The following is a 62,462-nucleotide window of genomic DNA, read 5'->3' as shown; positions in this document are numbered from 1 at the left end:
GCTTGAATAAATGTAGTAATTTCGCCTTATGCGACTTGTTCTTATTCAAGTTCTATTTTCGCCGCTTTCCTGAAAACAGCTTCTGTCCTTTGAAAATCAGTGATAAGCCTAGCTGTTTTGCACGAGCCGTTGAGAGAATGTTAGATTAGTGGGTTATGAGGTTGAGTAGAGGCCCACTCCTTTCCGTCAAAACTGACAATTTGACTCAGTGACGGCCGTATTATAACACTCTGACCGGGCCGCTTTCACATTCATCCACTTGGTCACATACCAACAATACACAGCCTGATGGGTACTCTCTGTGCACACTGGCAACTTTTTTCTCAGAATTAATTTAAAGCCCCGGGTCGTTTTGCAAGAAATTGGTAATTGATCAAGCAATTCCAACTTAACGCAGCAAGCAGTCAGGGCGTGTTGATTCTGGTGTGTGACCACCGTGAAGTGAGTGGAGGGCCGTGTTGATTCTGGTGTGTGACCAGTGAGTGGAGGGCCGTGTTGATTCTGGTGTGTGACCACCGTGAAGTGAGTGGAGGGCCGTGTTGATTCTGGTGTGTGACCACCGTGAAGTGAGTGGAGGGCCGTGTTGATTCTGGTGTGTGACCACCGTGAAGTGAGTGGAGGGCCGTGTTGATTCTGGTGTGTGACCACCGTGAAGTCAGTGGAGGGCCGTGTTGATTCTGGTGTGTGACCACCGTGAAGTGAGTGGAGGGCCGTGTTGATTCTGGTGTGTGACCACCGTGAAGTGAGTGGAGGGCCGTGTTGATTCTGGTGTGTGACCACCGTGAAGTGAGTGGAGGGCCGTGTTGATTCTGGCGGTGTGTGACCACCGTGAAGTCAGTGGAGGGGACGGTCCTGTACCGTGTTAAAGTCTGGCTAGATCTGAGATGACGATCCGAACTGTTTCAACGAGGAGAGTGGGGATTAAAGGGAGGTGGGAGGGGTCGGGGGACCGGAGTTGCTCAGCCTGGTATAAATACCTAAAGGGAGAGTGACGAACCTAATTGGAGGACTTTCTTCAGTTTCTCTTCGAAAAGGCTGAAACATAACATACATAATAAATAAAATCAATTAGTTAGTACATAGGTGAAACTACGAAACGCTGAACACTGACCATCCAAAACTGAAATTCCTTTGTCATTGTAAGTTAGTCCGAAAACTTAAACAAATCTAATAGACACTGACCCGTTTTTAACACTTACAAATGAACAACAAGACAAACAAACATTATCTGCCATCAAGGTACGGAAAAAACACAAAATCCCCTTGTCCTTGTTATGTTTTCTCACTTGTACAGTGTGTGTGGAGGGTGTGATTGATCAGAGCTGGGTCAATGCAATCTGTGTCCGGGACTCCCCAACACCTGCCTCGTTCCCTGCCACGGGCAGCCACTCCGCGCATGCGCACATCACGGCTCCCATACATTCACAGCCACTCCTCCCCCTCCTCCCCTCCGCTTCACCATCCCCCAACCCCGTCTTCTTATCCTGCTCAAGACACCGCGCGCGCTGAGACTGACTAGCGGAACATTAACTTTAACTTGAAGCCGGCCGAGCATCTGAAGCTATGGACAGTTCGGTTTGGTCTATTGCACAGGTGTGTGTGTTTTACTTGAAGGAATATGATACAACAGTGTCCGTTTAAGTATAAAAAAATGATGACTTTGACTTGGTGTGTACACTTATTGGTAACAAGTCCCTAAGTTCTTTTGTATACCAAGGAAAGAAAGATAAAAAGAAATGATAATAAAATTAAAAAATAAAAGTTGTGCTTCGTCTGTTTGCGCACTGGGCATTTGTGATTTACTTATTGTCGAGGAGCATTACTGTAAGTTAACAGTTTACTTCGAACACGGTCACGATAAAAATATATTTTTTTTAGTAAATTGTGATTGAGTTTGGTTTCAACTAAAGCCAGTTTGATATAATTTCAGTGTGTTCGGCTGTGCGATTTAAGCTCAAGTTTTTGTGAGCTTCTGTTACGCTTTACATCTTCTTCAAGGGATGTTGTTTCACGGAAATTTCTCTCCTTTACAGTGCGTGTAATTGTGACTAAGTTTGTGGTTTATGGGCAGTGAAAATTCATTTTTGGGAAGACGTCCTTTTTGCGAAATGTATTGCTATCTGCACATTTATTCCATCGCTGTCGGCCGCCGAGTATAGAAAAATCAGCTTTTTTAAAATGTGATTGTTTTTATCGTTATTTGCGCTGTATTTGACTATTCTGTGTGATCGCCCAGAAAAGAGTGAAAAGTGCTTCAGGTTTACATCGTGTGAGCTATCTTCGCTGTGAAAATAGAGTATTAGATCAGAAAGAAGCTGAAAGGGGTTTTCAATGTCTAGTTTGATCAAAACATCGTCAATTCTTCCATGACGTGAGTGACAAAGAATAGAGTTCTCATTTGCACAGAACTCCTAAACGAGGATTCGTCGGTGAAATTGTGCCATCATTACTGATAAGGAATTCAGTGAGGTGTCCTTGCTCCTATCAATAATGCAATGACCAATCAGCCCACGACTGATTTGTGAAAACAAAACACGGAGATGGCGCATTGCTCGGTAACCTGATACTTTTGTCTCCACCGACTGTCTTCTGCATCTTTTCAAGGTGTGAAAAGACATGATAGGAAGTCCAATGATGTTGCCTTTGGCGAATTATTTGACCAATCTGCACAAAATAAGCATTATTTCTTGAATTGGAGACAAGCCTAATCATTTGGCTGTTCGTGATATTCAAAAGTATCTGAAAATAGGAAGAAAATAGCACCAGCTATCGATTACATTGCTTTCACCAGCAAGACAAAGTGTCTTGCCAGGCATGACTCCCTACTCGCCAAACTCTTTTTTTTACTCGTCAAAGTCACCATCGCTGCGCTGTATGTTCGCCCTAGAGCAATATCCTCCTCGAGATCAGCGGGATTTGTTTAGAAAATACAAACACCAGTCCTAGGTCGCCACTACCTCTTAACCTCGAGAACTTGAACGCCGTAGATGGCGGCTTGTCTTTGAAGACGAATCATTAGACTGACCTGTTGTCTAAGAACCATTCAATGCTTAGACGGCCAACGAGAGCCTGGGTGCAACCAGTCTAGTTCACTGCATGCACTGTTCAAATACCCACACTCGTTTCATCATTGGGAGCCTGATGTAATGTTGTCTAGCTCAGATCATCACATAGAAGTACCTCAGTGCTGGCAGTGGACCACCAGAACATTCGTGCAATCATTCTGGTTTGTAAGACCCAACACTGGGACTTAGCAGCTGACGGGCGGTCCACAAGAACCAGTCGTGCTATCAGTCTAGGCCATCGGACTCCATCCACGGTTCATCATTGAAAAAAGGTCCGCCGCTTACAGGCGGTCCACGCGGACCACACGGACCAGGACGAGCCGGTCCATTCCCTCGCTGAAGCATGGAGAACGGCAGCATCCCTCGCAGCCACTCCATCGCTCACGGCAAGTTCTCACTAGCCCCGGGCCGCTCCACCACCAACCGCATCATCGTCAACGTGGGCGGCGTCAAGTACGAGACGTTCAAGTCCACGCTGCGCTCCATCCCGGACACACGGCTGTCCTGGCTGACCGAGGCCCAAGGTCACAACCCCGACTATGACCCCGCCACGGGGGAGTACTTCTTTGACCGACATCCGGGCGTCTTCAACATGATCCTCAACTACTATCGCACGGGTGAGACTGACCGTAGGATCATTGTGAGGTGAAAACGAATGAAGCAAACTAGGTTTGGCGCAGGAGCAAAATTTATAAGAGGGGTAATTTTAGACATTTGTGAAAAGAACATCTTCGGTAACAAGGTATTTAAACGGACGGGGTCTTAATATGGAGGGTATATCGTGTACTACACGATATTTTGTTTTACTCGATATTTTTTCTCTCAATTTTTTTCAAGAACAACCACAATTCTCGAAACTGAACTGTTGTGATGCTGAAATTGTACAAATTAAACTCCCTTATTACTAAATGAGTATGTTGAATGCTAACGATACAGAATGAATTATTGATAAAGGTAATCTCCTCTCTTCTTCCTACATTTGACCCACCTCATCATCTTTTAATGACCCCATAACAAATTTTCAAAGTGACATTGGAAACAAATATCACAACAAGAAAGGTTTGTTTACGGAACGTTAAATTATACAAAGAACGAAACATTGTAAAGTACGTCGACGTCTTTGTAGTGGACGGAAATGTAAACGAAAAAAATCTAACTGAGAATGCGATGGCAAAAAAAATAACAACACCCACACTTACACACAAAGAAAAAAACAATAAAAAAAATGAACACCAAACAAACAAATCTGTTTTAAAAAGAATACTCACACACTTTCCCGTTTGGCTGTGTGCTACCCCAGGCAAGCTGCACGCCCCGACAGACGTGTGCGGCCCTCTGTTCGAGGAGGAGCTGGCCTTCTGGGGAATCGACGAGAAGCAGATCGAGCCGTGCTGCTGGCCCACCTACAGGGCGCACCGAGACGCTCAGGAGACGCTAGCCGAGTTCGACAGCGACCACAGCGACGACAGCGGCGATGACGAGGAAGAGGAGGAGGAGATTGCCAGGAGGTTCGGCATCGTGGAGGAGGCGAGGGAGGAAAAGCAGGGGTTTGCCAGGTGGCAGCCACGACTCTGGCACCTGCTGGAGGACCCCAACTCGTCGCAGGCGGCTAAGGTGGGTGGCGTGCTGGAGTAGGTGATGGTTGGGTGAAGTCTCGCTGTTGGTGCTGTTGTTGTTATTGCTGTTGCTGTTGTTGTTGTGGTGGTGGTGGTGGTGGTGATGCTGCTGTTGCTGCTCCTGATGATGATGATAACGATGATGATGACGACGACGACAAGACGAAGCAGACGATCATATGCGCGCGCGCGCGAGTGTGTGTGTGTGTGTGTGTGTGTGTGTGTGTGTGTGTGTGTGTGTGTGTGTGTGTGTGTGTGTGTGTGTGTGTACCTGTCTGTCTCTCTGTTTTTGTTTGTTTGATTAGTCTTGGTTCTGTATCGGTCTGTCTGTCCGACTATACGTGCCGTGTTCTCTTTTGTTATGCTAAGCCCAGTTACCGCAATGCTTCAATTCACGATCGCTTCAAGATAAGCGTTTAGATGCACCATACTTTTCAACATCAACTATGCGCATAAAGAAAGACGAGAAAAATAGAAGCATTTATTCTATCAAAAAATTGCCATTAGTTTCTGATGTCTTTGTCAGTCTTCTCTTGCTATTGAAATGTGACACTTAACTGCAATATTCGTGATCGTTGACAAATGTATGGTAGTTAATGAATATATCTTCTTCAGGGTGTAATTTGGCTGGATGTATTCCGCAACCGTTCCTTTGCGTAGCTGATGCTCTTGAGCATAAAAACATATCATACGAACTATAATATATATAGTTTCAAATATATTAAGCTATATATATATGTCTGTCTGTCTGTTTTGTCTGTTATTCTTTTCTCATTTTCTCTCGGTACTGGTTTTCTTTTGGTGTTGATTATTGCGTCTTTTTACCGGAAGGCGTGCGAAATTTAAAGAATATACCGGAAGACTCATTGCAGTAAAAGGTTTTTTTCCCTTAAGTTCAACAGTTGTAAACGTTCATTAATCTACATTTGAGGTTTGGATGACTGGCTCATTCCGTCAAACTTGCTGGCTTCCTCCTCACGTTGAGGTTTGGATGACTGGCTCATTCCGTCAAACTGGCTGGCTTCCTCCTCACGTTGAGGTTTGGATGACTGGCTGATTCCGTTAAATTTGCTGGCTTCCTCCTCACGTTGAGGTTTGGATGACTTGCTCATTCCGTCAAACTTGCTGGCTTCCTCCTCACGTTGAGGTATGGATGACTGGCTCATTCCGTCAAACTTGCTGGCTTCCTCCTCACGTTGAGGTTTGGATGACTGGCTCATTCCGTTAAACTTGCTGGCTTCCTCCTCACGTTGAGGTTTGGATGACTTGCTCATTCCGTCAAACTTGCTGGCTTCCTCCTCACGTTGAGGTATGGATGACTGGCTCATTCCGTCAAACTTGCTGGCTTCCTCCTCACGTTGAGGTTTGGATGACTGGCTCATTCCGTTAAACTTGCTGGCTTCCTCCTCACGTTGAGGTTTGGATGACTTGCTCATTCCGTCAAACTTGCTGGCTTCCTCCTCACGTTGAGGTTTGGATGACTGGCTGATTCCGTTAACCTTGCTGGCTTCCTCCTCACGTTGAGGTTTGGATGACTGGCTCATTCCGTCAAACTTGCTGGCTTCCTCCACACGTTAAGGTTTGGATGACTTGCTCATTCCGTTAAACTTGCTGGCTTCCTCCTCACTTTGAGGGTTGGATGACTTGCTCATTCCGTCAAACTTGCTGGCTTCCTCCTCACGTTGAGGTTTTGATGACTGGCTGATTCCGTTAACCTTGCTGGCTTCCTCCTCACGTTGAGGTTTGGATGACTGGCTCATTCCTTTAAACTTGCTGGCTTCCTCCTCACTTTGAGGTTTGGATGACTGGCTCATTCCGTCAAACTTGCTGGCTTCCTCCTCACGTTGAGGTTCGGAGGTGAACCCAAAAAAAGACGCTTTTCTTGCAATACTTGATGCTTTTCCCCCTCTAGGGCAATAGTCGAGTATTTGACTGATTTGTCTGACGTGATAGCGGAAATTGCTTGCTGATCAATTAGCCTCGCTCATCCATAACTAGCGGAGCTGCCGTGGTTTTGTTTGAACAAGATCAGGTGAACCGGGACGGACTTGCACACTGATAAATCCAATTTCAACCTCTCTGTGGGAGTAGAATGTAAAACGTAGGGGAGGGGTGGAGAGTTGGTGTTTGGAGGTTAAACACATTATAGGCCAAGTGCTGCGCACGAGCAAGAAGAGGTGGGAGCGGGGAGGCGGAGCGATAGGAGCATAAGTAATTAAATTTGTCAGTATTGACTGAATTAGGAAAAGGGAGCCATTCTTTAGAAGTTCGTTTGCAAAACAAAAGGCGGAGAGGCGGTTAAGGACTGATTTAACAGTAATCGAATTTGATTGGACGCCTAGCCTGTAAATGGGGCCATGAGCTCGGGCAGCAGCAGAGGCTGTGACGTTGATCAGTGCCAACTGTTCACCGATGTGTGAAGAGTGAAATGCAGGAATGCACAAAACTGACATATAGTCGCCTGTCCGACACATTTGTGACGTATTTGTAAACGTTTTAAAGGGGTAAAGGAGATACAAAGTTACGTTATACTGTCAGGAAGCCACAAAATATCATCTTCTGGGTGTAAATTTAAAGATGCAGAACGCCTTAAAGTACCATTGAAGCGACTAATTTAAAACAAATCGCAGATAAGGATATACCCAGTCAAAACATATTACACAACCATCCCACAGACGACTGCACATTCCTTTAATGGTGCCAGCCAAGGAAACTGCGGTTAGCAAGTTCGCATCTCCCGCCAAAATGGAACCATATACCATGTTTTACCATGTTTTTACACATTTCTTCCGTTATTAAACACAAGCTTCCAAGCTGAAATCCAGTCCCATAGTCGGGGCTTCGTCGAAGATTGCTTGACCAAAATTTCAAGCGATTTGATCGAAAATGAGGGTGTGACAGTGCCGCCTCAACTTTCACAAAAGCCGGATATGACGTCATCAAAGATATTTAGGGGGGGGGTTTCATGAAGATCGGCCCAATACTTTTCTCTTTATCGCTCTACACATACATATTTTGTAGTCTCGGCTGGCCGCCTAAATATGGAGTTTTGTCGGCCTCTGACGTCACATGGCTCAAAGAAGGGAAATCCAGTGTTCAATCGATACATTATACGTTATTTGCGTTTTTGACCAAAATATGACATTTTACACAAATCGAGAGAGTCATTGTTCTCCGAGGCCGCGATATATACTGTTCAAAAAAAGAAACGCATAGCTTGTAATATTTGGTTAATTTAGTTATATGGCTACAAGGATATCCACCAAACTGCAGAAAATGTTTATCTGGTCGTCGACCTTTCGTCCATTGCCACAAGTGAGCTCTGCACGTGACGCATGCGTTATCAGTGGCTACAATGTCAAAATTGCTCATTTGGCATGACCACTCGTCATGCTTCAGTGTAATCTCGTGAAACTCGGGGAATATTGAGCTCTCACCATGTCTTCCAAAACCCATAAAAGCGGATTGTTCGCCACAAAGAAATCAGACGACAATTCAGCGACGAAAGATGGCCCGATTGAGCAGAGAAGACCGCCAAATTGCATTGGGTCGTTTACAAGCAGGCCAAAGTCAAAGTGCAATCGCCAGGCACTTCCACGTGTCCCAGAGCACCATCAGTAGACTGTGGGTCAGGTTTCAAGCCACTGGCTCCGTTGCTGACTTGCCACGAGCGGGAAGACCAAGGGCGACAACTGCTGCTCACGACCGCTTCATACGGCTCCGCCACCTCCGGAATCGTTTCCTGTCGGCCTCATCTTCTGTCCAGGCTCTCCCCGGGCCACACCGATTATCGGACCAGACCGTGCGGAACCGCCTGCATGAAGCTGGTTTGAGAGCTCGCAGACCTCACAGAGGAGCTGTCCTCACCCGCCGCCATCGCCAGAACCGAGTGCAGTGGGGCAACCAGCACCTTCGCTGGACCGTCCGGAATCACTGGAGACACGTGTGGTTCAGCGACGAGTCCTACTTCCTGCTCCAGCGACATGATGGTCGGAGGAGGGTCTACCGGAGAGTAAACGAACGTTACGCGCCCAACTGTGTGGATGAGGCACCCGTTCATGGTGGTGGAGGCGTCATGGTGTGGGGGGCGATCAATACCGCTGGAAGGAGCACCCTGGTGCACGTCCAAGGGCGCATAACTGCCCAGCGATACGTGGAGGAAATTCTGCGCCCACACGCCCTTCCTCTTCTGGCTGACCAGGATGCCATATTCCAGCAGGACAACGCTCGCCCGCACACAGCACGACTCACCACCCAGTTCCTCACCGACCACCATGTCCAGGTGCTTCCCTGGCCATCCATGTCGCCAGACATGAACCCGATAGAACACCTCTGGGATGAATTGGACAGACGTGTGCGCAGGCGAGAAGAAGCGCCGGCAAATCACCGCGATCTATTGCAGGCACTTCAGGAGGAGTGGGACACCATCCCACAGCAAGATATCCGGCATCTGATCCAGTCCATGCCCAGAAGGTGCCGGGCAGTTGTTGCTGCTCAAGGCAGTCACACCCCCTACTGACTTGACAGCCTCGGCACCCAATCGTATTGATTGACTGATTGATTTGAAGATGCAAATGAACTGTGTGTGCATTCAACTGTGTCCATACCAAATTTCAAACAAATAATCTAAATATTGGATTTTCTGTTAATTTTTTCGAAAAATAAAACAAATTTGGCAAGTAGCAACTATGCGTTTCTTTTTTTGAACAGTATATCTTACTATGATAGTGGTGGTCCAGTGAACGATACCTTCCGCCTGTGGTCGGACATAGGAGGGTGGTTGATGGCAGCTTTTCCCTGTGCTTTGATCTCCCTCACGGCGACTTTGAACATCTCATTAGAAGAGGCAAAGCAAGGGTCTGTGAGGATGTCGAAGTCCTTGTTCTGTGGGGAACTTTTCAGGTGACGGTTGATGCCGTACCGAACTGCGTCCAGACTTGTTTTTTGTATATCTCGCCTGTTTTTGTTCTCGCTTCAATGTACAACGACGACAGAGCGGCATCCAATTTCTTTTTTTCATACTGTTCAAAACTGACCGGTGTAACACGAAATTTTTACTCCACGAAAAATTTACTCCGGAGTAAATATTTCGTACGAAATTCTTACTCCGAGTACACTTTTTGTACGAGAAAAGAACTCCCCAAGGCACGAAAAAATTACTCCCTCGACGAAATTTTTACTCCCCATTTTTTTTTACTTCCAGTAAAAATCTCGTTTGCAAAAATGGGATGCGGGCGAAGGGATAATGCCAATAAGTGATCTCGCGCACACGAATGTCGCGCTACCCTCCTTCCACCCCTTCCACCACCAAGACTAACAGGGGACAAGGGAGTAAAAATGTCGTACACCTGGCATGGGAAGTTAAATTGCTTGTGTTTGGGTGAAGTAATTTATTCGTTATTTATTCGTCAGGGGAGTAACATTTGTGTACGAAATGTTTACTCGGAACTCACCTGTCTTGGGGAGTAATTTTCTCGTGAAATAGGGGAGTGCTTTTTTCGTAAAGGGAGTAACTTTTTCGTACGAAATTTTTACTCCGGAGTAAAAATCTCGTGGGAGTAATTTTCTCGTGTTACACCGGCTTCCTTTTTCAGCAAGATAATCCCGAAAAACTTTGGCAGCTGATGCTGTTGCTTTTTGCGTTTTGGTCGGAGTTAAAAGTCGTCTTTGGTTTTCAATTTTTTCCCGAGATAGATCTGCAAATCGCTTCATTTTTACAGTTTGGCTGACGTGTGTTTTGATCTGTGGGTTAATCTGCGTGTCCCAAACATGAAGTAAGTAGTTCCTTTGAAGTTTCGGTCAACATGAAACGCCTAAATATGCAGTTTTGGAGGCCTCTGACGTCCCATGACCGTCAAAGAAGGGAAATCCAATGTCCAATCGATACATAATAGCTTACCCGCGGCCGGCTCGCTGATCCCTTGAAGTGACAGACCAGTATAGCGCAGTAGCGTAGGTAGCGCTTCACCGGAAAGCGCGCCCATGACCAAAAGTGCAATCAATTTGATCGAAAAATCAGGGTGTGACAGTGCAGCCTGAACGTTCACAAAAAGCCGGATATGACGTCATCAAAGACATTTATAAAAAAAAAAACACGTCTTGGGATATCATTTCTAAGATATTAAAAACAAACTTTAAAAGAAAATGGCGGAAGTTTTCGTTTATTTATGCAGTTATTTATTTAGTCATAAATCAGTGCTGCAGAGTATGTGGGTACAAAACCGAAGATGAAAAGAGCTGTGAGTCATAGATAATGCTGCGATACAAGACTGCACATGTAATAGGTTTCACAAGATGTAAGTCATAAATTGAGAAGAAAGGGGAACGGTGGCTTATAACGTGAGGGGAAAGTTATTGGGGGAATATATCACAGAGAAAGACTGAAAGAAACGAACGTCACTGGCGGAGACGACGCGTCGCATGTAAAAATCAGGCACTTCCGGTGCCACGGTAGTTACTTTCAATGAAAAAACAAGACCCCAAAGTTTTGGTGAATGTTTTGTTTTGTCAATGATTAAATGTTTCATAGGCTTACATTACCTATTCTTGATTTTGTTGTTGTTTATTCCTATTTTTGGATGCTTTGCTTTGATTTGTTTTCTGTTTGCCTCCCTGTCTCTGTGCTACTTCCTGTATGTCTATTTGTAGAACTTTCTTCTTCTTCTTCTTCTTCGTTCATGGGCTTAGACTCCCACGTTCACTCATGATTTTAGCACGAGTGGAATTTTACCCCGCCATTCAGGCAGCATACGCCGATTTCGGGGGAGGCATGCTGGGTATTTTCGTGTTTCTATAACCCACCGAACTCTGACATGGATTACAGGATCTTTTCCGTGCGCACTGACTTGGTCTTGTGCTTGTGTGTACACACGAAGGGGGTTAAGTCACTTAGCAGGTCTGCACATAAGTTGACCTGGGAGATCGGAAAAATCTCCACTGTAGAACTTTGTTTCTTTCTCCTTGTTTGCAAATAGCTCAGTCGGTAGCGGCGCTGACTTCAAAACCACTGAGTTGTCGCTGTCGGCGTGAGTTCGATCCACTCGTTTGGCGAGGGATTTATTTCCCAGAGTCAATTATTTTCTCTCTTCAGTGTCCGAACACCCCCGTGTGCACGCATGCGCACGATAAAGAACCCAAGTTCACAGCAACAGTCTCAGGGCTTAAAAACACACAAAAACGCATGCAGGAAAAAGATAACACAATTTGGGTAGCGCCGTATTCCCCATTGAGAAAGCAGCCCGAATGTCCATGAGGGTAACCTCTCAGGACTATATTCTTATCTTTATGTTTATTTGTAGGCTGGCTTTCCATACTGTCGGCCTGCAAAGGCATAAAACTCAAGAAACAGTCATGATTGTTTACCTCTGTCTTGTCTGCCTGTCTGTCCGTCTGTCTGTCTTTGTTCTTTCTTTCTTTCTTTCTTTCTTTTAAAGCAAATCTCTTTGTGTGAATTATCATGGCAAATATCCAATATTGAAACAATCGCCCTCATTCGTCAGCGAAGTCTGCAAGACGTTAAGCCTGTTTTTCTTCAAATATTTCGAACAATGGAAGCATTGATGATTGTACCTGGCATTATAATAGATCACACGTAGGCACATCGAACATTCGCATTATTCTGGTTTTAAGACGTCACGAAGGGGTTTACAACTTGGTCTGTGTGCGTAGATACCTGGACAACAGGAACCCCGTCTTCTCACCTCGGTAATGGCTTCCAGCAACTTGAGGATGGGCTCAAATCACACCCGCTTCTGCTTTATCGGCTTGAGCTGTGGAGTCCAAAAGACCAAAAGGAAATTGGATTTGTTTTGGCACGTTTACCCCGCTTTTGCCAATGTCTGAAACAAGCTGCGGGCAAACAGAATGAGCTTAAGCCGGACGCTACATGTTTTTGTTCTCAATGTTCGTGAATTAATTGACTTCTGTGGTCCAACTTTGTCAAAATGAAAAATGTAAGATAAAATAATGCACAGAAAGCATAGACCGCCAAAGCTGTGCTGACATTAGTGTTTAGTAGCGTGATTTTGTGTTTGTTGTCGTTGGTGCCAGTGTATACGCCGCGTGATGCGTGCATATAAATATAGCCTATATGAGCAAATTTTACATGTGAGCGTGTGCTGGCCTGATTGTGAACACGTCACTTGCATGCTTGCACGCTTGTTCAATACTAAATTTGTTACAAGCAGTCAGTGGTTTCTTCACCCCTACACTTCAAATGTTAGTCTCCTCAATGGATTGAAAACATAACTATGAGTATGAATTTTGTGGTTCTCACGGCTGCCACTTGTAGTGAAACTGCATAACTTCAACATCATAGTCACAAACTAACACACGCAAAAAGCAACACAACACAACCAAACGCAAAAAAACCACAAAAAAAAACCCACCCAGTTCTTTCTTCTCTCCTGCTCTTTTCTTCTTTTCTTTAGTTTCGTTCGTCTCCTCAAGTTAGTGCCCACAAAACACAACAAGTCGCGTAAGGCGAAAATACAATATTTAGTCAAGTAGCTGCCATTTTTCAGCAAGACCGTATACTCGTAGCATCGTCAGTCCACCGCTCATGGCAAAGGCAGTGAAATTGACAAGAAGAGCGGGGTAGTAGTTGCGCTAAGAAGGATAGCACGCTTTTCTGTACCTCTCTTTGTTTTAACTTTCTGAGCGTGTTTTTAATCCAAACATATCATATCTATATGTTTTTGGAATCAGGAACCGACAAGGAATAAGATGAAAGTGTTTTTAAATTGATTTCGACAATTTAATTTTGATAATAATTGTTATATATTTAATTTTCAGAGATTGTTTTTAATCCGAATATAACATATTTATATGTTTTTGGAATCAGCAAATGATGGAGAATAAGATAAACGTAAATTTGGATCGTTTTATAAATTTTTATTTTTTTTTACAATTTTCAGATTTTTAATGACCAAAGTCATTAATTAATTTTTAAGCCACCAAGCTGAAATGCAATACCGAAGTCCGGACTTCGTCGAAGATTACTTGACCAAAATTTCAACCAATTTGGTTGAAAAATGAGGGCGTGACAGTGCCGCCTCAACTTTCACGAAAAGCCGGATATGACGTCATCAAAGACATTTATCAAAAAAATTAAAAAAACGTTCGGGGATTTCATACCCAGGAACTCTCATGTCAAATTTCATAAAGATCGGTCCAGTAGTTTAGTCTGAATCGCTCTACACACACACACACACAGGCACACAGGCACACAGGCACACACGCACATACACCACGACCCTCGTTTCGATTCCCCCTCGATGTTAAAATATTTAGTCAAGACTTGACTAAATATAAAAACACAACATTCTCTAATGGCTTCCAGCGCCAGTGGTAGTGATACTGCACGACTAGAACGAAAGCAAGTTTTCTGTAAGCTTCCTGCGCGATAGGTTAGCGCCTCCAGAGAGGGTTTAATCAGAGAAAGGTAAACAGGTACCTGCCCTCTCTGACCAATTTATTTTTGCAGGCGAGAGTTTAGACACGTTGCAAACGGGGTCGGAGCAATTGCTTCTGATTTTGCGGGATCTGTGTTGGATGGCAGCTTCGATAAACACTTCATTTTAAGAGCCATCTTGTTGCATCCGGGCACTATGTATTTGTCGTCATTCATTTCCGGTTAGTTTATGTCGGCTGCTGTCTGTGTGTATTAATGGTCAACGCGTGACCGTCTCTGTCTCATATCCTTTTTTCTTCCTCTCACTTTGACCGTCTTTTTTTTTTTTTTTTTTTTTAATAATACCAACTTTATTTGATCACAAACAAATCAAAGGTAAAGATACAGACATCTGATATAACATGTCAACAGTTTGGGTCATTCTCTTTTTTTTTTTTTTTTTTTTTTTTTTTCTCTTTTCCTTTTTCCTTCTTTCTTTCTTTCTCTCTACAGCTGAGCGTCCTTCTTCATTGGCGTTTTATAAATTTATCAATTGTGTGTGGTTTTCTACAATGGACAAAATCTTGCATCTTTAATGTTGGTTATTGTCTTACATATGTCTGTGTTTGGGTTGACTTAAAGGCTTACTAACTCGCTCCCGTGTTTACGATGTGTAGTTTGCCCACAATCGATGTCAAATGCATCATAAGGCCATATAATGACGATATGTCGCAATGCGCGGACCATATACATGCATTACAGCTTGTTCTAGCCTCTGAAAAAGTGAGGATGTCAACAAAGACGCGGAGTTATTTCCCTTGCGTCAACGTTTCCTCTGTTGGCAAATCTATAAATAGGACGATCTAGATCAAAATAAAAATTCAAATATCTCAACATTTAAGGGGTCCTAGACCACAATATCTTGCAGGGAACTTAATTTAGCATGTCTCCAGCTGTTGGTAAAGCAATTAGCGTGTATAGTCATCGAGTACATATGGCTTTAAGTGTTGTTTGTGGCGGTGTCATAATGGAGTTTTTTGTTTTTTTGTTGTTTTGTGGACAACGCCTTTATTTTCAAATTTTGCAATTATGAAATAAGTGCATAGTGTAAAGGGTATTATGAAACACGAAGTTTCATTTCATTTTCAAACATGAATGTTAAATTTACGGGAGTACCATATCTAAATTTGCTAATGCACATTTTAGCAATAAGAACTAAATGGTTAATGATATCTAGACACACGTTGCCTGCATTTTCAACACAAACAACCCCAAGTAGTACAGATTTTGCGTTAAGTTTAACACGTACACCAGTTTTATCTAGTATTGTGTTTTCGACGTGTTTCCATAAAGGCTTAACTTTGCTACAATCATAGAAAAAATGTTCGATGTAGTCTCTTTCGTGTGTGCAGTATGGACAATATTCACTGTCGGACAGTCCCATTTTTTGTAGAAGAATGTTTGTGGGATAGATGTTGTGAACAATTTTCCAGTGCAATTCTCGTAGTCTTGATTCCTTTGTTGCGTTTTTTGCTATAGACCAGCATGTTTCATTGACGTCAAAATTAAATGTATTTTTCCAAAATAAAACAGAACAGGGAGTGGAATACTTCGTCTTTACAATAAATTGCCTAATCAGGTTTGCAGTCATATGGTTCGTACCGTTAAAGGCTAAATAGTGTTGTTCGTTAATATCAGATGTCACAAACTCTGGGTTGTTTCTCAAGTATCTGGAGACAGCGGCTCTAACGACCAAGTATTCCAGATAGAGATTTGGCGAGGGCCCTAAAATTTCATTTACCATTTCAAATAGCATAATAGTATTGTTGTGCAACACATCATTCACATATGTAAACCCTTTCTGAGCCCATTTCTGATAATAAATAACCTGATTCTGGTAGACTATACCACTATTATTCCAAAGACACGTCATTTTTAACGATCCATGCCATGGAGTTTTACTATAATCTAGCCATGTCGAGGCAACACGTTGCCAAAAAACAGACTTAATCTGATGAAAGCCTTTGAATTTTTTTGTTCCTATAGTAGTACTAAAACAAGCTAAGTTCCTTCCAAAAGATTGAAATGTTCCTCTTGGTATCCATGTCCACGTGCCATTCACATCCTTACTCGACAGTTTAATAAACCATTGACACAGGAATGAGTCTTGCATCACCTTGATATCTATCATATTTACCCCGCCCTGGTCTGTGTTACTGTTGACTACTACCCTTTTCACCTTTTCAAATGCTTTCTTATTACAGTCCCGTTTCCTCCACAAAAACCTATACAGTAGAGTGTTGATTTCTTTCAGCACCTTATCTGGCAAGCAGATGGACTGTGACGCATACACAAACTGTGATAACAAAAAACTCTTAATTACGCAGATTTTTCCGAGAATACCCAGATTTCGTTTTTCCCAGTTTAGAATTATTCTTTTAACTTTAGCGATTTTTTCTTGCCAGTTCATCTCAATTTCGGATGCGCTTTTAGCGTTTGAGAAGTAAACTCCTAAGATTTTTTATCTGGTTTGCGCGTTTAAAGCCAAAATCATCCATGTTTTCATTTCTTTTGGAACCAATCAACATCATTTCGGACTTGTGCATGTTTAACTTAAGACATGATATTAAAGTAAATTGCTCCAGTATTTCTAAAACACAGTTAATGTCTTCTTCGTCTCTTAGAAACATGGTGATGTCATCAGCATATAACAATACTTTTAATATGTTGTCTGCTACGTTTAGCCCTTTTAGCTCTACACTCTGTCTAAAACGAATCGCTAGAAGTTCTACACCGATCACGAAGGCCAGAGGTGAGAAAGGACACCCCTGACGAATCCCGGAATTCACTTCAAAGTCTTCGGAAAGCCACCCGTTATAGCCAATACAACTTCTTGTATTAGCAAAAAGAACTTGGACCCACTGAACAAAGTCTAGACCGAAGCCTAGCCTTCTAAAGGCACTAAGCATGTATTTTTTGGAAATAGAGTCAAAAGCAGCCTGAAAATCGAGTGCTAATAGTACACCAGGTTTTTCTTTAAGTCTGAAATATTCAATTACATCATCAATTGTTCTTAAATGAGTACTAACGTTCCGACCTTTTATATAACCCAACTGGTCCTCGTGTACAACGCTATCTATAACAGTACATAGTCGATTCGCTAAACATTTTGCTAACACTTTGTAATCTGCATTTTTCAGTGAAATTGGCCTCCAGTTAGAGAGTTTGTCTTTCGGGAGGTTTTTCCCTTTATGAATAAGGGTTAACACAGCCGCCGTTTGTGAGTGCGACAAGTGACCGTTTTGAAACGACGCATTATAGGAGTGAACAACAAGGCCCTTTAACTTGACCCAGAAAAATTTCAGAAATTCAGTTGTAAGACCGTCAGTGCCAGGAGATGAGCCGTTATTTAACTTACTTAGCGCCCTAGAGGCCTCTTCAACACTTATTTCACCTTCACAAACTTTCTTCTCCTCCTCTGTCAGACGAGGGGTTTCACAATTTTGCAAAAAAGAATCTGTATCGTTATCAATGTTGATGCTATTGTCACTGTACGCATATTTGTTTTCAAAGTAGTGTTTTTGAGCCTGCAGTATGTCAAACTGATCGACTAATACATCGCCATTATCAAGCTTGATGCTGGGAAACAATTTTGCACTGGCTCGAGATTTTTCAAGGTTTAAAAAGTACTTTGTATTTTTTTCCCCTTCATCAATCCATTTCACTCTAGATCGCGTTTGGGCACTTTTTAAGCGTTCATGCTCAAAGACTTCTAGTTGAAACTTCAGTGCCTCGCGATTACGAAGCAGATTTTCATCAAGCGGTTGTTTGGCAAGTGATGATTCACACTGTGCCAGTTTATCTTGTAAGTGCAAATACTTGTTTTTCTTTAAAACTGCCAGGTTTTTGCTGTACTGAATAGTTTCGTCCCTTATCTCTAACTTAAGTAATTCCCACCGGTTCTCAGCACTCTCTGGTGTGTCTGTGCGAAGGGAAGAGTCAATAATGTTATTCATTCTTTCTAGAATACACTGTCCTTTAACAAGGCGTTGTTGAACTTCCAGAAGCCGGGACCTCTGGTCACTTCGGAACATTTTAAAGACACAAGCACCCCCCTGTGATCAGAGGAGGGAACAGAGTAAATCTCCGTTTCCAACACACTGTCCATTGCAGCATCGTTCAAAAACACGTAGTCGAGTCTTCTTGCAGTTAATTTGACGTTGCTGATTCTTGACCAGGAGAATTCCTTGCATAGAGGGTTTAGCACCCGCCACGCGTCACATAGTTCGCACTCAGTAACAAAGTCGTTGAAAAGTTTAACGAGTGCTGGCGAGTGATTTTCGCCTGCGATGATGTCTAATTTATTGTCCATCACTGCGTTAAAGTCACCGCAGACTACTTTAAGATCACAATCACAATCACTAATTGTATCTGAAAGAGAAGTCAGAAAATGTTTAGTGTCAGCTAAGTTACACGGGGCGTACACATTGAAGATAGCCATTTCTTTAGTGCCAATGTTAACTTTTACCATCAGAATTCTATCAGAAATTATTTCTGTGGACCATGCATGGGGAAAGTGTTTTCTCACCAGTATTACCTGGCCTCTACTATGACGAGTACCAGCACAGTACACAACCTCACCACCCCATTCTTTCTTCCACTGTTCTGCATCTTCGGGCATTATGTACGACTCTTGCACACATACAATGTCATATTTCTTTTCCTTTAACATTCTAAATATCTTTTTGCGTTTTGATGTATTCCGGAGTCCTCTAACATTTAAGGAGAACGCTTTGACACCATCTGCCATCGCTGGAGTGAGATAGTGTAAATACTAAAAAAACAACTGGTGAAATCGCAGAGCCATAGTACGTAAGTCCGTAAGCCAAAGCCGGGCCGTCGTCGTCGGGTCAGTCGGTCAGTTAGTCGGTCGGTCAGCCTTTCTCCTGGCCTTCTTCATCGTGAGAGGCCATCTTCGCCATCTTCGTCGGTGTTCCTAGCGGACTACCAGAACGGTCCCGCTTGGGAGTGTAGGAGCGACTTCTGCTCTGGGTGCCAGCGCGGTTTCCAAGACGCCCGCGGTCAGTTGTGTGAGACATTGAGTTTCTGCTATGTTCGCTGTTGTTACCCGCAGCCGCGGACAGCTGTTCTGGCTTCTGCTGGTCTCCTGAAGCGGAGCCAGAGTTGACGTCAAGATCACAACATGGGTCGCCACTCTTGTGGCCCGGTTTTTTGCATGATCTACATACCACGTCCCCCTGACACGTGGAGACATGGTGACCCGTCTCTAGACACTTTGAACAGATCACGGTCTTTTTCTGGTTTTGTTCGCGGTGATACACTTTGGCAGTGAAGAAACTGACTTTGAGTGTTTTCTCTAGTGGGGTGTTTGGTGTGGAAATGAATACAAATCTTCTCCCCGTGAGAAACCGGGTTAGTTTTCCATCAGCGTCTCTGGCCCTTTCTTGTTTGATGGCTGATCGGAGTTCTACTCCAACCCTGATAAGGGCAGTTTCGATTTCAGAATCGGCCACAGATATATAGGAATGTCGTCCACCCAGACTTTCGTCGAAGGTTTCTCTTCTCCAGTTTCGTTCCGCAAGATGAAGGGGTTAGTGCCTGCGACTTGCAGAGAGACCCCTCTGAGGGAAAGTCCCTTGACCAAAAGAGTGTTACGAGCCTCAGTGGAGGCAGGGTAGATTCTCCATAGACCTTTGATGTTTTGAGCACCGAGAACCGTCTCGCGCCCAGAGACCCTTTCTGCCGCGACACAAATATCGATGCATTTAGGTCGATCACTGTCACCATTTGGAATAGCACTGTTTTTTTTTAATAAAAACGGGCAGTACTTGCGATGCCATGGTTGCACCACACAGGTGTCCACAATCAAAGAAAGAAAACGAAAAATCCTGTCCAGAAAATCTGCTATGGTAGGCCAAAGGCCAAAGCCCTTGTCAAAATTCGAACACCTGCGACGAGGCCTATAACACAGGTAAGGCTTAGCCACAAAACACAGCAGTCATTGAACACAGCTCACGGCAAATCAGAGCATCGACACTTGCGACCGTCTCCGCCGAGAGTTCAGCTGCGAATGACTCACTTTGACCGTCTTACTTTCGTCACTTCTCGCTTCAGTCGTTCTACTCACTGCAAACGAACGTTCTTCTTGTCAGTTCTTTCTGTCGCTGTTAGTCTCTTTTTGCATGCTAAGTTGTTGCGGCCAATCTCCCCCCCCCTCTCTCTCTCTTTTTCTTAGTCGCTCTCTCTCCTCTGACACGCACACACACACACACACACACACAAGAGCAAGAGGGAGGGAGGGAAGAGACAGACAGACAAAGCTGTTGTACTTTATTCACGGATGTGTTCGATACGCCAACTGTCATCACATTTTACACTTTTGTACTTTTGTAAATACTGAACTGCTTGCTCATGTTGTTCACTTCACACAAAAACATTCTCATATTTTCTACATTCACTCGTTCCCATACCCTTTAATATTATTTGCATGCTAAGTTGTTGCGGCCAATCTCCCCCCCCCCCTCTCTCTCTCTTTTTCTTAGTCGCTCTCTCTCCTCTGACACGCACACACACACACACACACACACACACACACACACACACACACACACACACACACACACACACACACAGTGATACAAGATACAAGAAGTTTTATTGTCCTCATTAATACAAGGAAATTTGGCATGTGTGTGGCAAGACATAATACACTGATATGCTACTCACATCTTTGTGACACTGATACATAGACATTTACAAAACACAACTGAAGTTCAATATCAGCACACCCTTACGCAACATACCCACTACTTCAGACACACAGGCTACATGTGCCCCTCGGACGTACGCAACCCACAATTCACCCAGCCATACAGCTCCACATGCACTTACTCATTCATGCAGCACTCTAGCACCCGGCCATGTACAACTCACACACTGGAACCCTCATACGGCTACATATTGCATTATAACACCCGCACAAACATTACAACCTCAAACATCGTACTAGATCTACAACTAACAAGCATACATCCATTATCATGCACCGAATACATCATCATACATTACATCATAACATATTGCATTATAACACACGCACAAACATTAAAACATCAAACATCGTACTATAATCTACAACTAACAAACAATAGGTGGATTTCACGAAAGATGCCAAAATTGAAGAAATCAAAAGACAAAAAAATATATGCAGTAAGTCATGGCAGAAAGACAGGAATCTTCAAGAATTGGAATGATGCTGCAAGATCAGTTACTGGCTTCGCCAAAGCTCAAAACAAGGCATATGCCACCATGGAAGAAGCCATTTCAGCAATGAAGTTGGCTGGTCATTCCGATCCACTCATCTTTGATGAAAGGTGAATATGATACAGTAGAGCATGAAAATGTATTTGAAAAAGATCAAAGTGATAAAAACAAACCAGAAAGATTATGCTTTTGCGGCGACAAAGCGAACACGGAGAGAACATTGAGATGCTGTGTATGCTCAAGAAAAGTACACTGCGGTTGCAGCGAGCTTCCAGTGTATCAGATTTGTATTTTTGTTAAATCACAAAGAAGATATACCTGTGAACATTGTAGTGAAACCGATTTCCACGACGAAAACTTGATTGAGTATCCTCAACAATGAACAGAAAAAGAACCCCCTCATGCAAACGAATGACGTCATTCTGAAAAATGACGACGCGCCGAGACTTGTTCTAGAAAACATGCTTCAAGCACTAGAACAGAAAGTGACCACGACTTTGATCAATTTGGAAACATCTGTCCAAAACCTGGCACTTACAGTGGCAGATCTACATGAAAAACAAAGTAACAAGCACAAAACTGTAAGTGTTTCAACCAACACAGAAGATGAAGTTGAAATCAAGAAACAAACCCCTTCACAAACAGAAGTTTCGATCGTATCTTCTCCGATGATGATCATAAGTTCACACACACACACAGAGAAGCCGTATATATATATATATGTATATCTATATCTATAAATATATAGAGATAGATGACAGTGTATTTTTCGCGTGGCTATAAATTGATTCGACCTTTTCACTTTTACAGTAAGGACAACTTACGGGTGCAATGAAAGCGTTCTGGACAGTGCAGTGACATTCTAAAAATAGTAACGTAGTAACGGGAATATGGATTGACGCCACACGAAGGAAGGGAGATAAACGCTGAAAACACTGGAGAAGATAAGGAAGAGTTACTGGGAATGGATCCAAAGAAAAACCAAAATCGGTTTCTTTGGGAAAAAAGTTAAAAAAAAACAAAAGACGCTACCACATCAAAAGACAAAACCATGGAAAACACGACAGTTGTCAATGAAATAACTTCTCCAATCGGTTCAAATAGCTGCAGTGATGAAAAATCCACACCGGAAGAAAATGGTAACATCCATAGGCCAGATGTCAAGAAAAATTATACAGTGAAACTGTACAAACAAAAACTTTCACTTCTACGCCAAAACCAAAGAATGATACCAAACAAACATCAGAAAAAAAACCAAGAAAACAGGATAGCATCAAAATAACCAAAGATCTTTCCAAAACTCAAACACAGAATGAAAAACTGTATTCTTTCATTTCCATCCAAGATACAGAATCAGATTCTTCATGCAGCAGCAAGAATGATGAGTCAGAAGACGAAGATAAAAGACCCAAGGTGTTGATTTATCATGACTCCATTTTGACAGAGGTGGATCCACACAGGCTCGGAGAAGGGTATGGGTTCAACGCAAAAAAGATCAAAACATCAACAACCAAAGAACTAGAAAAAGACTTAGAAATCAACCAAAACACAGAAGTTGTTGTCATCCACGTCGGATTAAATGATCTCAGAAGCTCAGATGCACTCTCACCGTCAGAAAAGATTGTTCACGCTGTAAAAAATAATCAGAAAAAAACATCCTAACTGTCGAGTTGCCATCAGCAAGGTCTGCACCAGTAAAAGTACAGAATTACAGAAAAAATGAAAACTCTTAAACTGCATGTTATTCATGCATGTTATTCATGCAACTACATGAAGAAAGCAATGTATCCTTTATGGGACATGACACAATGAGACCTGAAATACATCTCCGTGATGAAGTACACCCAAACAATAAAGGTTCCAGTATCATCGCAGCAAACATCGGACTTCACATAAACCAGATGCTCTGGGAAATCCCCAAAAATAACAAACGGAAGCAAAGCCTGTACAACAAAAGCAAGATACAACGTGGAAGCTACTACTCAAGAACGGGACAAAGACCAAGCCCAGAACAAAGAAGAGGATATAATGACATCAAAAAACAACAACTGGGAACCCGAAATACAATCGGCATCAGACGGAACAATGCCTATGTAAACCACCATGAGATTGACAAGCATCCAATTAGAAATCGTCCTTTTGATTCTTCAAACATCAACAGAGGTCAGTACAATGACATTCCATTCTTCAAAAGAGAACAATCTTTGGAAAAATACAGGAGTTACAGATCATGGTACGACGAACACAACACGAGGAGGAACAGGTATTTGCCACACAACAGGGAGAGATACACAACAGGTATTTGTCACACAACAGGGAGAGATACACAACAGGTATTTGCCACACAACAGGGAGAGATACACAACAGGTATTTGCCACACAACAGGGAGAGATACACAAGACAAGATGAGAACTCACACAGATTTGACTTCTTTCTTTCTTTATTTGGTGTTTAACGTCGTTTTCAACCATTCAAGGTTATATCGCGACGGGGAAAAGGGGGAGATGGGATAGGGGAAAGGGGGGAGATGGGATAGAGCCACTTGTTAATTGTTTCTTGTTCACAAAAGCACTAATAAAAAAATTGCTCCAGGGGCTTGCAACGTAGTACAATTTATTCTCCCCTCTGCTTCTTTACCTCTGTAAACTTGTAGAGCTAGTTATTTTTCGATAATGACCCAGCAACCAAACAAATAACGACCCAGCAACAGCCTGAATCCTCGATAGTGCAATGGGTTGAGAAGTTGTTCTGTTTCGGTACTACTTTTTGCGACTGAAAAGTTCCGAACGCTCTAATGTACGAAGTATACATCTCTGGAGCAAACAATACAAACATACCGCATTTAAATTAACAACTACAGGTCTGAACACATGAATCTCCATATAAAATCCATGAGTTCGGTTGTTTTCTGAATCTAGATCTGCCGTGCTCAAACGTTCATCACAAGCAATTTCACAAGGCAAGTAACTCATACTTTGTCTAGCGACAAGAGTAGTTCCCCTTCTTTTCACTCAGTTTCTTCGACAACAGACTGCAATCCGACGGTCAGTTTTCAACAATATTTCATTTAATAAACAGATCACACGCAACCAAATGCACACATCTCATCAATTTAAACAACATAAAGCGGTTTCATACACTATTTTTCCCAGAAAACTGAACTTCATACAGTTTTTAACGTTGGAACACGGGTGCAAAAGTTCGTCTGCTAGTCCCATTTGACGAAAGAACATTATCCTAAGCGATACCAAAACATATACAGAACACACAATATCTGCCTTTGCCGCCACAGCAGAATAACAGCATATCTGTGTACTTGATTTTAGTTCAAAATAGGAAAACTGACAAGAAGTGTTAACAGAATGGAGTGATTTGCACGGAACTATACAACCGCGCATTAATCGATCGCCTGCGCAGGTTGACTGGTTGAGTGAATAGGATTCGATCAAACTTTCGCAAAAAAAAAAACTCCTCTTTTCTTTGAATAACTGAAGAAAGGAGGAATAAAGAGGTTACACACCTCGTCTCAGTGATTATAAAAAATAATGGTCTCAGTTCGCCGTCATGAAAAAGCTCGCTAAAGCTCGCATTTTTCATGATCCGCTAACTTCGACCATTATTTTTAATAATCACTGAGACTCGGCATGTAACCTCTACATATGACCTTACTGGGAGAATGCAAGTTTCCAGTACAAAGGACTTAACATTTCTTACATACTGCTTGACTAAAATCTTTACAAACATTGACTATATTCTATACAAGAAACACTTAACAAGGGTAAAAGGACCGTTAGTCGCCTCTTACGACATGCTGGGTAGCATCGGGTAAATTCTTTCTCGTCTCAACCAATATGGGACTCCCCCTAACCCGCGGGGGGGAACAGATTTGACTACAATCAACCTTTACATTATGACAACAGAGGGAACATGAGCTCACGAAGGGAAGGGTACTGGAGATATTAACTCTCTCGCCTAACATTACACAAACGTAAAACAAGCCTGGAAATGAATTTGCTGAACCACTAAATCCATTGTTCAATTTACATCAAAAATATCTGAAACAAAGTTTTCATTTTTGAACTTTAAAATCGTTTTCAGGGGTCAACACTAACTTATTTGGCCTGGGGCCACACTGGCCCCAGAGATGGAAATTGCTGGGGCGGAAAACAAAAATCTGGGGCCCACTCTTATTCATGCTAAGTATATATATATATATGTTGGAATAAGGTATATATACCTTCAGAATCCCCACTTTTTCCAAGTGGTTCTCCACTATAAGATCTGCACGGACGGCAATGCATTGATTGTCTGTTTTACTTCATCGTACTGAAGCCAGGGAAATTCTTTCAACCATTATTTTGACATTGAAATTACGACAGCGCTTCGCGCTTTTGGCTGCATCGGTCTCCTTTTTCGTTTCTCTCCACCCTGTTCTTCATCTTCATTTCCATGTCTTTTTACACCAGGGAAGTGTCGCCACATTTTGCGTTTGGAATTTGAAGGCGATACTTATCTCTCACGCTAAAGAGCGCAATCTGGGAGTTATTTCCCTTGCGGCATTGTCCTTCGACGATTTCAATTTCTTTTTCTTGACTGCGGCATTGATCGTAACGCAAATTTCAGTGACGACTTTGACTGGCGATTTTTAGTGATTGGCTCTGGCATTAGAATTTTCGGTTTGTCATTGTTGGAATTTATCTTGGGGCGGAGTGGGCCCCAAGCTCCGGCAATGTGTGGGGCGGAACACAAAACTCTGGGGCGTTCCGCCCTCCGCCCCCGCTAGTGTCGAACCCTGGTTTTGCAATTTGTTGTGTGATTTTGTGATGAACAATGTCAAAACAATTACTTCAAATATTGTCATGGAATGTAAAAGGATACAGAGAAACCATTGATGGATTAAAAACAAACAAACTGGAACTTCCGGAAATCACAGAAGAATTTGATAAATATGACATCATCTTCCTACAAGAAACACATTTAGACAGAGACAATGCAAAGAATGTTCACATACCAAACTTCGCACCTGGTGTACACTACACAAGAATGAAAAGAAAAAATGCTTCAAGTACATCTGGAGGAATATCCTTATTTATCAAAGAACATTTACGACAATGTGTTAGCATTTTACCAAAAAGTAATTGTGATATGGTTTGGATAAAAATACGAGATGTGCAAGCCAATAGTAACTTTTTTATTGGATGTGTGTATATTCCTCCTCTGACTTCTTCGTTTGGAAAAGACAACAGCTTGGATATTTGGGACAGACTAGAAGAAAACATTGAAGAATTTGCAACAAAAGGTGACATCATTTTGTGCCGTGATTTCAATGCTAGAACACCTCAGGCTGCAGATGACATCACAATGGACAGTGATACCAGTTCATATCATCTGCCGAAGAATTATATGTTTGATTATTTACACAATCGAATATCAATGGATAACTCAATACACAAAATTGGAAGGAGGTTGATATCAATGTGCATAGATAATAGTTTATACATTTTAAATGGGAGGATTTTGGGAGTTCTGAATGGACAATTTACATGCTTTAATCAACATGGTAGTAGTGTTGTGGATTACTTTATTTGTTCAAAAAACAGAAAACAAGACGTTCTTAGAATAAAAGTTCATCCCTTCAATGATTACTCAGATCATTGTCAAATAGAATTGAATATATTTATATCCGGACTTATGAAGAAAAGCAAAATCTTGTCTAAAAATTCCAATTCTTTAAACTCATTACCAAGTGACAATGAAACAAAAACAGAATACAGATGGGATGATTTATCAGAAGTAAAATTCATAAAAGCAATTAATCTACCATGGAGATCAGATTGTTAATTTGGAAAAAAATATAAACAACAATATTATAAACGAATCACTGCCTTCTAATGAAATAAATTCGATGGTCAACGAAATGACAGGGATTATAAAATCAGCTGCAGATATAAGCCTCAACAGAAATATTAAAATACAAAAGAATAGGAAAAAAGCGAATAAAAAATGGTTTGATAAAGATTGTCATAAATACAAAAAAGATATAAAATCAATACTTAACGCTTTAAATAGACAACCATTTAATAAGTATTTACAACAAAAATACTTTGCAAAAGTCAAAATTTACAATAGTTTGATAAAGTCAAAGAAACGCACATTTAAAGATGTATTGGTAAATAAATTAAATGATGATTTTAATAAAGATCCAAACACTGCATGGAAAATCTTAAAGTATTTACAAACAATGGGTGAGAGAAGTACTAAAACTCACCATATAAATACTTCAAAATGGATGTCTCATCTTGAAAAACTAATTGGGACAGAAACCCAGGTGATGCAAGAACAGAGAGAAAAGATAAATCAGGAACTAAACGATATAAAAATGTGTCCCTACAATTCTTTATCAATATTGGATAGAACAATTTCAGACAAAGAAATTAAAGATGCATGTTATCATCAAAAGAATAAAAAATCTCCAGGAAAAGATGGAATCACTAATGAAATGATTAACCTTTGCCGGATGCCGCTTTTGACTACACACTCCCGACGATGCGGGTTTGTCTGAACCCATACATTTGAAAGAGGGTTTTTACCGTTTATTCCTCTAACGACGATGCGGGTTTGTCTGAACCCATACATTTGAAAGAGGGTTTTTACCGTTTATTTCTCTAACGACGGGGTGGGTTCAGGGAAACCCACAGCGCTACTTCAGTGGTTGCATCGAGTTTCTCCCTTCACCGACCTCTTGCAGGGGAGGGAGAGGGGGAGGGAAAGGGGGAGGGAGAGACTGAGAGAGACTGAGAGACTAAGAAAGAGAGAGAGAGAGAGAGAGAGAGAGACTAAGAAAGAGAGAGATCTAGAGAGACTAAGAAAGAGAGAGAGAGAGACTAAGAAAGAGAGAGAGAGACTAAGAAAGAGAGAGAGAGAGAGACTAAGAAAGAGAGAGAGTCTAAGAAAGAGAGTGAGAGACTAAGAAAGAGAGAGAGAGAGACTAAGAAAGAGAGAGAGGGAGACTAAGAAAGAGAGAGAGACTAAGAAAGAGAGAGAGAGAGACAAAGAAAGAGAGAGAGACTAAGAAAGAGAGAGAGAGACTAAGAAAGAGAGAGAGAGAGACTAAGAAAGAGAGAGAGAGACTATGAAAGAGAGAGAGAGAGAGAGACTAAGAAAGAGAGAGAGAGACTAAGAAAGAGAGAGAGAGACTAAAAAAGAGAGAGAGAGAGACTAAGAAAGAGAGAGAGAGACTAAGAGAGAGAAAGAGAGACTAAGAAAGAGAGAGAGAGAGACTAAGAGAGAGAGAGAGAGAGACTAAGAAAGAGAGAGAGAGAGAATAAGAAAGAGAGAGAGAGAGAGACTAAAAAAGAGAGAGAGAGACTAAGAAAGAGAGAGAGAGAGAGACTAAGAGAGAGAAAGAGAGAGAGACTAAGAAAGAGAGAGAGAGAGAGACTAAGAGAGAGAGAGAGAGAGAGAGAGACTAAGAAAGAGAGAGAGAGACTAAGAAAAAGAGAGACTAAGAAAGAGAGAGAGAGACTAAAAGAGAGAGAGAGAGAGACTAAGAAAGAGAGAGAGAGACTAAGAAAGAGAGAGAGAGAGACTAAGAAAGAGAGAGAGACTAAGAAAGAGAGAGAGAGAGACTAAGAAAGAGAGAGAGAGAGAGACTAAGAAAGAGAGAGAGAGAGACTAAGAAAGAGAGAGAGAGAGAGACTAAAAAAGAGAGAGAGAGACTAAGAAAGAGAGAGAGAGAGACTAAGAGAGAGAAAGAGAGACTAAGAAAGAGAGAGAGACTAAGAGAGAGAGAGAGAGAGAGACTAAGAAAGAGAGAGAGACTAAGAGAGAGAGAGAGAGACTAAGAAAGAGAGAGAGAGACTAAGAGAGAGAGAGAGAGAGACTAAGAAAGAGAGAGAGAGACTAAGAAAGAGAGAGAGAGAGAGACTAAGAAAGAGAGAGAGACTAAGAAAGAGAGAGAGAGACTAAGAAAGAGAGAGAAAGAGAGAGAGAGGCTAAGAAAGAGAGAGAGAGAGACTAAGAAAGAGAGAGAGAGAGAGAGAGACTAAGAAAGAGAGAGAGAGAGAGACTAAGAAAGAGAGAGAGAGAGACTAAGAAATAGCTAGAGAGAGAGAGAGAGACTAAGAAAGAGAGAGAGAGACTAAGAAAGAGAGAGAGACTAAGAAAGAGAGAGAGAGAGACTAAAAAAGAGAGAGAGAGACTAAGAAAGAGAGGGAGAGAGACTAAGAAAGAGAGAGAGAAAGAGAGACTAAGAAAGAGAGAGACTAAGAGAGAGAGACTAAGAGAGAGAGAGAGACTAAGAAAGAGAGAGAGAGAGAGACTAAGAAAGAGAGAGAGAGAGACTAAGAAAGAGAGAGAGAGAGACTAAGAAAGAGAGAGAGAGAGACTAAGAAAGAGAGAGAGCGAGAGACTAAGAAAGACTGAGAGAGAGAGACTAAGAGAGAGAGAGAGAGACTAAGAGAGAGAGAGACTAAGAAAGAGAGAGAGAGAGAGAGAGAGAGAGACTAAGAAAGAGAGACAGAGAGAGAGACTAAGAGAGAGAGACAGAGAGAGAGACTAAGAGAGAGAGAGACTGAGAGAGAGAGACAGAGAGAGAGACAGACAGAGAGAGAGACAGACAGAGAGAGAGAGAGACAGAGACAGAGAGTCAGATAGACAGACAGTCAGATAGACGGATAGACAGACAGACAGACAGACAGAGCAACTGACAACAGACATACAGACAGAGAGATACGGACAGACAAACAGAGAGACAGACAGTCTCTTGGAGACAAACAGGCAGACAGACACTGTTCCGCCGCTTTGGTAATTATGGGTGTAGCAGAACCCGCGCCGTCGGCAGAGGGATAGTTACAATCACTACTACTCTTTAAAAGTATGGGTATGTGTGAACCCGCGCCATCGGTAGTGTTTATGTAAATTATCATAATCAATTAATTCTGATGTTTTGTCATGTACACACTAAAAATTTGCAGACAGAGAGCAAATTAGGTGTGTGAGAGATACTTAAAATTTCAAAACGATACCTTTAATGGTTCCAGAGTTACAATGATTTTAGTGTGTCTCTGGGTACAGGTGAACCCAGGAAGCACGGCAAAGGTTAAAGCGAGTCTTCCAAATTTGATAGCACTTATAAAAAAAATATTTAATATCGTATTTATGACAGGCGTATATCCAACAAATTGGAAGAATGGTGTAAATATTCCATTATACAAAGGCGGTTGTCCAGCAGATACAAACAATTATCGTGGTATAACATTAGCTAGTACACTGGGGAAAGTTTTCAGCACTATCATCAGTATAAGAATAAACGCATTTTTAGAAAGGGAAAATAAATTGATTTCAGAGCAAGCTGGTTTCAGACAAAACAATAGAACAACAGATCAAATATTCATTATTAAGAAACTTGTAGATCAAGCCCTAAAATTAAGGAATGGCAGGTTGTATGGGTGTTTTGTTGACTTTCAAAAAGCATTTGATAATGTATGGCATGTGTGACGATTTTACCAATTGGTCTAGAGTATAAACGTTTGGTTGAGATACACACAATCTCTTTCTGTGCTGACACTGTACTCTCTTGCCCAAAGAATACACAACAGCGTTAATTTAGTTTGAACAATTTCGTTTATAAGTGGCTAACTATATATTGTTCAAAATTTACAACATCCTCTATTTATCACAGGTTAATTAATAAATAGATGCCCACAATGGGAGAACACAAGTCATTCTTCTTCAAAAGTTTCTGGTGATAAACACAGTTTCTAGAACATATGATGACGATGAGTTATACTTATAGTGTTAGACGCTTAGCTTGAGGTCGAAGAAATAATGAAGACAGGATGACGAACAGCAAATGTTGGGACGACGACGATCCAGTGACGACAGGTCGACGTAGACAACAGGTACATCAGGTTACACCAAGTGGTTATTCTTCATCGACGAACAGGTTAGCGAATTCAGTGTAGATATAGGTATACAAATAAAACAGCTGATCCAATCCTCTGTGAAGAGAATTCAGTGTCTGCACACAAAGTGTAGCATACCGTTAACAAATCGTTCATCTAGTAACATGTAAAATGAAACAGAACATGTTTTCAGCATCTTGAGAAATGGAACACAAATTACCTATTCGTGTCATCTAATTTCTCCAAACGAACAGACAAATGATTACATGAACACACACTAGGATTGGCTTCATCAGAAAGTTACTGATTATGAATCATTTACTAGCCTGCCTCAGTAGAATCTTTCGCACAGGACTTCTTCGGGTCTTGACGAACAGACTGGGACTGATCGTTGGTTTTACGTTACGATTGTTGTCTGTCGCCAAGCAATACCTAGGTTACATTGCTCTCGAATGAACGAGAATGTTAGTAATCATGAAGCAATTCTAAACATTGACATCGCTTCATGCCACTATCGCTGGTGCTCAGCAATAATATTATGTTTATAAGAAATACTTTCCAAACCTTCGTGTTTCCTAGACAAGAGACAGGGTTACGAAAATTACGTCATCGACATTTACAGTGTGACGTCACTATGACGAATACAGTCTCGGCTTACTATCTAAAGAATCTTTGGAGATTCACTGTCTCGATTAGCTTATGCTTATGACGATTTACCGTCTCGGTTGACTATTTGAAGTTTTGAAGACTCGGCTGAATTACCGTGCTGACTGCCACACTAAGAATTCGTTACAGCATGATGCATTGCTAGTCAAATTAAATCGAATAGGAATAACAGGAAAATGTTTTCACATTATCAACAATATATGTATTCTGATGCCACAGTTTGTGTAAAATCCTCTGATGGATACAGTAGGGAACTAATTGTGAAAAAAGGAGTACATCAGGGCAATACATTAAGCCCAACCTTATTCAACATATTCATAAATGATATTACACAAAACTTGTTGGATAATGATTCCCCCAAAATTGAAACTCATTCGAATGATCGAATTTCATGTCTTTTATATGCTGATGATTTAGTTATTTTTTCATCTACAAAGAAAGGCCTACAGCGGAAACTAGATTACTTATATGAGTATTGCCAAAAATGGGGATTACAGATAAACAGAGACAAAATCAAAGTAATAGTAATTTCAAAAATAGATCCAAAGGTGCCAATATATTTTCATTGTGGAGAAGACATTATTCAAACAGCTGAAGAATATAAATATTTGGGAGTTGTACTACATAAAAACGGCAATCTAAATTGAGCACAAGATCATCTGAGCAAACAAGCAAACAAAGCACTTCATGCTTTACGTCGAACGTTCCGTAAAACTGATATTAACATAAAAGTTATGTTACAATTGTATGATAGTTTGATTTCACCAATATCAACATATGGTGCAGAAATCTGGTTTCCACACCAGATTAATACAAATGAACTATTAGATTTATCAAAAATGTTTAAAGAATGCATGACTTGTAAATATCAACATGAAAAAGTTCATTCAAAATTCTGTAAACAAATTCTTGGGGTACATAAGAAAACTATGGTAGTACCAGTACTAGGAGAATTAGGAAGATTCCCAGTTAGCATTACAATAATATGTAATATCATTGCGTACTGGTTACACATATTGGATCTTCCAAAAACATCTCATCTGAGCAAAGTATATAATCTTATGTACACAAAAGGCAGTGAAACATATCCATGGATATCAGTTGTAAAACAATTGTTACAAGTCATTGGATTAGACCATGTGTGGAAAAATCAATCCACTTTTAATGTCAAAAGGGTAAAATATGTTATATGTCAAAAATTGGAACTCCAATATATACAATTCTGGAAAGGTCAAATAAGAAGTTCACCAAAGTTAAATTTTTATAAAAGAAAAATAGTAACAAATTATAAAACGGAACCATATCTGTTATGCATAAAACAAAGAAAATATAAACAATCGTTGTGTAAAACTGAGAATAAGTGCCCACGACCTGAACATTGAAACTGGTAGATACAGCAATACACCTAGGGAAAATAGATTATGTGAAACATGTGGAGTAATAGAAGATGAAATACATTTTCTAGATAACTGCATAGAAAACAACCAATTACGAAAATCTTTCATGAGTGAAATTAATCGACCTATATATCCATATGATGTACCAAGTTAACTTTTGCAAGTAGACAAAGTACAAACTAAATTGGGAGAATTTGTATATAATTGCTTCCCCAAAAAAGAAACAATGTAATCATTTAGTTATTTATCTTCCCGTGTCTTATAAACACTACGTTTCATGACAATAAAGTTTATTCGTATTCGTATTCGTATTCGTATTCACACACACACACGCACACACACACACACACACACACACACACACACACACACACACACACACACACACACACACACACACACACACACACACACACACACACACACACACAAAATGTGTTTATCTCTTTCTCATTGTCTTTGTCTTACTGTTTAACTCTTTCTCATGCATTCCTTTTTCGTCCCACGTCTAAGCCCCCCCCCCCCCCCCCCCCACGAATATTCTTTTACCTGTTGGGCTTCCCTAATCACTTACTTTATATACACAGATATATTTGAATGATGAATCTTTGAAAGTCTGCTGTATCCGCTGCCCCACTGACGTGGCACTGACATGTGCACTGAAGCTGGAGATGACGAAGATTGTAATCCCTTCTCTGCTGATATCTTTATGTGAGGCATGTGCAGCGAGCTGAAATAAAACGGCTCAGGGTGGGTGGGGCAGCCTCGATAAGGGTTGTGACGAATCACTTGTACTAAAAGCTTGGGCTAGACATCTGTCCGCACATATAATGAAATCCCAGTTTTTAGACTCTTTCAGGCAACTCTTTTGGACAGTTATATGCTTGACTCGTGCCCGTTGCCTTTTAAAAGTGACGCATTCATCCGTTATTAGGAGTTCGTTGCGTTCTTTAAAGGAATAATACCTAAGGAAAAAGACCCTAAAGTTGCTTCCAAAGTTTTAGCATACGATTCTTTATTTTAAATAATTCTACCACATAGGTGGACTGCGTTGAAAGAAACTGTTGAAATGCAGCTCTTTTAGTGTGACCTTTTCTTTATTTGGTGTTTAACGTCGTTTTCAACCACGAAGGTTATATTGCGACGGGGAAAGGGGGGAGAGGGGATAGAGCCACTTGTCAATTGTTTCTTGTTCACAAAAGCACAAATCAAAAATTTGCTCCAGGGGCTTGCAACGTAGTACAATATATTACCTTACTGGGAGAATGCAATTTTCCAGTACAAAGGACTTAACATTTCTTACATACTGCTTGACTAAAATCTTTACAAAAATTGACTATATTCTATACAAGAAACACTTAACAAGGGTAAAACGAGAAACAGAATCCGTTAGTCGCCTCTTACGACATGCTGGGGAGCATCGGGTAAATTCTTCCCCCTAACCCGCGGGGGGTTTAGTGTGACCGGATTCTAACGTCACGTCACGGACCGACCACCACCGCCGACCGACGAACGCTGCTAGGTCTCTCTAATAACTTGATATTTTGCGTTTTATTATACTGATTAGTTCGTTCAGTGATATGATACGTTAAATTGTTAGCATCATGCGCGCCGATGTGTTGATGTTGAGCGTGCCCAGGCTTAACACAGGCACAGTCCTTCCCGTGACGAGAGTTCGGCCCACCATCTGAGATCTGCCCCGGTTTGACGTGGGATAAGACGTACCACTGATCCATCCTCATCGACACATACCATAACCCAACAACTTGTGTAAAAGAAAAAGAAAGGTATGTTAATTGTTATAGGAACGTTTAAAGGTACTGAACTTGTCAAATCCAGGTGCACGGAGCCCCTGGGGCTTTTAGTCATACCTCAGGCAGCTATCCGTTAGAAGAACTACCAAGTTTCATTGACTTGCACCCAAAGAGTCAAGAACTGCGATTGTTTTACGAATTAATTTCGTACTCGGACCCGGCTGGTCTTGACCTATTTTTGGATCTAAATTTAGATCAGGTAGATCACCACATCATGCACAAAAAGACACGTCACTAAGCAAACTATGTCAGACGTCATCATGAGTTTGTGTAAAACAAAATGGAGGCCGGAATCACTCAGTTGAATCGAACTCCGACCAAACACCACGTAATAACTAGGTTAATTTATGCACTCGCGTGAACAAGAAACTGTCGAGCTTCACAGATGTCGTCGTTGGGTAGTTTTGGGTTTGTTTTACTACCATAGGAGGATTTTTGAACTGTAAATGCACTCAGCTGCAACAAAAACGCAAAACGAAGGCTGTGAGCTGCACTGTGCCTTTAATTTATGACAAAACAAAACGTTACATTCACTTATCTTCGACCCAGCGGTCTTTTAAGTGGACAGAAAGACAAACACTTATAATACAGAAAGACAAACACTTATAATACAGAAAGACAAACACTTATAATACAGAAAGACAAACACTTATAATACAGAAAGACAAACACTTATAATACAGAAAGACAAACACTTATAATACAGAAAGACAAACACTTATAATACAGAAAGACAAACACTTATAATACAGAAAGACAAACACTTATAATACAGAAAGACAAACACTTATAATACAGAAAGACAAACACTTATAATACAGAAAGACAAACACTTATAATACAGAAAATAAACTTATCTGACAGATTGTCCAGAAACTCGCTCAGAAGCGAGACCTCTTTTTGAGCAGTGAATGTAATGTTTTGTTTTGTCATTAATTAATCGTTCCAATAACATACCTTTCTTGTTTTTTTATTCTGATTTTTGTTTAACGTTGGCAGTCTATTTATTTTTGGATTTAAAAACGTGTGTGCTTTCTGTGTAGAGTGAAAACGTTTTTATGAACTGACTTCTCAACGGACATTATCGAAATCTGTAAAAGTAATTCATCATCAAATCCTCACGGCACAGGAACAAGCTTGTTTTTGGTGTGGATGTCGTTATCCAATGTAACAGCCTGGCCAGACCTGGCTTGGTGCGTGGAATCGTTGTCCCGTGAAGTACTGTGCCCTTCACACTCGCGAGGCATTCTGATCATCATCGCTCAACGGCTATCGCCAGTTATCTCTCTGACCGGACGCTAAAGTCCTACGCGAATCTATCAAAACAAAAATACAGAGTTATCTCCCATATGTTGTTCACGAGCAGTGTTCGCGAGACAAAAATGATTGCAGATTGGCCGACTTCGACAGTGATCTCCGTTCTGTTCTTCACAGTTATGATAAAGACATCGTTCTAAGGTCAAAACAAGTCGAAATTTTGGGACTGCTGCCGGAAGGAGACCGTAATATATGGTTGCATCACTGTCAAAAAATCGTCTGCTCCAGCGAGCGCCGAAACCAAACGGTTGATTATCACGTGACACTTTTGCCATATTTAGAGTTGTTTGCACAGTAAATACAGCCGCGAAAAATAGCTCGCTTGAAACTGTTTTACATAACAATTCCTTTGTAATTTAAAAATCACACAACACCATGAAAAATCATTATCGACGAACGCGAATTTGCTTACATCCATAACACATTACGAAAAGATCTAAATATGTAAAAAAAAAAAATATAAAAAAAAAATCGATTTCCTCGCCAGACAAGAAAAACCAAGGCATCCGGCCTGTCAGGGATAGAATGAGCCGAACTCACTTTGACCTGAGTTCAGGATGACTCGCGAGGCTACAGCCGGAGTAGGGACACTGTCATCCCAATCGGAAGATTACGCGTACGACCGTTTTCGATCATCCCGCCATTATTATTCTAGGGCGCTCAAACCCCAATGGAAACAATGTTCACCAACATGCTTGTGCCCTGTTGATCTCTGATCAACTTCTTTTCTTGTTTTATTCTGTCTTCGAGGAAGACGCGGGCCGATGTGTTCGGTATGCTTTTCTTCCCTTTGTTGTCTGCACCACGTGTTTTCTCCACACCATGTTGTCATCACACTATGTTGGTACCGGAGGTGTTGCCCACCGTGGCTCGTGTGAATGACTCACCTTGAGCTGAAACTGCACTGGAAATTGAAGTGTTCCGCTTTTGAACGCACTTTGTTGTAACCAGTTTTGAAGACAGTGTGACATTGTACCTAATTGTACTGGCGAGAGTAGCACAAATGGTAACACTTCACTTTACAGTGTGACATTGTACCTAATTGACCCTTCCACTTGAGCCCATGTCAAGACAGTTTACGGTCCCAGTGCATGCTTTCTGTGCACGGTTGACATTTGTTTTATTAATTGGTTTTGTTAGGGGCCACCGATGTCAATTTGCGAAATGAATTGAACGTAAAAGTTGAACTCTGCACAGGAAGCTGTTGGCGTGTGTCCCGAAGGCTGTCCTTCACTGATCCCGACATCATATCGCCAAGACTTCGTCAAGTCTTTTTTCTGTCGACAGATTTAGTGTCGAAGCTTCGTGCAGCGAGCTTCGTGAAGTAAACTTCGGTCAATTAATATCAGTCTTTAAGGAAGGATGCCCTTCTCACACAAGAGCCATAGTAGATCTTTGGTGGTCCACATGCATGGTTCCTTACACGTGAAGGGTTGTACAAGTATCAGTGAGGTAAACGACACCGCGAATGAGTGTTCTCTGGATCTTCACTCCGTCATTCAGCGCGTCTACCTCTGGCTTGCCTCTTCTCTTTGTAGCACCTTTACTTGATTAGAACAGCATCTTTGACTCCTGACGAACGTTATGATTGAGACATTGAGTGCAGTGTCACAAGAGCCCCGAGGAATGACGTTGACCTGAAATAAAACACATTGGTTGGAGTAACCGAGTGCCTCGGGTAAGTAGCTTGCAGGTGGAGAAATTTTTGTTCATGGGCGATTTCTGTGACGTATGTACCACGTGACAGGAAGTCGCCGTTGGTCTCGGCAAAGAAACTAAAATGCAGTGTGTGATCTCGGTGAGACTGAAAGAGAGAGAGCGACAGATACACACAGTGATTCAAGGCGCACAACTCTAGTAAAGTTGTCGTAGCACGTCCGTCTATGGCCAAAGTGATCCCTGTTCGATTCCCGGCATGGGCGGTCTTTTTTTTTTTTAAATTCTTGTTTACTATTGTTTATTATGAACGTTTTAATGTTTTATTTTACTCTAATAATTTTTTTAATTGTGTAAAATAAATAAATAAATCTTTTTTTTTATTTTTTTTTTTTTAATCCAAGTGATCCCGGTGGAAAGCGATTCGTCTATGGCCAAAGTGATCCGGGTTCGATTCCCGGCATGGGCGGTCTATTTTTTGTTTTGTTTTGTTTTTTTAAATTCTTGTTTACTATTGTTTATTATGAACGTTTTAATGTTTGATTTTACTCTAATAATTTTTTTAATTGTGTAAAATAAATAGATATATATATATATTTTTTTAAATCCACGTGCACAAGACAAAAACTTTCATACTGGGGGAGCGAGCCAGTCTCAAGAGTACTCGGGTCCAGCGCCAGCGTTTTTTTTATAAGAACTTGGAGTGATTGCGAATTTGCGCGTTTCTCGTGAGTGCTTTCGAAGTTTTGTAATTTGATTTTCCCCAGCGAGTGTTCTTTGGAGGGCACTAGACTGTGATTGCTGGTGCATGTTTTTATTTTTGTTTTTCGTTGTTTGTTTCCGTTTGTAGTCTGTGGTCAAATACCTCACAATGTGCTCAAACAAATCACAGGCACAGGAAATGAACAAGAAGAAGTGTGTCACAAGAATTTGAATTCTTACAAAAACATGTGTATGAGTTCATAGACTACCACTGTCGAACCCTTCACTGTACAATGTAAATGAGTACAAAATATAGTCGTCAGTTTGGGAGACATTGTAGAGCACAGGTGAACTTTATCACAAACGGACAACACAAAAAGTACTTTATTTTCAAACTTGAAAGTTTGTTGTCTATTTTTACCAGGGTCTTTCAAACAAACAATAACATGTGTATTTTTTATGTGAAAAAATTGATCTATTTTAACATTGTTGTACTTAAAATCTTAACATCTGCTAACAATTTGCGTATGAATATTTTTTATTCCTGCAGTAGAAGGGAAGAAATCAACCTGTGGAAGACGTGCTGTGGTTTGTCTCCCTTCCTTCGAAACCGAAACCGAAACCGTCTGTAACGCTTACAGGGCCTCATAGATATCAGAGTCAACTCTCTCTCCACCCCCCCCCCCCCCCGCCCCCGACACCTCCACGCATTCAGGGTAACGGCTTGTACGGCGTGTTACTTCAACATAATATGATAATAATAATAATAATAATAACTTCAACAAGTATTTTTTGGAAAAAAAATTAACCTTAACAAGGCCTCAACACAACAGCGCTTCCTGGAATTGCATGGCTGTTACCGGGAAATGTACTGGGTCAAAGGTCCGCCTGACTCGAAAATTTACTGGGGAAAAGACAGTGACTGCAAAAAATCGTGTACTTCATGATTGGTACAATGGCCAACACAAATGTTGTCGGATCAAGTCTACTTCCATTCTTTAGATGGTATATGTTTTTTCAAAGAAATAGTCTTTTACATTGACTACTGCCCTCCCAGGAAACCTGGCCACATCCTCAACAAAGTCAGCCAGAGCTTCGTTTAAGTGTGACAATGGGTCATATAATTGGTGCTACATTACTAGCATTCAAATGTGTATTCATGGCAACAGCATTTTGCCATTTACAACAGTTTCACTAACACTGTATTCTTTCTTGCTTTATTATTTTGTGACTCAGTGATAATTTTAAATAAAGTTATTTGCATCATACACTTTGATTTCATTCATTTCTATAACTACTTTTACTACTTCCCTTCTACACTGTGACATGCCACTGTATCACGCTCATTCAGACCAAAAACAATACCATTCCTACCTGTTGCAACGTCTATCGCTCGCTCTGTCTTTTGGTTCCTTGGTTGATCGATCGGTTTCTTGGTGGAAAACATATTTCTGTCACCAATACCAGTATTATTGCATCACTTCCATAAAGGTAGAGTAGCCTATGCAGGATCCCACACACCCGGCTGGTCATCTCTTCCAGCCTCTGCTCTCGGGGCGCAGGCTCAGAACCCTCAGATGCCGTACGGCAAGACTCAGAAACAGTTTCTACCCCCAGGCTGTCCTGGCTTTTAATAACCGGTAAATGAACTCTACAGATTGTGACACGTTTTAGGATGCTCTAGGAGTATGGTTTTAGTAGCTGACATTGCATACTGTGATATATAGAGTGGGTTTTAGTATGGTGACACCACTGTGACGCGATGAAGCCAGACTATGTTTTAGCAGCTGGTTATATTACCGGAATACACATCTAGTATGTTTTAGTAGTTTTAGTCGTTCTTTAACCACTGTGATGTGTTGGAAGAGTTTATTTTTATGTGCTGTTTTAGAGGTACATCTTATCAGTATGGAACATGTTCAGTTCTTACAGTAGTTGATAGTGGGGGGGGGGGGGGGATCCTATCTTATTCTGCGTACTTTTATTGTGGTTCCGATAGCTCTTAGAGTTTCATAGTTCTCACCATGTCTGTATAGTGTATGTATTAGTTACTGTGATACCAAATTGTCTTACCCATGTATGTATGATGCTATGCGCCAGAGATGTATGAATGCTATTTATTTCTGTTTTTATCACACAGCAAGCTGCTTTCCTCGTGTATTTTTTATGTTCATTCATGTATTGTACACTTGGCAATAAATTATCTATCTATCTATCTATCTATCTTCTTCCTTTCTGTTAAGCCAATAGGTCTTATTCATTATTGAGCTCTTATTCATTATTGCATTACTTTCACAACAATCTTCTTCCTTGATATTGCGATAGTTGTTATCTCCCATTTATGTACAAACGCCGAAAAGACAATTTAACAGGACACATCAACACTATTATTTTGTTTACCTGTACCAACAGGTGTACAACTTCCTGTTTCTTTGATATTGTCAATGTTTCGGCCCGTGTTGATCCTGGGATCAACTGAATTTCTTGTAAGATAATGGGACGGGCTGCTTATGGAAGAGGGCAAGAGTTTAGCAGACACAACATGCGCGCACGTGTGTGTGTGTGTGTGTGTGTGTGTGTGTGTTTGTGTGTGTTTGTGTGTGTGTGTGTGTGTGTGGGTGCGCGCTCGAGTGAGTGAGTGAGTGCGTGCGTGCGTGCGTGATGTATATAAACTTCGGCGCCTTCTCAACGTATATGAAAACAAGTGGACGTATCATTAAGCGAGACATCGCATGGTGGTCACAAAAAAAGAAACATTTACATTATCACAATACACTCCCAGTTTCTAAATGTATTGTTATGGGCAAAGCAGGATCTTGAGATCCCTTTATTATTTGAACATAGTGCTAGAAGGCAGCAGTAGCAGTAGATACCACGATTATTGTTAATGATAGAGATCAGGGCTGCTATATCAAACGACAGACTTTTAAAACTCAATTTTAGTGCAAATTGTTTTCATTGTGATGCATATCATCAGTATTACTTTTTATTTGTTTTTATTTGACATTGCTAAACAATTTTCCTGATCGAAGACACTGAATTCTTTAAATTGAGTCACACATTTCAAGTTGTTAGGTTATAATGAAAGCAGAAACGGTTTTCTTTCAATTGTTAGTCACGTTTACATGTTATTTCGTATGGTTATGTAGCAGCACACGAAGAACCGAAATAACCCTCTAAAGAAGGTGAGAAGCCGGCTTCAATATTTAAAAAAAATTAACCTAATTTTCGTGGTATGTCAGCTAAAGTTCATGGTAACTCGAGGGCCAAGTCCACAGCACCACAACAAGCACCACGGCCACCACTAAGTCACCCATCACTGTACCCGCTGTTTACTCGCCCTATCCCCGCGCTGATGTGTTTACCGTTAACTGCTCGTCACTGATGTTTCAAACGGCTGTTGGAGGCCGCGATGAGGCCTGAAGAGAGAGTAAACGGCCTGAGAGCGAGCTAAACGACCTCTTTCCAGCGGCCCATGTGGCCTGTAGTATACTGTGCACAGCGCACACCGGACACAGCCATTGCACGTGAAGCGCGCTATCAAAGGCAGTGTACGCTGTAGATGTTGTTGTCTTACAACCTGGTCCACGATGCCTGGCTTTTCAGGACGGCTTTTGAAGTGATGGGGAACAGTGCATGGCTTGGGCAAACAGCTGGCCTGTGGTGGGGGAGTTGTCTTCAGGTTGTGAGGGCAAACAGCTGGCCTGTGGTGGGGGAGTTGTCTTCAGGTTGTGAGGGCGAGGAAGGTCCTGTAATGAGTTCTGGTTGCAGTCACTGAGCGTTGTAGTTCTATTTGTAGTTCAACGGCTGCCGCGTCAGCAAGGTTATGTCAAGTTCAATATGCAAGCCAAACTTGATCACCATCCCCAGTGAGAACTAGCAGCATCTTTTAAAAAATGTAACAAAAGAAATAAAGAAAGAAAGCAAGAAAGAAAGAAAAGAAAAGAAAGAAAAAAAGAAAGACTTGAAAGAAAGAAAAAAGAAAAGAATGAATGTATGGATGAATGAATGAATGAATGAAAGAGATAACGAAAAAAAGACTGAAAGAAAGTAAGAAAGAAAGATACGAGCAAAAAAAACACGCAAACAGCTGTATTAAAGCTATATCTGCCTACGATTCTTTGTCGCTGCCTCTTTTAAGAATAAAGACACACACGCACACACACACACAAACAACAACACACACTAACGCTCTCGCCGGCGCGTGTGCCCGGTCCGATGAAAAAAACAACTTTGTCTGTTGCTTTACTTTGAATCCATTCTACCAACTCCTTGAAACAAAGTTCCTTAACTGACCTATCAGTTTCAAACGGAGAGAGGTGCCCCTGTCGTCATCGTTCTTATAATTCAAAGAATTGGTATTGAAGACAAAGCACAACCTCGAATCTCTTATCTTGTATCCTCTCTGTCTGTCCGCTGTCCTTCCCACCCCACTCAAACCCAAGTCGACTCCCGCCCTCAGTGCAACTTGCTGGACACAGCGGTGTAGAGGAATGATGTGAAGATAACATAGAGCAATGGTCAGCAGAGTGCAGGGGGAAAGGACCCCGTTTAGCCAATTACATGTAGCCCTTCCTGGTCTGTCAATGTCTTCACCAATCAATCAGCTATGAAAGAAACAAGGGTATCCATGCAGTCTTTGCAAAAAGGCGCTTAATTCAATGGAACTATAGAAACAAACAAACAATATTTTTCCTAGCAAGAAATGAGCCGCTTTACCAGAATCATGCAACGTCTCAATCTGTTTGGCTCTGCGACTCATTTTACGGTTTAAGATTTCTGCAGCTAGCGCAGACACATACGCCGTTCTCCTAACTTTGCACACTCCCTTGCTCCTGTGATGGTCGTGTCATCACAGTGGATATTTTCGAGAAGACTTTCATTATTCCGAATATTTGTGAACAGGGTCTGGTGTTACCGATCGTACCTGGTATGTCATACGTTCTTCCTGTATATCCTTGAAATCGTTCTAACTTCTCGCACTGCCTATACACTGAGCGTGTGATTTTATCTTTGACTGTTTGTAAGGTGCGATAGTTCCATAAATGTACTTCTCTTACATACATGCATTTGCTTTGGAAAGTTGGTCGCAGTGAGCAGACAGTTAGTTATATAAATTACGGGGAGATTGATCGACCGAATGTTTAATCCGAAACCGAGTTCATCATATTTTTCCGTCTCAGATTGGCGATGAAACAGCGTGTTCAACCCACAGAGATATAGAATAGAGCCACCAAGCGCTGTGCTGGCAGGGGAAACGATTGCAGCTACCGGGCCGCCATTTCGCTGTGCCCATCCCACAGCCTGACCAGTGTACATTTCAGTGGGAATGTGGCACACTGGGCTTCTTATCTCAGTCGGTTGATTAGAATCAGCTGGCATAATGTTATTGAGTAATGAAGAAACTATTCAGAAAATAATATGATCTGTTAGTGGCGGTACCTGGTGGATGGAAGGGGGAGAATGGTATTTCTTACCGCATACTAAATACGTTACACTGATCGAAAGAGCGAAAAAAAACGGGCGCACAGTCACACACACGAACGAACGAACGAACACACACACACACACACACACACACACACACACACACACACACACACACACACACACACACACACACACACACACACACACACACACACACACACACACACACCTGAGACAGAGACTGTCAGACAGATTGAGACAAAAAGGTTATACGAAACCAAGAACATTAATTGTATAACAATTGAAAAAAATGATGCAAAACCAGTTAGTGTCACAAGAGAAGCCAATCAGACGAAGCAAACATCAAGATGACAAAGTTAAACAAATTTGTAGATGTTATTCATAAACCTCTCTCTCTCTCTCTCTCTCTCTCTCTCTCTCTCTCTCTCTCTCTCTCTCTCTCTCTCTCTCTCTCTCTCTCTCTCTCTCTCTCGCATGATGTCTCTCTCTCTCTCGCATGATGTCTCTCTCTCTCTCTCTCTCTCTCTCTCTCTCTCTCTCTCTCTCTCTCTCTCTCTCTCTCTCTCTCTCTCTCTCTCTCTCTCTCTCTCGCATGATGTTGAAAAAGTGCAAGCTGCACTATACCACTTAATTCACATCAATTAACTCGCAATTGACCTCAATGCAATGATGTGTTTTCACTTAAGTTATCTGTTAAAATGTAGAATTTTAGTTTTTCTATTTTCTATTTTATTGAGTCACTTGAGAAAAAGTGACTCTATGTAATCGGTCAGTGTTAGTCTGTCCGGCCGGCCGGCCGGCCGTCTGGCCGGCCGTCTGGCCGGCCGGCCGTCCGTAGACACCACCTTAACATTGGACTTTTCTCGGAAACTATCAAAGCGATCCGGCTCATATTTTGTTTAGTCGTGACCTCCAATGACCTCTACACTTTAACGATGGTTTCGTTGACCTTTGACCTTTTTCAAGGTCACAGGTCAGCGTCAAAGGAAAAATTAGACATTTTATATCTTTGACAAAGTTCATCGGATGTGATTGAAACTTTGTAGGATTATTCTTTACATCAAAGTATTTACATCTGTAGCCTTTTACGAACGTTATCAGAAAAACAAGGGAGATAACTAGCCTTTTCTGTTCCGCAACACACAACTTAACGTTGGGCTTTTCTCGGAAACTATAAAAGTGACCGGGCTCAAATTTTATGTGAACGTGACTCCCAGTGACCTCTACACTTTGACGTCTGCTTTGGTGACCTTTGACCTTTTTCAAGGTCACAGGTATGTCTTGAAGGAAAAAAATTGAAATATCATATCTCTGAAACTATTCATCGGATTTGATTCAAACTTTATAGGATTATTCTTTACATCAAATTATTTACATCTGTATTGTGTTGTGAATAGCAATTTCTTCCTGTCCATCTGATGCCTCATATAATATTCAGAACTGCGAAAGTGACTCGATCGAGCGTTTGCTCTTCTTGTTTATCTTGTATTTTTATTTCATTTTTTTAGTTAGTCCCTCTTTATTCATCTTTTGGATGAGAAAATCCGAGGTCCCTTCGTGTACACTACATTGGGGTGTGCACGTTAACGATCCCACGATTGACAAAAGGGTCCAGGAAAGGGTCTTTCCTGGCAAAATTGTATAGGCATAGATAAAAATGTCCACCAAAATACCCGTGTGACTTGGAATAATAGGCCGTGAAAAGTAGGATATGCGCCGAAATGGCTGCGATCTGCTGGCCGATGTAAATGCGTGATGTATTGTGTAAAAAAAAGTCCATCTCACACGGCATAAATAAATCCCTGCGCCTTGAAAATGTGCGCGATATAAATTGCATAAAATAAAAATAAAAAAATAAAAAAATAAATCCCTGCGCTTAGAACTGTACCCACGGAATACGCGCGATATAAGCCTCATATTGATTGATTGATTGATTGATCTTTAGGGCGAGGGCTGGATGTACAAAAGCAGACTACTGCTTAATCTACTACCCTCGTTAAATAAAGAATTGTCATTGTCTCTCTCTCTCTCTCTCTCTCTCTCTCTCTCTCTCTCTCTCTCTCTCTCTCTCTCTCTCTTTCGCCCCCACCCTTCTCCACCTCTCTGTCTCTCTCTCTCTCTCTGTCTCTGTCTGTCTGTCTGTCTGTCTGTCTGTCTGTCTGTCTGTCTGTCTGTCTGTCTGTCTCTCTCTCTCTCTCTCTCTCTCTCTCTCTCTCTCTCTCTCTCTCTCTCTCTCTCTCTCTCTCTGTAAATGAAACAAATCTTTGCCGTAATAAGAAATGCAATAGTGACATCAAAGCTAAATTTGTCAATTTAAGTCAGTATACACGAGTGACACAAAAACGATATCCATTTGAGGGTGGGGGTGTCTGTAAAAGGGGGTTTCCATTGTAAAAGAAACAGCAATTTGATAAATGATACATTTGTTTTCGAACCAAACAAGTCGGCTGAAATCATGTCAAAGCTAAATTCTTTAAATCCGAGCATTATACACAGAAGAGTACTCAAAAGAAGAATGTACAACAAGCTTATTAAAATCAGTGAAACATGTCAGTGTCAGTATCAGTCAAACAAACCTGACATCTTTCAGCCAAAATCTTTAATACATGATTAAGTACAAACACATGAGTGAACTTATTTATGAACGATACATCAATCTCATCATTAAAACATGAGTATTTCAAACGAATCTGAATTGTTGAAGTCGATTGTCCTCCATACAATAAATATACAATATAATTGAAAGTAAAACTAAAGAAAAAGCAGTGCAGGCAAAATGGTCCCACTGAAAACCGACTGAGAGAGAGAAGAGAGAGAGAGAGAGAGAGAGAGAGAGAGAGAGAGAGAGAGAGAGAGAGAAGAGAGAGAGAGAGAGAGAGAGGGAGAGAGAGAGAGAGAGAGGGAGAGGGAGAGGGAGAGAAAGAGGAGAGAGAGAGGGGAAGAGAGAGAGAGAGGGGGAGAGAGAAAGAGAGGGTGAGGGAGAGAGAGGGGAAGAGAAAAAGAAAGAATAAGAGAGAGAGAGAGAGAGAGAGAGAGCGAGAGAGAGACTGAGAGAGAGATGTCTTACTACAAAATCAACAGGTTAGTATTTTCAATAATAATAAAATTTAAAAAAGCAAAATTAAGCAGCATACAGACACACGCATCATTATTCTACAACTTTGCTTTTTTTATTAACATGATTATAAGGTTTAAACAAGGTGGTATTGAGATTGTAGCTCTCAAAAAACAAAGACCGGACAGAGCGAAACAGGGTGTGCCAGCGAAAGAATGGGCACACCGCGATGGCCGGCGCGCGGGTCTCGGTTACTGCACGGTTTGCGGCGCTTGGTGGCTCTATTCTATATCTCTGTGGTTCAACCTCATGCCGCGGAACGCCCCGCGCCCTGTGATAAACTGTAATCACCAAACAAACGTTAGAGCGGCAGTCTGAGGCGAGCACAAAAATGACAGTTTATAATTCTGGGTTCCGTACCGAGCTTTCGTTCGTTTTCGTTCTCACAATCTCTACAATATGTAGTGCATAACATACAGTGCAACGACGAACCTTATGTATTGTTTAGTGGTTGTAAATTCTTGAAGCCAGCCTGCTCTGACCAGTGAGAGAGAGAGAGAGAGAGAGACAGAGAGACAGAGAGAGACAGAGACAGAGACAGAGAGAGACAGAGATAGAGACAGAGAGAGACAGAGACAGAGAGAGGTAGAGGCTGTTGTTGTAGTTGTTGCTGTTGTCCCTGTCTTTGTCGTCGTTGTTGTAAATACAAGTTACGGATTGCAAACTTAGAAGCCTTGACAGATTTTTTTCATGCTCGTGAAATAAAGTGTATCACCCCCACACACACACACACACACACACACACACACACCCACACACACACACAACCACCCCCCCCCCCTGTTATCAAACTGTACAGGACCTCGCAGATAAGATAGCGGTGTTGTAAGGATGATGTGTACCCGTTCCTGGTCTGCCAGTTTCTTCACCGATCAATCAGTTGTGAAAGAAGGGTATCTCAGTCTGCCGATAACCCGTCCACAGCGAATGAGCGTTATGAGATGATCTGCTCAAGTCGAGGAAGTTTCAGAGATTCTGAGTTCTTACTACATCTGTAAGAAACCGATTGCCTCGTTTTAAATTGTTCTTTCAACGGTCCACTTTCAAAGTGTGTGTGAGTGATCAAATTGACGATTTCAAAGATCTCAAACGGCTCTGAAAACTAAGACATAAATATTCCTGTGGTTGACGTCGAGAGGACTTCCGCACCTCAAACCTCCCCGTCCCACTCCTCATTGTCTCCAAAAAATACTACTGTTTTAGTCAACAACAACAACAATCTACAGCAAAACTCTTGTCACTTTTCATCTGGGACCACCGCAATTCTTTCTCCGGCTGCCAGTATCTTTGGAAACACCCTCTGACACTATCATTCACAGTCTGGAATATGCCTGGCACCACCCCTCGTTCTTGATCCACCATTCACACACAGACACCGGCCTGGCACCACCATTCACACACCGACACTGTGGCACCGACCTGGCCCGGTACCACCATTCTCACTCTGAAACCTCCATTCATACACATACATTCTGGCACCGGCCTGGTACCACCATTCTCACTCTGGAACCTCCATTCATACACAGACATTCTGGCACCGGCCTGGTACCGCCATTCTCACCCTGGAACCTCCATTCATACACAGACACCACTATTCTCACAAACATAGACACACATTGTTTGCCCCCAGCGGGATTCGAACCCACGACCTCGAGGACCACAAGCCGCCACGATATCCACTCGGCCACTCCACTGGTTGGAAAGCAGTGTTCAAATTTGTATACATGACTTTGACGGGAACAAACTTAGTTGCTTAGTAAGCAGATTCTTATTGAGGTTGAGGGAACAACGACTAAATATTCAGTACGAAGCCGAGAGAGAGGGGATGTTTTCAGTCTCGTCTCAGATTTCAGAGAAAACACTCCTTTTGCCTCCCAGAAATTGCTCCATGAGGAACGAATTGGTATCACCTTATAGGATGTTATAGCAGCAGTCTGAGACGAGAAAAAACATTTTGTCTGTGTCTCGCTATTCGTATTGAGTTCGGTCGTGTTGCCCGCAACCTCTATAATAGGGTGTTGAAGAACACAAGGTGCACGTGGAGCGACGAGCCTTATCGTCTGTATCGGTGAGTTATTAGTGAGGTTGCGGGGAAGACGCCCGACAACTCAGCACGACGACAAGTGACGGTGACCTTCTTTTTTTCCCCTCACACAGTCGGGACGGGGCCTTTGCGAGACGTTCCGGCTGAAAAATGGAGCAATTTGTCGTCGTAGCAAAAAACGAAGATAGAAATTGGTCTATGCTGTTAAGTCGAGTTCACTTTAATCAAAGTATGTGTTATGGACATATAGATTGTTCATTTTGCAAATAGCTTTTGAAGAAAAAGAAAAAAAATCTTTGATAGGCGTGGATTTACAGTTTTGTCGGGTACCATCTCAGATGCTCACAAGTCTTCTCAATGAAGCCGCTATAAACTGTTTGCGCAGAAGACGGACGCGTCCCGAGTAAAAAACCAAGACTATAGTGACGTCACATTTCGGCTCAGCGGTCCGGGAAACAGCTGAAACAACGGCTGCAAAGGCGAAATTTGGTGTTTTTCACGTCCGGGCCGAACGAATGAATAAAATACTCGTTTTATTCTTAACTTGAGATGTTTGGATGGTGCTTTCTTCTCTGTTTGAGGTTCCAGTTTGTGATCGGCTAAAAAGCAAAACCATGTTTTTGAAGGGGAAAATAGTTGAGTTATAAGGGGTTGATCAATCACACACACACACACACACACACACACACACACACACACATCGCTACGGCTACTTGTTAGAGGAATGAGAAAAAATGTAGTCGGAACTATTTTTTATGGGTGTTGGTTTTGTTAGTTGGATCGGTGGATAGGGGTTTGCGGGGCTGGCTTGGGGGGGGGGGGGGGGGGGGTATTAACCCGTGATTTGTAAAAATGTAAAAACATTTTACAAATCACGTCGAACCTAGCTAAAACCGCGATTTGTAAAATGTAAAAATGTAAAAATATCGCATTCCACAAAGTAATGCATGCCTTTTATTATTATTAATATTTGTTGTTTAGAGCCTCTACGCTGAGTGGTGGGGGTGGTTTTAGATCCACATCCCATTTTGGTGCAATCCCATTTTGCCGCCGTCCCATTTTTTGCCCCATCCCATTTTCGCGACATTTCACAAGCCAAGCGACATTTTACTAACATGTCATAACAAAAGCGCGACATCCCATTTAGACACCATATCCCATTTGGCCGCCACGCCGTTTCACCGCCATTCCATTTCGCCTCCATCCCATTGTCGCGACATTTCACAAGCCAAGCGTCATTTTACTACCAATAGCGCGAAGATAACTGGACTGGAAGAATAAGGAATATTAAGCGATTGATTTGTGCATGGGAGAAGCGAAATTTGAGCATTGTAGGGAAAATATGTATTGTGAAAACGTTTTTAATTTCACAATTTGTGTATATTATGCAAGCGTTTGTATTACCTGACTGTGTTTTGAATGAAGTCAATACCTTATTGTTTAGATTTTTGTGGCGAAAAAGAGATTGTAATCGGAAGGCCTTTGAAAAGGTGAAAAGAAGCGTTTTATGTTTTGAAATTGAAAAAGGTGGTTTAAAAATGATCGATATTAGGCAAATGCAAATTTCTTTTTTATTACAATGGGTTTCACAACTGACTACATCAAATGAAAATGATAATTGGAGTTTCACTCCAAAGATGATATATTTGCGTTTTGGAAAGCATTTTGAATGTTTCTTATCGAATGTAAACAGTGCAAGATTTAAAGGGTTAGACCTAGTGAAATCACACTTTTGGAAAGCAGTATTAAAATATTGGCTGGATAATAACCACTACGATCGTGGGACAGTCGGGCCGACTTTATTATGGAATAATGCATGCATAACGTATAGTGGCAAAGTTTTATTTTTTGAAAGTTGGATACAACGAGGTGTATTGGTATTAACTGACATTGTACGTTCGGGAGACATATTATCATATCAAGACATATGTGATTTGATTGGATATTCGCCAAACCGAATTCTTGAATATAATGTTGTAAAAGCTGCTGTGTCATTATTTATGAGGAAAAATGTTGTAAATATGACTGATGATGTTTGTATTACCTTACCACTGATTAACGGCAAAAATGTGTTATTTTTTTAGTGCCAGAGAATATAGGAAAGAGATTATTAATATGAAAACAGATGTACCATGTTCCGGAGGATTTTGGAAGAGAAAGTTTAATGTAGAAATTGATGGACGATCTTGGATAGTTGCCTATCAGTCAACACAAGAGACTAGATTAAGAGTTTTACACTGGAAAATTTATGCACAACATTTATCCGACCAACATTCTCCTGTGTAAAATGAAAGTAACGGAAACTGATAAATGTAATTATTGTTGTGATGTAACTGATTTCATTGAACACTTCTTTTTTGAATGCCCGGTTGTATACAAATTCTGGAAGTTTATTGAAGAATTTATTTTTCGTACTTTAGAAATTAAGATTGTTTTGAAAGTTAGTGATGTTTTATTTGGTATGCATTTTGTAATGGTGAAAAAGGCAACTATGTATAAATTGAACCACATTATCTTAATCGGAAAGATGTGCGTTATATATATATATATAAAAAAACAAATTCGTTTTTCCCGTTGGAAAGTATTTTTAATAGGCAGTTACAGATAAGAAGCATTTTTGTGTGAGTGTTCGAAGAACAAAACGTTAAAAAAGTTAGCTTGTTGTACTCGATAAGTTGTATTTAATTTATTGTATGAGATATTGTTAATTGTTGTTATTTATTTGAATAAAACATTTTGAAAAAAACCACAAAAAAAACCCAATAGCGCGACATCCCATTTTAACACCATCCCATTTGGCCGCCATCCTATTTTGATTTATTCTTCTTGCCAAGCCTCACTATACTACTATACTGCGTTATTCAACTAGGGAGACATTCCGTTTACGCGAAATCCCATTTTTGCCACATCCAAAATGTCGCAAAATGGGGATGGCGGCGAAATGGGGATGGCGGCGAAATGGGATGACGGCAAAACGGCATGGCGACAAAATGGAATGTGGCGCTAGTGGTACTTGACATGGTGGTAAAATGACACTTGGCCTGTGAAATGTCGCGAAAATGGGATGGGGGCGAAATGGGCTAACGGCGAAACGAGATTGCGCCAAAATGGGATGTGGAGCTAATGGTACATAATATGGTGGTAAAATGACACTTGGCCTGTGAAATGTCGCAAAAATGGGATGGAGGCGAAATGGGATAACGGCGAAACGGGATTGCGCCAAAATGGGATGTGGAGCTAATGGTACATGACATGGTGGTAAAATGACACTTGGCCTGTGAAATGTCGCGAAAATGGGATGAGGGTGAAATGAGATAACGGCGAAACGGGACTAATAGATCCCTAGACTTTGGGGTAGCGTGACTCTGTTACTGCTAGCTTTCCACTGGGAGGAAGCGACCCGAATTTCCAAGCGATGGGACAAAAAAGTAATGACTTTTTTTTCTCAATAGATCCCTTCAGTTTGGAGCTGATGAGTTAAATATCGGGCGCATTTACGTGATTTGTGAAACATTTTACACACACACACACACACACACACACATGCGCGCGCGCACACACACATATTAAAATGTATGGGCTAACACGCAACAGCTGGGTTTTTTTTACTAGGTCACAGACCTGGAAGACCCAGGTGCAAGACGAATAATTCATATCACTGAAATGCGTGTTCTCCTTGCACCACCCAAAACATGCCCCGAGGGGCTCCGCCTCTACAAGTCGTGTCAACACCATTCGTTCGGGTGTCCAGGAGTTTTCTTCTTCAGGCCACTGGCGCTACTTGTGTCAGTACGAGCGATGACACCGAACGACAACACACCTGTCTCGGTTCAGTCGTCGTTGTCGGTCCCGTCTTCCCCGCAACGTCTATATTGTCACTGCTTCTATCCACAGAGAGAAAAGAGGGCAGATGGTTGGACAGCAAGCCATCCAGCCATGTAAACTCACACTCATCCACACACACAGACACACTAACACTCACCCACACACACACAGACACACTCATACATATACACACAGACGCACGCATACACACACACAAGCGCGCGCACGCATGAACACACACACACACGCACACACACGCACGCACGCCGCACACACACACGCAAACACCCAAACACACACACACACATATACACACGCGCGCGCGCGCGCACGCACAGAGAGAGAACGATTTTTAAAGCAGATGTTTAAAATAGTATTTAGTGTACCAAATGTTTGTGAATGTGCAGGTGCTCGCCATAGTGTCTGTCGTCTTCGTCCTGCTCTACATCGCCATCTTTGTCGCCGAGTCTCACGTGCTTTTCCGTGACGTCAGAACAGAACTCAACGTGACACTGAGTGACGTCATGACAGTGCGCGAGCTGCAGCGCGTGACGCGGCCTATGGTGTGGTTGACTGTGTTGGAGTACACGTGTGTGGTATACTTTACGCTAGAACTGCTGGCCCGCACCATCTTCTGCCCGGACAAGACGGTGTACTGCAGACAGGCCATGACGTGGGTCGACCTGCTCTCCGTCCTGCCGTTCTACGTCACGGAGCTGGTCGTCCTCATCGACTCCTCGCTGGAGGACTCTACCGGGCTGTACGTGCTGAAAGCGGTGCGCGTGGTGCGCATCTTCCGCATCCTGAGACTGACCCGCTACTTCTCGGGGCTGAAGATCCTGGGCCACACGCTCAAGGCCAGCGCCAAGGAGCTGCTGCTCATGATCCTCGTGCTCGGCATCGGCGTGCTCGTCTTCGCCTCCTTCATCTACTTCGCGGAGCAGGTGGAGGAGGACGGTGAGAACGACTTCAAGAACATCCCCATCGGCTTCTGGTGGGCCGTGGTGACCATGACGACGCTGGGCTACGGGGACACGTACCCCCGGACGGCGCTGGGCTACATCGTGGGCGCCATCTGTGCGCTGTGCGGCCTGCTGATGCTGGCGCTACCCGTGCCAGTCATCGTCAACAACTTCACGCTCTACTACTCGCACGCCCAGGCCAAGCTCAAGCTGCCCCAGAAGAGGAGGAACGTGCTGGTGGGGGCTGCAGACGCCCTCAAGACCACGGACACGGCGGAGAGCAGCATCGACGTCACCAACAACCCCAGGGGAGGCCAGCAGGGGTCGCAGTCCTCCATGGGGAGCGTGGCCTCCGTGGCCTCCCTGTCGCTAGAGGCCAAGGACTCCAAGGAGCTGGTGACACGCAAACGCAGTGACGACAGCAACCACGACAGCCTGGACTCGGGCTTCAAGACAGGTCAGCACTGTGGTGGTGGTGAGCCGCTCTTTCCTTTTCTTCTTACGTCTTCTCTTCCGCCTACATTTCCTTCCCTTCCTGGATGATGTAGTCTTTTCCCTTCTGTCGTAAGCTCGTTGTAGAAAAAAGCAGATACCTGCATGGTTCTAGACTTTCGGCGCCTCTAGTTAAAGATTCCTACCTGACTTTGCTTTACACTTGCACACTTGTTCCGATGAAAACAGTTCGGCTTACCGTTTTAGATCTGGCCAGGATTTGACATGGACTAGGACCAATTGGTCACATACCAAAAATCAACAGTCTGTGCACAGTGGATTTTTTTTTAATGAATTCATTTAGTAACAGTCAGTGGCTCTTTTTAAGATAAAAGAAAACTCATTAATAAAAAAAAAACTTCAGCTCACATTGGCAAACAGTCAGGGGGTTGATATTTGGTATGTGACTAAATGGAGGGATGGTCTTATCCCACGTAAACGCCTGGCCAGATGTGAGACGGTGAGCCAACTGTTTTCACCGGGAGGAGTGTGCCTTCAACTCGTTGGTGTGGCAGTGTGACCGGAACTTAGAGATCCAGGATTTGTAGTTGTAAAGAAATACGAGTTTCGAAAATGTTCAGCACAAACTTTGGTGTGGAGAAAGTGTATCCTCACGAAGGCGTTGTTACACCCCCGTATATTCGGGAATGCATAGGTTTCACTCTGTATGTTTGTTTGTTTGTTTGTGTGTCTGTCCTTCTGTTCGCACTGAGATCTCTGGTGTTTTTTGTTGTTGCTCCCCCCCCCCACACCGTTTGTGCCACGGCCAGTGCCTGCATTATGTCTGTAGAGACAAGTATTGTTAAATACAATGTTTTACCTACAGGTTATTGCCAGCGTTTTTCAAGGTGTTCAGAATAAACGGGGCTGATGGTGTTTAGCCATATTTTTACGCCCTCAGCCATTTTTTATGGACAGGCCTGGCTATTGGTGTGTTTACTATTGGTGTCATGATTGCCTCTCAGTGTGGTCAGACGCCAGGTTATGCATGTTGTTTATAATGCTTTCTTGGCTACGGTGGTAAGGTGCCAAGGTTGCTTGCATTGATAGATTTTGTTTGGAAATTGCAACTTTTTGGGGGAGAGAGAGAGAGAGAGAGAGAGAGAGAGAGAGAGAGAGAGAGAGAGAGACACACACACACACACACACTCACATACTCACACACACACACACACACACACACACACACACACACACACACACACACACACACACACACACACACACACACACACAAGAGCGAGAGGGAGGGAGGGAAGAGACAGACAAAGGTGTTGTACTTTATTCACGGATGTGTTCGATACACAACTGTCATCACATTTGACACTTTTGTTCATCATACTGTAAATACTGAACTGCTTGCTCATGTTGTTCACTTCACACAAAAACATTCTCATATTCTCTACATTCACTCGTTCCCACACCCTTTAATATTATTTGAATGAAAATGTCTAAAATAAATCACAAACTTGTTTTCAGGGTCGGCGAGCACAAACGGAGAGGCGTCCGGTATCAGCGTCATCTTCACTGACGAGTTGGCCACCTCCTCTTCTCCCTCCCGTCTCTCCCCCATTCCATCCGTCCCCACCCCCACCCCCGCCCCCACACACAAAGCATCTGTCGGCAAGCGGAACTCCATCAAGGTGCAACCCAACGGCTCCATGAAAAGAGGTATGCGGCTGCTGTGGCTATTTCAACAGTCTGTGTTCAACGAAAAATGTGAAAATTCACGTCCGATCCGAATAAATAGTAATTAAAAGCATCTCGTGAAAACAGACTATGGCTGCCTCAATGGCGGGGGGAAACGATCATACACGTTTAAAAAACACATTCTTGCATAAACACGATTGTACGTGGGAGTTGCAGCCCAGAAGATGCAGAAGGAGAAGAAGAAGAAATAAAAAGTTTTGGCAAATCTTGCGAAAATAATGGTTATTTTCCAAGTTGGAAAATACACTTTAGAAATTTCAGGGAGGTTTGATGTAGTTTTCAAACATTCTTTCTTTCTTTCTTTATTTGGTGTTTAACGTCGTTTTCAACCACGAAGGTTATATCGCGACGATTTCAAACATTCAGAAGTTATCTTAAACAGACACTTGTAAGAATAATTTACATCGGAATTGTCAAATAGTTAAGTATACAAGATGCAAACATTAAAAGTTAACGATTTATGAAGATTCAAAACAAACAAAACATAAAGAGAGAGCGAGAGAAAAAGATACAACAAGATAAAATAAGATAAGATAAGATAAGATAAGAGAAACAAGGACAGAGAGAGCAAAATCGAATTCCGACTTAAATTTGATTTATGGATGATTTTCTATTTTGTGTCAACAGTGGGATTGTTGGACAAGGAGCTTCCATAGTGTGGTGCTAAGTTTGAACTCAGCTTTCTGTTCACTCTGTTTTCAGGTAGCTATCCTGCCGCCTCCAGACGGTGCTCTCTCAGGCCCTCCCACATGCGTGTCGACATTGTCGACGTGGATGTCTGACGTCATCCAGGGACACATCTGTGACGTCATACATGAATATTTTTGTGTACCAACAATAATCACAATCACTCATTATGTGTGGTTTGAGCGCTTGGTTGAATAGCTTACTTCCCTTACCTAGGCTGTTAACCACACCCCCGTGTGTATCTGCGTCGCAAGTGGTTCGACAAAAACAGAAAATGGATTTGTCTCAAAGCAAATACAAGTTCTTCCATTGGAATTATTCACTCACAGTTCAGTGAGGGTGAAATGTGTGTGGACTGTGATATGCTGAATTATAAGTGTTTAAATATTACATGTTCAAGCTGTTAAGACGCTTGCGGACGATAACCTTCGATGATGCACAGTTGTATTTAGATAGAACAAGGAGATGTCACAACACGTGTGCCCACGTCAGATATAGGAGTGAAAGTAATAATAACAAGAAGGCACATTATTCCTACCCGTGAGTCCTTGGATTGAAATCCAGCGGCCATGCAATTACCGTCTGTCCTGGGATTGTATTATCGTGGTCAATAACCGACTGTCATGGGATTGGATTATCGTGACCAATAACCGTGTGTTCTGGGATTGGATAATCGTGACCAATTACCGTTTGTCCTGGGATTGTATTATCGTGGCCAATAATCGTGTGTCCTGGGATTGGATTATCGTGGCCAATAACCGTGTGTCCTGGGATTGGATTATCGTGGCCAATAACCGTCTGTCCTGGGATTGGATTATCGTGGCCAATGACCGTGTGTCCTGGGATTGGATTATCGTGGCCAATGACCGTGTGTCCTGGGATTGGATTATCGTGGCCAATAACCGTGTGTCCTGGGATTGGATTATTGTGACCCATAACCGTGTGTCCTGGGATTGGATTATCGTGGCCAATAACCGTGTGTCCTGGGATTGGATTATCGTGGCCAATAACCATGTGTCCTGGGATTGCATTATCGTGGCCAATAACCGTGTGTCCTGGGATTGGATTATCGTGGCCAATAACCGTGTGTCCTGGGATTGGATTATCGTGGCCAATAACTGTGTGTCCTGGGATTGGATTATCGTGGCCAATAACCGTGTGTCCTGGGATTGGATTATCGTGGCCAATAACCGTGTGTCCTGAGATTGGATTATTGTGGCCAATAACCGTGTGTCCTGGGATTGGATTATCGTGGCCAATAACCGTGTGTCCTGAGATTGGATTATCGTGGCAAATAACCGTGTGTCCTGGGATTGGATTATCGTGGCCAATAACCGTGTGTCCTGGGATTGGATTATCGTGGCCAATAACCGTGTGTCCTGGGATTGGATTATCGTGGCAAATAACCGTGTGTCCTGAGATTGGATTATCGTGGCCAATAACCGTGTGTCCTGGGATTGGATTATCGTGGCCAATAACTGTGTGTCCTGGGATTGGATTATGGTGGCCAATAACTGTGTGTCCTGGGATTGGATTATCGTGGCCAATAACTGTGTGTCCTGGGATTGGATTATCGTGGCCAATAACTGTGTGTCCTGGGATTGGATTATCGTGGCCAATAACTGTGTGTCCTGGGATTGGATTATCGTGGCCAATAACTGTGTGTCCTGGGATTGGATTATTGTGGCCAATAACTGTGTGTCCTGGGATTGGATTATGGTGGCCAATAACTGTGTGTCCTGGGATTGGATTATCGTGGCCAATAACTGTGTGTCCTGGGATTGGATTATCGTGGCCAATAACTGTGTGTCCTGGGATTGGATTATCGTGGCCAATAACTGTGTGTCCTGGGATTGGATTATCGTGGCCAATAACTGTGTGTCCTGGGATTGGATTATTGTGGCCAATAACTGTGTGTCCTGGGATTGGATTATCGTGGCCAACTACTGCGTGTCCTGGATCGGGATTCACCTCGCCAGTTATCAGGTGTCTTGGATATGGAATCTAGTCGCAAATTTTTCACGTATCTTGGAATTACATTGAAGTTGCGAAGTACATCGTGTCAGCTCAAAGTACTTCGATTTCGAGTTTCAAATATGGTCAGCAGAGTGTGTTTAAATAGAACCAATACTTGATACTCAAGCCGAATGTCAAGATGTGTCTTCTTAAGGGGGTCAACCTTACGGGCTGTTTTCATGTGTTGTTCATTTAACGTAGAGGTTTAATACAACAAACACAGCTTTAGTAATATAGCGCTTTGTGATGTTGACGAAGACAAAAATGTGTGCATATAATTTGGTGAACGCAAGTGTGTGAGTGTTTTCTAAGGAGAGTTATTTCCAAATGAAGTGTTATCTACAGCTCCGTTATCAAAGCTGTTCATGCTAATCCCTTAGCAGTCATGTTGCTGAAATAGCCTCGCTACTGTGGGTGATGTCACAGATGTATTTAGTCGATTTGATTTAATGAAACATACGAGAACATTTACAGAGATGTGCTACTTATCTACAAACAATATTTTATTCGTCCAATTTCTTAATTTGTTTGTGATGTGGTTGGCTGGTCAGATTAAGGTTCTGCTGAATGAGTATATGTCTAATTAAGCTTCCTTTTTTAAAATGAAATGAAGGAAATGATGTAATTGAAACAAACCTTGTGAAGAAAGTATAAAACGACTACGTCAGTCAAACGTCAGTCAAACGTAAACAATACCTCGTAAAATTATATCTGGTCGTTATAACTCATCTAAATAACTCAACCATCGACTTAAGATTTATCCATCGTCATCACTCACGTCGTCCTCGTCATCGTCGCCATCATCGTCATACAAATCCTAATCGTAGTTATCGTCGTCATCGTCATAGCCATCATCATCGTCGTCGCCTTCGTCCTCATCATCGTCATCGTCTCCCTCCTCCTCATTATCGTCATCATCACCATCTTCATTATCGTTATGTTTCTCAAGCATTATCCCTAAACGTTCAGGACGCTACATTTTAAAGTATTGGGAAACCCGTGCTCTTCTTCTTTGCCACACATCATTATATGATCAGGCAGAACAACGAGAATGCTGTTCTTATTTCAAAGTCAACAGATTGTTTTGTTCTGTAACGTGCGAATAGTTTTAAACTGGAACTTTCGCGTTAGCTGTTTTTATGAAAGTAGCCAGTGAGCGAATAAACGCCTTTTTTGCCAGAATTCTTTCTCCTCTACTGACTTTTTTCCTCTGCTCACCCTTTTAAACATGACTTATTAAGTAACTGTTTTGCCAGAAAGAATATTATAGTAAATGTACTATATATTCACAGTTTTAGTAAGAAAAAAAGAACACGACTCACTCCTACAGTTGAAACATAAGTTCCTTGCCGTGCGATTGATCATGTTCATCACCACAGATATACCCACGGCATACGACCATCATGCAACTTGGGCACATACCAAATATCAACATACTGGTTGCTTCCTATACAGAAAATGTTTTATTTATTTTTGTTTGTTGGTAGAATCAATTTCCTAGCTCCGTTGCAATGCGAATTAGTTTGAAATTATTTCTAAAAAAAAGAAAACCACCACTCTGCACAGCTATCTGCCAGGCTGTGGATTTTGGTATGTGTGCAAGTGGAAGGATGTTGCTATGGCAACAAGTAAAAGCCTGGACAGACATGTTATGGCAACAAGTAAAACCCTGGACAGACATGTTATGGCAACAAGTAAAAGCCTGGACAGACATGTTATGGCAACAAGTAAAACCCTGGACAGACATGTTATGGCAACAAGTAAAAGCCTGGACAGACATGTTATGGCAAGTAAAACCCTGGACAGACATGTTATGGCAAGTAAAAGCCTGGTTACTTACGCGATGATCTTCACAAGAAGAAAGATGCCTTTTAATCAGAAAATGCCACACGCTAGCGCTATCATGCAATCCAGAATCATCGTTATCTTCATCGCTTTTCCACTCTATTTGACATCATGCCGGTGTTTTTCAAATTTATGTCTTTCAAATGAATGTCAAATTCTAGTGATTGATTTTGTATCTTTTCCACGAAACAAGATCGTGCAAAATGAATCAACGGCTCGTACCTCTTTGTTGTTGACCTCTCTGCAAAATACAAAACTATTTCAGTTTTTTGTTGAATATGTGCCTTCAATAAACGTAGTGTATGGAATTTTTTTCAAAATAGTCACCTTAGACTTGCTTCTTTCGTTGATAGTCGAGTATCTTTATTCAATTGTTGCACTGCTTTTGACTGTTGCTTTCGTCAAAGACAACATTCAGTTTTTGTGTGTGATGTTTTTTCTTTTTCTGTAGATCTCAGGTTTTTAGCTGCCGGGTTCTGCAACAACGACAGGGCTAAGTTTTCATCCTTGAATTGCAATTTTAACAGGTTGTTTATTTTCTCTTTTTTTGTTTGTTTAATAGTGAAATGCGAATGAATTTTTTTTATCGATTTTTTTTATATATACACCAGAATCAGACATATTATAGTGACCAAGTTTTTTTCTTCTGCTTTTAGACAAACTTACAACACTTGCAAATATTCATAACGCCTTTTTTTGAATATTTCCTTTTCGTGCATGTACAACATTTCCATTTGCGCAAGGTATTAGGGTGTTTGGTACTACTTTTTGTGACACTTGTTAAAGCCATATGTACTCGATGACTATACACGCTAATTGCTTTACCAACAGCTGGAGACATGCTAAATTAAGTTCCCTGCAAAATATTGTGGTCTAGGACCCCTTCAATGTTGAGATATGTTAATTTTCATTTTGATCTGGATCGTCCTATTTATAGTTTTGCCAACAGAGGTAGCGTTGACGCAAGGGAAATAACTCCGCGTCTTTGTTTACATCCAAAGTTTTTGAGACTCTAAAACAAGCTGTAATGCATGTATATGGTCCGCGCATGGCGACATATCGTCATTACATGGTCTTATGGTGCGTTTGACATCGATTATGGGCAAACTACACTTTGTAAACACGGGAGCGCGTACATATGCCTTTAAGTTTGACGTTTTGTACGGTCATGAATATTATTGTATGAAAATACTAAAATGCTCACTCGTTTCCATCTCTCACATGAAACGGTAATAAAATGCGAACTTTTGACCAAAACGTGTTCTAGTCCTGTTCGCCATGGTGACTGTTTGACAGCTTGGAAAACCCTTTATTGTAAGAAACGTTGTGACAGCAGAGGTTGTAGTACTTTCATGTGCATGCTGCCATCTTTTTCCTGTCAATCTTTTCTTATGAACGCTCACACCTGCTCCATGTGACAGCTTGGTAACATATACCACTACATTCAGTTCACACACACACACACACAGACACACACACACACACACACACACATACATAC

At 41.8% G+C, this 62,462-nt stretch overlaps 1 protein-coding gene and 1 long non-coding RNA gene across 2 annotated transcripts in view; one reads left to right on the top strand and one right to left on the bottom strand.

Moving 5' to 3' along the window:
• The first annotated feature begins 3,408 nt into the window (after window positions 1–3,408).
• LOC138970150 (voltage-gated potassium channel KCNC1-like) lies at window positions 3,409–57,195 on the top strand. The gene is made up of 5 exons (XM_070342637.1): window positions 3,409–3,682; window positions 4,366–4,679; window positions 53,657–54,668; window positions 56,183–56,374; window positions 57,116–57,195. Exons 1-5 carry the CDS (start codon window positions 3,409–3,411, stop codon window positions 57,193–57,195), a joined length of 1,872 nt encoding a protein of 623 aa, XP_070198738.1.
• Window positions 57,196–61,891: 4,696 nt separating this feature from the next.
• The window catches only part of LOC138970916 (uncharacterized), a 72,208-nt gene continuing 71,637 nt past the window's right edge, over window positions 61,892–62,462 (bottom strand). Inside the window, exon 2 of the long non-coding RNA XR_011457109.1 lies at window positions 61,892–62,103. This is a non-coding gene — a long non-coding RNA (uncharacterized lncRNA). The remainder of the gene's footprint in view (window positions 62,104–62,462) is intronic.

Source organism: Littorina saxatilis, linkage group LG7, assembly GCF_037325665.1.
Source record: "Littorina saxatilis isolate snail1 linkage group LG7, US_GU_Lsax_2.0, whole genome shotgun sequence".
Classification (NCBI taxonomy): domain Eukaryota; kingdom Metazoa; phylum Mollusca; class Gastropoda; order Littorinimorpha; family Littorinidae; genus Littorina; species Littorina saxatilis.
This window is presented reverse-complemented; position numbering and strand designations above follow the sequence as displayed.

Excerpts from the sequence above, each read along its gene's own strand:
- LOC138970150 (XM_070342637.1), top strand. The coding sequence starts at position 3,409 with ATGGAGAACGGCAGCATCCCTCGCAGCCACTCCATCGCTCACGGCAAG. Across the intron at positions 3,683-4,365 it reads CCTCAACTACTATCGCACGG|GCAAGCTGCACGCCCCGACA; the intron begins GTGAGACTGACC and ends GTGCTACCCCAG. Across the intron at positions 4,680-53,656 it reads ACTCGTCGCAGGCGGCTAAG|GTGCTCGCCATAGTGTCTGT; the intron begins GTGGGTGGCGTG and ends GTGAATGTGCAG.